The sequence below is a fragment of the Falco cherrug genome, chromosome 9 (assembly GCF_023634085.1).
Source record: "Falco cherrug isolate bFalChe1 chromosome 9, bFalChe1.pri, whole genome shotgun sequence".
In the NCBI taxonomy this organism is placed as follows: domain Eukaryota; kingdom Metazoa; phylum Chordata; class Aves; order Falconiformes; family Falconidae; genus Falco; species Falco cherrug.
This window is the reverse complement of record NC_073705.1, coordinates 40,971,925-41,044,013: the sequence shown is the minus strand read 5'-3', so window position 1 is coordinate 41,044,013 and position 72,089 is coordinate 40,971,925. Positions and strand designations below refer to the sequence as shown.

At 43.6% G+C, this 72,089-nt stretch overlaps 2 long non-coding RNA genes across 2 annotated transcripts; both read right to left on the bottom strand.

Annotated features, from left to right (window-relative positions):
• Nucleotides 1-19,859: 19,859 nt before the first annotated feature.
• Nucleotides 19,860-67,262, bottom strand: LOC129736889 (uncharacterized). Its single transcript, XR_008734030.1, has 4 exons — nucleotides 66,870-67,262; nucleotides 56,552-56,714; nucleotides 48,762-48,854; nucleotides 19,860-29,274 (listed from the first exon to the last, which is right to left on the bottom strand). It is a non-coding gene; the product is annotated as an uncharacterized LOC129736889 (long non-coding RNA).
• LOC114018159 (uncharacterized) lies at nucleotides 53,842-56,034 on the bottom strand. The gene is made up of 3 exons (XR_003563584.2): nucleotides 55,696-56,034; nucleotides 54,929-55,090; nucleotides 53,842-53,931 (listed from the first exon to the last, which is right to left on the bottom strand). It is a non-coding gene; the product is annotated as an uncharacterized LOC114018159 (long non-coding RNA).
• Nucleotides 67,263-72,089: the final 4,827 nt, after the last annotated feature.

Genomic DNA, 72,089 nt, shown 5'->3' with positions numbered 1-72,089 from the left:
AAGAAAACTAAACAATTAAACAGAAAATGTGAGGGACCTTGTGCAGTATTGATGAAATAGCTCTTAAGACTGTATGAAATAGCCAGGGGATGCACATGGGCATAGAAACAACTGCAGACTGGGAAGGAAAGGTTGTCAGTCACCGACCCAAAGAACACACATCAATCCCTTCCCAACCAGAAGATGCTCCTTTTGTTAGGTTATGGGTACCCATCACCCCTGATATTACTGGCATACAACAAGTTAAAGCAGTTACACTGAAAGCAGAGAGAGCCTGCAGTGCAAATATTGTTAGCAGATCCTTCACTCACAAAAGAGTAAATTATTAACTCCTCCTAATTAGATGCCACTCCCATCCCACCTCTCAGTGTTACTGAGCTTTGAAAGGATGGAGCCACCACGTGCAGACGTTTAACAATGCAATCTCCTCACCGCATGACTAAGTGGGACCATAGCAACACCTCCCATTCACTGGCTCTTTTGGTCATGGCAGATGAAAACTCACTTCCCTAGTTTACCATCTTGCGATAAAACTCAAACGAAACATTTTTTTCCTGTAAGTGACAGCACTTTGAGAAAACACCCACAAATCCCTTCCCAGCCCTTTGCAATAGCCCTTAGAGACACCTGCCAATGCTTGCCAGCACAGGAGGCATCTTTGAGGGCACATGCTGTCCCTTGCACTTGTGGTTATGTGGTGACTGCCGCAAAGAGCCACCACCAGCACACGTGAGCCATTTTCTTTCTTGCAAGGAAACAACAAATAAGAAGCCTGAGTTGATGGTAGCAGGACTCACCATGTAATCCTCTCCTATCTCAACTGCTCCTCCTCATTGCACGTGCTTCTCTGCCATCTGACCAGTGTTATTATCTACTTATTACCTTGGAGCAATGTGCCAGGCAGGGTCTCACAGAAAGCACAAGGGTTTGCCTGCTCTCTCCTGTCTTTGGTTCAAGTTCACCTCTCCTCCCAGTCCCAAGGGGCACAGCAGCTGCCGCAGAAGGGAAGGGCAAGGTCCCGCTCAAGACAGAGCAGAAGGAGCAAGGGGAGACCCAGGCACAGCCCCTCAGCCTCAGCAAGTAATACACTCTGCAGTGGTGCATGCCAGGAGGCAGGTCCAGGTGTTTAGGAGCAATCATTGCTTAAATGCATTAAATGCAACCAATAACCACATTACCACTTAATAACAGATGACGTGTAAAACAAGAAACTGTAAGCTGAGGGTGCCGCATCATGACTTTGGAATTATCTTTTTTCTGAGGCTTCCCTTTACAGGGCTTACTAAAACCTGCTTGTCATAGCATTTCACTTTCCAGGTACAAACATTTTGGAAAAAAAAAGGGGGAAAGTAAAGCAAAGCACAGCAAGTGTGCAACAACGTTATTGTGAGCTCAGAAGATGTTAAATGAATTAATTTGATTCATTCTTAAATTTAACTGGCAAGATTTAATGGTTCACATTGAAAGCATGAATAACTATTTTGTTCTGTGAATGACTATAGTTTAGTGACTCTTGATGTCAGTGTATTTTGCCCAGGGTAAAACTTGCTATATGAATTATTCACTGCTGGGTGGATGGAATGAATGGGGTCATGCTCATAGACAGGATGCCAACTGTGGTTATTTGACATGACGGGGCACACTCAATGCTGACAAAGGACAATAGTTAATTTACAGTGTGGTACTGGGGCTCAGTCATTCTCCTTAAGATCTTTATAGAAAGCATAGCACTTTTTGTCATGTACTCCACATTAAGATGGATTCCGTGTGCCAAAAAACACTGAAGCATAGCTCACTTTTAAAAATGTTCACTAGTTTAAAGGCAAAAAAAAATAATCTACCTTCCTGTCTTGTTTGGCTGAAACATTGCTCCAAAGAAAATGTGTTTAAGAGCAACTTAAAAACAAATGGAGGAATGCATCTATATATCACTTGAGCATCTTGTCATAGATGCAGTAGTTGATAGCTGCTAGGACCTTTCCTTGATAGGAAAAGATCTGGCAGTCTCTCACAGAATGGGGTGTTGGACTGGAAATAATAGCGCTTTTACCTAAGCTTTTATTTCCAAAGCCGAGAGAGAAGAGACTGGGTAAAGTTTCTGCACTAAAGTATTTACAATGAGCAATCAGAGTAGGACATTTTCCCAGCCTTCTTAAAAACCTGTTGCTTTAATGCAAGGCATTTGTAATCTGGAAAGACAGGACGCAATTCAGCTTGATCTGACAAATGGGCCACAAAAGTTTACTTACGCATAATAATGATACATTCATCTTCACTTTACACTTCCCAACTGCATGCTTATTGCAAACATCTGTGTTGCTGAAAGGACTGGCATTACAACTCATTTATATGGTTTAAAAATAGTGATAGACAAAAGCCAGGAGGGGGAGGGGTGAGAGGCACTCTTTCCTCCCAAATTTCACAAATACTTAGTTTCATCTTTGAACATTTTTCTGCGAATGGGCTGAGTCAGTGCCCTGGTGTGTGCAGAAATAATTTCATGGATAACTTCCAAACCATCAACACAGCACAAACCTTCCGTGCATCAGTACTGCACTGATAATATCCCTAATACTTAGAAAAAAGGCTAAAGGAAAGATGACTGAAAGGTGGCTTTGATTTTTCCCTCCACGTCACACACACCATAACATCCAGTTGCAGGAGAGATCACCATTGCACAGGCCAGCAGCTCCCTTCAGACAGCAGCTACCTGGACATGCTCAGATCACTAGTAAAGCAGCTCAGTTCTTAATGCCATCCCTAAATTCAAGTATTTTCTTGCCTTATGCAAAAGTGGTACACTTTCTCTCAAACTACGGTGTGCTAGAGACCGCACCTACTTCTGAAACAAGCCTGCCTGAATTTGCCTGGTTTTCATCCTTCCTGACACTGGGTGATCAGGCATAAATCCTGCCTGAAATACAGTTCACGTGGTTAACAGTGAAATAGGATATTTCTCCTTGGCTCCCAGATCTGTCAGGTATTGCTTGTATTTGATTTTTGATCAGATGGCACTCCTGTTTTGTAGCTGCATGTGAAGTATTAAATATCTGTGCTCACATTTGGCAGGCATATAACATCCCTAGGGATCCTGGATACAGGTTAGAATACCAAAAAGGCTCCCAAGTAGTCTTAAGAGGCTTCCTCTCCTCAGACATCCAGGTGTTATTATTTGACTGCCTTCATTTATGCCATGACATTGTGTACTCTTCATAGTCATGTGGAACATCTCAGTGACCTTCTAGCCAGGCTGATGAACAGCTGGCTATGAACACTTGAAGCCTTTGTCATAAACCACTTCATATCTAAGCTCTTTAAACTGGTTCATGGCTGGCTTGCTTGGTTATTTTGGTGTATCCCAGTAGTTACAGTAAATTAGCAAGTCTGTGTATTCCTGCCAAGCCAGCAGAAGACAAGAAGTCAATTTTGAACATGATGTATGATGCATCTCTCTTCCTAATTGCGCTCATGTGCTACCCTGGCACAGCACTCACAGTAATATGCTCTGAGGATGCTGAGACCACAAGCTAAGCAGTGTAAAAAAAAAAATATCTCCAATAGCTTATAAACACTCCCTAGTCACACAATTCCATGTCTCAAAAACACTGGTCAAAACTTCATGTGAACCCTTCTGCAAGGCATTTAATTTCATCACCTCTTTGCTTAACTTTTGCTACAGTTTTAGCACCAAACTAAGGGCCATCTCTGCCTGGAGGAGCAATGCCCCAAGTCTTACAACACCATGCTGTTCACCGTGGACGCTACCTGCCAACTAACTGATCCGTTTCTCACCTGCCTCGTACCGACATAGCCCCACTCTGCTGTTTCTCTGCTAGTACCACATGAATCACCAAGAAACTTGGATAAACTTGGCTAAGTGAATTTCATATCCCAAGAGCTGCCAAACTGAGTTTATATTTTCACATGTGAGCACTTTGGAAATTGCTTTTGCATACTGTGGGTCAGCTCATAGACAGGGGAAAGCAGAGGACCTCACAGAAGCAACTGCAGCAATTTCCTCCCTGCATGTCTGCTCCGGAGGCACCAAGAGCCTTCTCACAGACTGGATACATGGCTGTGTTATACTCACATATATAATTAACTAAAACTACAAGAATAAAGGAATAGATAAATTATTAGGAAAGGTGAAAAGTGGGAGCCTATTTTGCAGATACTCATTTCAGCAGCCTCAAACGTACCCCTCAGCCCAGTGTGCCAGCCAGCACATGGGCTCACCAGCTCAGTTCTGAGTTGCAATATCTCACTTGCTATTTCCTTGCACCTTCTCCTCCTGGGAGTGAGGGTGGAAAAAGGAGCAAGCCATTCCCATGCTTGGGACACCACCGCCCACCCTCCTGGCTCTAATCTTGGTAGGCATCGGGGCAGCAGATGGGTGCCTGTCGTTGTGTGCACCACCCCATGGGGAGAGGCACAGAGAGTCATCATGCAGGGGCACAGCAAGGATGGGGGGCAGCTGCTGCAGCCACAGGGGAGGCTTCACTGCCTGTAGGGGCCAGCCCCAGCCCACGGCAGTGGGCACACTGGGCTCTGTCTCCAGCACTTTTCCACCTGCAGGTGTGAGGAGGACAAGGGGGAGGACAGGGTGAAGGAAAAAGAAAACAGCTGACAAAGAATGAAGAGTAAAGTAACCAAAACAAATGCAAAGTAAAAAATACCAGCCCACCTCCCTGATTAATTTCGGTGAATTTGCATTCACCAAAAAAGGGCTGGATGGTGCAGCAAAGCAGGGCATGCGACTGTGTTAGAAGGAATATCTGAATGAAATTGTCTCACTGCCACCTTCTTATGACTGCGCTCTGCAAATACAGCCCACTTGTAAAAAAGCTGAACAAGTGCAATGCGTCATGGCACTTATGCAATGGCACAACTGGAGGGTGCACAGGGAGAACTGACTCTTTTTTAGCCCTTTCAGAAAGAGCCTGCACCACTATGAACCCTACAATTGAGAAGCTATTAACTTGAGATATGTCTCCCAAGCCCTGCTACATTATTTTCAGTGCTGACTGCTGCAGACTGAAGAATACTTCCTAATTTTTTTCTCTTTTTGTACATTCTGAATGCTTATTTTGTGTAGACATTTGTCCAATTTCAGATAATTTCACATCTAGAATGTCTACATAAGTCAGTGTGTGGGATTATTACAAGGTAAAAATAAACATTGTTGCAGGAATTGTTTCTTAATGCCAAGGACTTTCATGAAGAAGATTTGTGCCTTGGTGTATCCTGTGCTATTGACAAAGATCTACTGCAAGCAACAGATTGGGATTTTGTTTGTTACAATTTCTATCAGGTGTACAATGTCATGCACAGAAAATCCCTTTCATTAGGAAAAATGAGAGCTACAGAGCTCTTCACTTCTTTCTTTGTTGTCCCTCTGATTTCAGGTACATTACCGATGAATAATATCCTATAATAAAATACAAAGATTGCAGTAATTGGACATGTTAAATATTGGTGATGCTGTGGGCCTCTGGATTGCTAAGTAGTAATTCAACAGCACCCTCTTGAAGCTGAACTAATGCCATTCCCTGCTGCTTCCAACTCCTACTGATGCTGATAACTATCTTCCCACAAAGCACAGTTGGATGAAATGTAAAGAAAAAGGTAAAAGAGTGCACCTTGCCATCCATGCACACTCAAGTGCCAATCAACTAAAGGCCATCTGGGAACAGAATGACACTGCTATTACCTTCTTTCACAGTCCATACTGCCATTGCTAGGATGTATTTTTTGAACACACACATGCAAAGTGCATCCTGTTATTTAACCTGGTGTGTTTTCACCAAATTACATAGAAACACTACCCTTTCCATACAAGGCTTCATCAGGTCTGTGCAGGTAAAGAATCAAACCAGAAATTATTTTTTTTTAGAAGTTTCATAAACCGATGATGCATAGAGCAAGCTCAGAGCTGGTTACTGCCTGCCTCACTCATAGCACAATGTATCAGGAACAGCACCAGCCGCTCACCTCTCCAGCACAGCCATGGCAAGTCATTCCTGGCAGCAATAGCTGGTGCCTCCCTGACTCCAGCTCACAGCTCATCCATTTGCTGGAAATCCAAGCCCAGCTACAATCACTGCAATAGGACCAGGATCTACTCTGGGGTCAGACGGGATTTTTTTGAAGTTTCCAGTGTGCTAGAAAGTTCCTCTAAGAAATAAAGGACTGAATATATGACCTATGCTGTTTTACTCAATGGAAAATTCACAGGATGACTGAATTAAAAACACAATAGTCTGAGAATTCCTCCTCTTTGATCCTCGGTGACATTCACCCGTTAACTGTACCATTGCCCCCAGTCATACATTCCTAAGGGAAAGATCCTGGGCTAAGCAGGAGCTGCATAGCTAGGTTTGGGCAGCATCCTCCCCAGGGAACCCACAGCATCCCCTCCTTGCTGCCATGCCCAAAGGAGGAGTTTGGTTTTAGCTGATAGCAAAGTGCTCAGAGACATGCCTCTGCACATCCTTATCCTAGTACTGGGATATCTCTTTGGTTTGGACGAATGGCCCCCCAGGGGCCAGGGATGCAATTTTGTGTGTTCTGAGCCTGCTTCTGGCCACTGTGAAAGTAATCTTTCTGCTCAGCTGCTTAACAAGAGGGCAGAGAAGCTTGTGGAGGTGCCAAAACAAAAGTCCTGGGGCTGAAGTCCTGTGTGTGCACATACACACACACAAATATGTCTGTTCTGTCACCCAGATTTGTTGATTCACTTGTTTTTCTAAGAGATTAGAAGATTAGGAGAGGGGACTTTCTTCTCACAAATGTCTTGATCTTCCTTACTCGTCCCTAAGTGTCACAGGCCCCTTAGAGAGCCGTCACCCCCCTCCTGCCTCGGGCCCTTCTCCCGTGCATCTGCCTGGAGCACAAATGCCAAAACAAACATGCTAGATACAGAGGCGTTTCTCAGACTATTACAGAGCCTATTTTAACAGATGACTTATGTCTGTGGAGTAACGTATGTGGGAAACAGAGATACACTTCACACTTTTAGGAAGCTTAGAAAATTTTGATACTTCTAGGAATACAAATGACATAGGTTTAAGTGCATTGAAGAATCTCTATTACCACCCTGTTTAATTTCCTTGTGCCTGGATTTCAACTCAGTTTCTATACTAACTATCATTTAAATGGCTAACTGAAAAAAACCCCCAAACTTCAATTATGTTCATGAATATGGATTGTCCCTGGTTTCTGTTGTACAGGATTTTGTTTACATAGGCAATGGAAAGTTTGTTGTGGTTCACATACACAGAAAATATTTCAGCTGTAAACACCAGTTGGTGAAGTTGTGCATCGCTCAGTACAGTCTTTGGGTGCAATAGTTATGTTTAAGCACCCACAATCTCTCTCAGGCAAATATACCAGAAAGATTTCCATTATTTTTTATTTAACAGGAGGTAAGCAATCAGCTGTAGAAGGGATATTTGCAAGTGTGAATGCAAATGAAACTGTGGGGGAGGAAGAAGGATTGAGGATAACGAGTGCTTTACTGAAGATGTCAGCAAAATATTGTTACTAGAAAGGATTTCTCTCCACAAAATTATTCAAACAGAAGGGACACATCAGGGAGGACATGGACAGAGCTGAAATCTACAGGACTGGAGCTCAAAGATGATGATGTGGATTTGGACTATTCAGAAATACCACACAATAGGCTCTTCTAAAGATCATGGTCTATTTTTCAACAGACACCCACACATCAAAATACTGCCTACGTTTGGTGAAATATAATAATCTAGTTCTTGTCACTTGTAACTATTGGACTTCAGAAGCTGAAATAATATTTGGTTAAGTAAGTGCTATTTATTTCTATAAAAGTCCTACTCCACTCTTGCCACTTTGAAAGCAGAATTCAAGGTCTGCAAATACACACAGATGACACTAAACTCCACCACGCCTTATATCCATAGGCAGAGATCGACTATACTGAAAAGCTACTGAAATAGAAAAAGAGCAAGTCTCTGGAAAAGCCTGAAAGAGAAAAAGCAGTCAGTGTTGTTCTCTCCTATAAAGGAGGGATGTGACATAAGAAAGAAGTTTGAATGTCACATGGGTTGAGACTTGCAGGAGGTGGGAAAAAGTATTCTCCAAAGGACATATTTTTGGAGCTGCTGTGGGAAATCGCTCTGCAGGCAGATCTTGCTGTGGGGGAAGCTCACACCTGCCGTGAGGGAGGACTGGCCCATTTGGAGCTCAGGATAAACACTTGGCAGGAAAACAGGCTCCATCAAGGATCTGTATCAGGACTGGGCATGTCAGTCCTGCAAAGATTAACACATATGCTAAGCTTTCTGCACATGAATGTTCCCACTCTAATTCATGGGTGTAAACATATGTGCGTGTGTAGAATCAGGACCTCAGCGCCTTTCTTCTCTAGATCACATGGAAGTTTTTCTGACTGTAAACGTGTAGGAAGGGGTTTGAGCAGAGTTAACTGAACAGCCTCTGCTGCAGGCCAGACTGTTTTGAGACCAGCACATAGTCAGAAATATGACATTCCCTCAACAGAAGTGCCCTTGATAACCAGGAACTATTGGTTCTATTGTTTTAATCTAATCTTTTGATTGCTGCTAAACCTATTTCTCATCTGCTTAAATGTACCTTTACATAATGGTGAATTAGCATTCATCTAGATTCAACTACAGGTTACTTTGTGGCATATAGGAGCTGTGTAAAACTAATCTAAATAATTATTTCTTTTATTTTATTACAGTTTTGTCCAAATTACTTAAGACCATTCACACTTTCAAGGGAGTTTTGCCTACGTATTCCTTAGTAAGCCCAGCTCACTCAGTGATTTGATCAGATTTATGTCATTATCCGTGTTCTTGTCAAGGGGATTCAGGACATTTAAAATCAGTGGATTAATACATGTATTATGGGTTTTTTATTAGTATTCTTCTGATTATAACATTAATTTGTATAATCCCATTTTGTTACACCCTGTCTGATCTGCTGCTGAAACTTGAATTTTGAATCAAAATGATTAAATAAGATGTGGTCAGGGCGGTCAGCTCTTCAAGCAACAGTGGCCTTGATATTTAGATCAAATATTTGTTTGTAGTTCACCAAAAAATTTCCTTTATAGAAGGATAACTTGTATGCTGACCAATGTGTTGTTTGCAATCACAAACAGAAAAACCATTCAATGTACAGCAGGAATTAGTCTTTCTGGGTCTCAGCTGACTGCCTTAACCAAGAGCACTTCTCCTGTGTTGGGAAATCAAGGTCTGTTCAGCAATTACTCCTGCCTTTTTGTAATCAGAGTAGGAGGGGGGAGGGGGGAAAAGAACTTTGAGGCTTGGATTCTGCTGATGATTTGATTGAACCATGAGTAAATCAAAGGGGAAGATGAAAAGAATTCCTGGGAAAGTATTTATAAACCCACAGGACTGAACGACAAGCATCCAAGATTGCTAACAGAGCTAATAGAGGGAAGTGCGATACCTTGAGCAGTGATTTTTGAAAGTTCATGGAGAACAGATGAGGTGCCAGAGGATTTCAGAGCCACAAAATACAGCACTCAACTGAGTTATAAAAAGGGGCATCCAGGAATTTACTAACCAATTCATTTAACTTCAATAGCAAGTAAACTATGTAAGGAGTCATAAAGGAGCCATTATGAGAACTTAGAGCAACCCAGAATCATAAATAATTGGTTGGGAAAGGGCTTTAAGAGGTCATCTAGTAATCTCATAAGAGTAAACGTTCAGCAAAATATGGTACTCAGATATACACATTTCAGCTGGCCTTCTACACATCCAGGGAGAGTATTCAGCCATTGCTTGGGGAGGGGGAGCATTCCTTGAACAGAGCCGATTTTAAATGAGGAACTTTCTTGCCTTTTCGGCACGGTTTTGTCTCAGTATTGAGCGAAAATCCCCAGAGGTGACAGGAGAAATTACAGCAGCTGGCACAGGAAAGGAAAGCTGTTAAACTTGATGATCCTCGTTTTCAAATTAATATACCCTGGACAGAGACCCAAATAACAGATCATCTCAGGAGCAAACTCTGATAACATAAGCAGCTAATGCCAGGGCAGAGGGGCTGGGAGGGAAAGCACTCTGATGAAGGATGATGGTAAAATAAAGCCTTTCCTGCCAAACACCATAGGGCAACAGAGAGGTCAGCCTGCTTTGCCGGAGAAGCAGGAGAGGCTGCAGCCAGTGCCTGGGGTAAGAGGAGCCAGGGTGGCTCCGAAACTCCCATTCAAGCCCCAGGCAGGTGTGAGGAGCTGCCTGTAGAGGGACGCATTCGGGGGTCTACACTTCCCTGCCTTGAGCTACATGGAGCAACAGCTGTACATCCTCACAGCCATCCTCCCATGGTGAGGAGGGTGCCTACTAGCAAGGGACAGACATGACGCAGGCAGCCAGGGCACCTGCCAGCAACTTTGCAAGGTCTAACATCACCTCGGGGTGGCCAGCAATGGCAGCTCTGCCATGGACTGGGACAAGGGCAAAAGTTACTTTTCTTTAGGGCTTGGAAGGCTCTTTATCCATTAGTTGGAAATTTTTAAAGCCTTTACTTCAACTCATGATTCTGTGAATTTTCATATAGTTTAAATCCTTCACTGCAATGTCAAATGATAACTTTTTGGTCCTGAGCACTGTACTGAGTTTAGCGGAGTAGTCCAGGAGATCCAGGGAAATACTGAGAACAAGGAAACCAGGATGGGGCCGCTGGAAGGATGAATTGGAACCTGACCTTGACAAAAAAACTGCTGACCCTGAAGCACCAAACTGCCAGTGCGCTACAAGAGCTTTACCTCTGAGATGAAATCCTGCACCTTTCCTTCTGCTCCCAAACAGCTGCTCAGCAAAACCAACCAACCAATCTGCCTGAATTTTGAATAATGTAGCGATCTGTGACTGCAAAACTTATCTAGGACTTTGCCCAGCCAGACACATGTGTATTTTCCCCTTAAATGCAAAATGACACAAGGCCATTTTGAAAGCAATGAGAAAAAAAGAACAGAAGTTTACTTGTCATTATAGATAATAATCAAAAGCAATAACCAAACCATGTGAGGAAATTGAATACAGACAAACCTCTATGCTAAATGAGAGGAGCACCAATTACGTGCAACAGAGCTCTTATTATAGTGCATTCTGATTACCTTACATTATATTTTTTAACAGACGTCCATTTTTATTTTTGCTTCTAAAACAGGTGAAGTTCTTTTCAAGTACTGACGTCAGCTAGCCTCATCAATTGTTCCTGTAATAGCTCAACTACCACTACAGCTACAAATGCTATGAAAAAGCGAAGTACTCCCTGCACAAAGGGGATTCGGTTTAGTCATTGCTGCAGCGCGTATGCATGGCCTAGTCTTTTACAGCATAGTAATTGATATTGATTTTGTGTGGTAGAGGTCCCTTCTTCCATGCACTGGTCTTTACTTAAAAAAAAAGAAAAAAGAAAAAAAAGAAATAAAAAGAAAAGTTAGAGCCATCATGATCCATCTTGAAAATAAATCAATTCATAAAAAATTCAGTGAATTTAGTACTCATCAGATGTGCTGGACAGAGTCCACAGCAGACCTCCAGCACAGTCCACAGGAAAACAAGTCTCTGTGTGGGCCTGCCTGCATTGCTTGGCCATGCTTTTGGGGTGCTCCATTGGGCCAGCACAGCAGCACAACACAGACTCCTCTTTGGTGTAAGGGCCCTCACCACTCAGAGGCCACGCAACAAGAGTACCGTGACCTGCTACAACTTGGATTGGAGGCCACCAGCTCTTTCAGCCATCAGATGGCAATGCGACTGCCAGTTCAATGTCCTTGGTCACATCCAACCCCTGCTGTGTCCTGTCCCGTCCCCCTCCATTATTTCCTGTTTGATCTTTCCTTTATGTTTTGACCATTAATTATTATTAAGGCTGCATCCTTCTCTCTCACAGGAGTCCTGGATTGTACTATTTATTTATCGTTGCTCTTATTTTGGTTTTAAAAGACATCCACAACTTGCAGATGGGGGCAGGGGGGGAAGTGGATGCTACCATGAATGCCTGGTGACAGTTCAATGGAAAACTTCAAGCTGTGCCAGGCTAAACAAGGAAGGCCACGAGAGCTGCAGAGGCCAGCTGAGTCCAAGGGAGCACTTGAACTCCCCAAGGAAGGCAAGCAAAATCTGCTGAAGAGACACTGAAATGACACTTTTGCTTCCTTTCTTTTTATCAGATGAACCCAACTGGGGGTTTACTTCCAGGTGTGAAGAAGGTTTCTATCAACAGGCAGTTTCACACAGCACCACGGAGGAAGGGCTGGAGGCTACCAGCAAGCTGGCCACCCTCAGAGTCCCAAGTGCCAGCAGCATGGGGCAGAGGCCTCGCAGCGTCGTGCAGCCCAGCAGCTTCCCAAAGCTGTGCAGAACCACTTCTAATTGACCACGCACGGCTGCTGCTGAAACCTAAATCCTTGGATTTGTTCACTCCTCCTCTGCACCTCGAGAAGGATCTCACGTTCACTTAAACATCTTCACTGGCCACAGATTTCAGTGCCTTTCGATGCAGTTTTGTTTAGGTACCATGTTCATTTATGACAAGTAGCTTTCACAAGCACAAGCATACCTGTTTCAGCTAACTGGTGGACAAATAACAATGTTAGAGACTCAGATGGCAGCTGACTTCTACCCAAGCCTTATGGATAAAAAAATATGGTTTTGAAGATCCGTGGAAACATGCTCTCCCATAAGATGTCCAGCACCTCTTGCTGCAGCCTGGGCTAAAAATATTACAAGTATAGTTGAGGCTTTTGTCATTCCCACTGCCCACAGGAGCAGGATGTGCAGAGGCAGAGGATCAGAGGACATAAAAAGTTCATTCAGGAATCTGTCTTTTTTACATTCCTAAAGTGACCCCAAACACTGTAAGCTTCCCGTTCAGTTTTGACCGGAAAGTTTGGCTTTTTCCTGACCCCCCTCCAGCCAGTGGGAAGTGGGAGTCGGAGCTCTAGCCATCACTCTGATGCTCCTTTCCTGCAACTCGAACAGTTCTCCTGATTCCCATGCCCACAGAATCAGCTATGCCTCCCCATTCCTGCCCAGCAGAATTGAGCATCCCTACAGTGTCTGTGTACCAAGCTCAGCAGCAAGGGCCACTGCTGGCTGAGACTCACAGCAGCCCTCACCCACCTTTTGCTGGTGCCTTGTCCTCTGCCAGGGCAAGGCCAGTGCAAAGTGGATTCCCAACTGTACCTAGTAGCACCAACATAAATTGTGTCCCATGACATAAAGAGTAGGGAAAAGTGGACCTACTGCATCCTCCCACGACCTCTCAGATTTAGGTCAGGATATTAACCAAGCCTAGGCTCCTCTGAAAAGGCTATAAAGTAAGATTTTACATTTCTTCTTTCTGCTCATTTTTTGCAATCTAAGATTAAAAGCATATCTTTCTGAAACCTGAAATCTTGCTGATAACTCTCTAAAGGCCTAACCCAAGTGGTGGTGTGATTTGAAATGAGGTTGTGACCATGTATATAAGATAGAAAAGATACAGAGGTTTCATTTCCTACAAATTAATACTCTACAAGCTGTGTAAACTTTTCTTAGTATAAACAAAGTCTTTACAGACAAAGAGTTAGGGGTTTTTTCCCCTTTCAATTATTTAGAGAAAAAGTAGAAATGCAATTTTGCTGTCTAGGCACTTCAGCTGGTACCAGCAGATCGAGAGCTGCTCTTGTTGCCTTTCACAGTGTACTTCCTCACACTTCTGACTATAAAATAAATGCAAATTTGCAAAGAAACAACCTTGTACAGCTGGATATTACTAAGCAGTTTCAAGTTTCTATAGTAGACTGACACCAATTTGTAGTTACCCCCCAACACAAATGCCATGATCTCTTACCACAAATGGGCAATACACTGCAAAGCCAACACAACTGCCCACAGCAACACCATGGTGTCATCTTCACTCCCATCACTTTTACATGCCCTTACTTTGGGGAGGCTCAAAAATTCAGCTCTAAAAATGCATCAAACACTAATTCTGCAAAAAAGGGGGTAATCTACATAACCAGTTTAGTGGCCCAGCTCTGGTTTATGTGTTTGCTCTCCACTACTTCCATGTGTATAGTGTGTCCCAGCCTGCTGCAGAAGCAGGGAAGGGATCTGCAGATTTGCTTTGCTCTCACTGTTGCACTTTGGGTCTGACAGAGCCTTCTGGGAGGAGAGGGGAGCTGTCACTCCTCAGAGAGCTCAGAGCGCCCTCAGTTTGGAGAGGGAGTGTGAGAGGGGGTGAGATGACTGCAACATCCAGGGGGTGCTTGACATGCCTCCTGGGAGGAGTGGGGAGCACCATGAGGCCAGCCTAAGTGGTGATGGAGAGATGGTGACTTGCCTGGGGACAGAGAGGAGTGGGCTGGAGGCTGTAATGCACTCAAAAACAAGACCAAGGACACAAAAGGAGCCTTTTATTTTAACCTGAGCTTTCTTCTGCTTCAAAAAGTTACCCTGTTGGAGCCTGTTTTCTGAGAAAACACAGTGCTGGGAGTCCCTGGGATCTCCTCATGTATGTACTTTCAGGAAGAATGTTGGGGGCCTACCAAGCTGCCTGACTCACAGGCCCATTAGATGTGGCTTTGCCAAACAGACAAACAAGTCATTAAGGACAAATGTAAAAGTACCATCAGAAAGCAGCAGCATCATCTTTTAAAAATATTCCAGAGCACTTAATTCCTATTCATATTCAAATGTCCATAGGACCAATTAGAAATGCTACTTGCTGCTACTTGTTTTCCTACACTTTATTATTTCCTATCAGTACATTGCATATCATTTAAGAGGAGTGCTTTCATACATCGGAAAGACATTTTTGTCTTATTAATGCCCTATGCCTAAAAATAAACCCAGAAGATTTAAAATGAATGCTCCTGATATTTCCCTACCCTTAAAAAAAACCAACTCCATGTCTAAATATGCAGTTTCCTAGAGAAGCAGTGGATACCTCCTCAATGATGTTATTTAGAGCAAATAAAGCAGGAAAAAAAAAGTCACTGGTGCTCATGGCTCCCCATATGGCTCTAACCTCTATCTTCAAATGTTTTTGCACAGCCTCATGAAGAACCTCCATGCTGTGTTGCTCAGGGCTAAGCACTTGGGCTCAGACCCTGCAGCAGTAGTGCTGCCCTGCTGCCAAGAGCCCCTGTTTTTGCCTGCAGTACCAGCAAGCAAAGGTCACTGAGAGGTAGTATTGTGCTAAGGCACTCTGGCTTATTCTGGAATATTTGGGGATTAATTCTAGAGGGCAAAATTTCAGCGGCAACTTCAGAGAAGCTAGTTTGCATCAAGAATAAAATAACCAGAAAATATTTTGTCAGTAAAACTATCTGTACTTCTCCGAAACAACCGCACTGGAAAATACTGTTACCCGGTTCTCCCTCTATTGATGACATGTATCTGCCACAGAAGACAGCCTCACACAAAGGCAGGGCTACCTCCTTCTGTGTCACTGCTGTCCGAAGCCACTGCTTCTCAGGACAGATGCAAACAATCTGCAGCTGAGATAACAGTCCACAGCTCAGCTTTTTTTTTTTTTAATCTTATCTCCCCCCAGTAACTGTAGGTACCTGTTTCTAACAGTGCCAGTGGTCTGACTTTCCAGCTTTCACTGGAAAAGAAAAAATAAAAATACCAGCAGTGAGAATAAATGCCTTAATACTGCTGCAAATATGTATTGGAATCTGATTTCTCACTTTTCTTTATTAGGTACTTTATCATTTAGGCTCCATTTTCCAACCTGATTTGTTACTAGAAGATAAAGCAATTATATGCTCAAATATAATTGCACTGTAAAACTCCAGCCTGCGAAACCATGGCCCAACATCAGACAGGGCTCTGCCAGTGATACCGCGGCTAGCAAACCCAGATCTGTTATACATGACACTTGAGGAAAGTAGTGACTGAGGACCCATGCTATCCCTCTGCTCTGCTTCTCCCCAGAGTGGCACAGCACCCAAAGTGGGGAGACACTGCCACCACGTCTGCTGCAGAGGGCATGGAGGCAGCCAGCCTCATGGGGCCAAATGCAATCCAGACCAAAAGGGACCTGCAGGTAAGAAAAGAAAGAGGATGATAATCCATGAAGAAATCAGGTGAGAAAAAGGAAAGTAAATCTTTCTCTCAGGAGCTGCAGAGAGGTTTTGCCCAAGGAAGGGAGAAGCCAGGGAACAGCACAGCCGCTCCCCAAATTGGTATTCAGATGCACCACATGGTCCTGACTTTGCAGCCACACTGGTGCTTGGGGTGCAGTGCCTGGCTTGCCAGACCCTCAGCCAGTCCTGTGGGCTCAGGCTGCCTTCAAGCAGGGTAGAGGCTGACAGGCCTCCTCAGGACCCCACCATCTGGCCCGGAGCCCTACCTGACAGCCCTGCCTACCCACAGGGGCCACATCAGAGACAGCACGTTGCCAGCCACCAGCTCCTTGCCCCCAGCATCAGGGCCAGCCCAGAGGAAAGGCAGCCACTGGCCACTTGCCAGCACATCTTGCATTGCCTTCAATACTGTGTCCCAGCTACGTGTCCTGTTCGGTATGAAACAAACCTACTGGAGGAAATGAACAGGATTTTGCTTGTAAAAGTATTGTATCAGGTACGTTAACAGTTCTACCATACATGTAACTCAGCTCTTCAGAGAGTGCTTGAGTTTCATTTCTGCTGTAATTGTATCAGCATCTTGCTTCAAGCCTCTCCTTGACTTTCCTGCTACTTAATTTATTTTCCTTTGCAGTCATATATTGAACCATCTACAGTGCTCTGCTGGCTGCCGAACCTCTGAAAACATCACACCAAAGTGTTTTAGTGAGTCACCTATGGCTCTTGTTTGCAGTTTTTACTTGTGTAGCAAATACCAACTCTGTGTTTAGGATCTATTGCTTCAGTGACTACTCTTTTTTAGCTTAGCAGTTGCTGAGCACAGATAGTAAAACTGGAGACTTCTGTGGTGGAAAAGCAGTCATTTGTCAAGTTTTAACAAAATCTCTGACACTGAGGTGGCTCACAGAAAGCAAGGAACTATTGTCTAGTTATTAACACAATAAAGGTGACTATAAACCCAACTGACATCCAGGAAGCAGTAAGTCATTATGCAGGTGCTGCAGCAAGCCAACAAGCTGTATCAGTACAGCTCCCCTGGCATTGGCACTGGGGTGAATGTCATTCACCCTATTTACTGGCAACATTATTTATTTATGTTATTTATGTGTTATTTATTGGTGGAACATGTGAATTTGACAGCAATCTGTGAATGACAAGGAGCTATGAGGTCTATCAAATGCAGGAGCCATACATCATAAAATGTACATGATTTAAACAACTTGGAGATTTGTCAGAATGAGACATGAGCTTTGGGGGTGGGGGGGCGCAGAGCAGATGTCAGACTACAACTGGGGCAGACATTCACAGAGGGTGGATAAGCCAGGCTCACTTCTACAGAGCAGAAGTGAAAGGAGGAGGTTGGCCACCCGTGATTGCTGTCATAGCCATCACACTCTCTCAGATACATCAAGAGGATGATTCCTGACTGGAGCTGAGGGGTATGCAAAGTCAAGGAAAACCGAAATTTTTCAGCTTCAGGGAAGAGGCTGTGCAGCCCAGAGCCATGCAACCTGGCTGGTACTGCTGCTGCCCTTGGGCAGGAAGGGGATGGGCTGTATCTTCCCTTACCCAAAGCCACTGCCACACGTGAGTCAGCTGCTACTCTGGCTCTCTACAGCGCTAGCACTGACAAAGTGGGCAGCCAAGCTACAGCGCTCTACCTTGGGCATTTCTCTGCATTTGCTGGGGTTTAAAATCAGGCAGAAACAGACTCTTAAGAGTGAATATTGATCCCACAGGCTCATTATAGTTGCCTTACTCCCCCTGCAGTGATTATGAGCAGATAGAGTGTTTTAAACAGCACGGTTGTGTCTACATGTCTGCTAAGTGACATTTAAATGAGTTAACTAGTACCTGTGAGGAGATGCATTTTTCAGCAATGGCCTTTTTTTCCCTATTTGGCACTGAGAAAGGCAGCAAGCAGAGTGCTTCCCTCCACCATGGCCGAGCTGGGAAAAACCCCGCATGCCCCTGGTGGTGCCCCTGCACCTTGCTCCCCTTCCCACCTCCTCCTGCCTCGGCAGGCCCTAGCTGCGTGGAAGTCTGTATGCAGCAGGAAGGACTGTGAGGGGAAGAGAAAGTATTCTGTTTGCTTCAAGACTTCAAACAGCTTTTTCTGGCCTGGGATAATGCTGTGATCCCTGCAGGATGAACTCCTGCCACCAAACTTTAAGGTAACTCAAGTTTTGGAGCCCAAACTGGCTACCCCAAAATCAATAATCATCCTTTAAAATATACACCTCAAAGGATCTTGGCCAAAGTTAGGGGGGAACTGTCACAAGTAGATCACAAGCGCCCTCCGTTTAAATGCTTTGAGAGTCTTGGGTATCAACTGAAAGAAAAAAGGCTCCCAGGAGCCAGAGCTGTGGCACAAAACCAGCCATCTTACAGAAACTGGGGAGACTTATTTAAAGTTAACCACTCCAGGAAGCCAGCATATGTTAAATAGCGTAATTAATTTGGTCTGAAATGGGAGAGCCCTGTCATCAAAGAACCCTGTCCCATAACGAGGGGATGGACATCGGCCTGATGAGGTATCCAAGAAAACGCTTTTCATCAGGAGAGGATGCATGAGAAAGGACAGAAGATCATCTCTAACTGGACTAGCAACCATTTACAGGCAAAAATCACTTCATTGGAAAGAGATAAATGTAGTCTCAGTTGAAACTGCAAGGGGTCCAACACTGAGGTTCTCCAGGGGATATGAACCCAAATAATGAGCAAGATGGGGGGGCACACCTACAGCAATGATCCTTGGGGCCTAAGGAAGGCAGGAGAATGGACCAGAGGGCTGTGACAGCCAGGCATGGAGGATCTGCTGCTGCTGCCAGGCAGCCCTGCCCACAGTGCAGGCAGGTGCTGCCCACTGCTGTGAGGCTGCTGGTGCCAAAACCCCTATTGCTTCAACTCAGCCCTGTCTGTAAGATGAGATTCACACCACACACTAACCTGTGCCGATGGCAGGGACTGCAAGGAAGGCAGGTGGGAAAAGTCCTGGGGGTCTGTCCCAAAAGGCAGGTGGGAAAACATATGGGAATAGACCCTCTGTGGGTTCTTCAGGGCAAATTCACAGTAACAAAAGATTGCAAGAGGATCTTGTGGGAAAAAATAAGGAGCCCTTCCCCCCTCATTTCTGGCAGCTTCCAGATGGGAAACAGAAATGAAACTTATTTTGAAATGTTCAGAAACCTTTTGAACCTCATTAGTTTTCATTTCATATGGCTCTGCACAAAAAAAGTATATAAACCTGCAGCTCTTTTAGATGAAATGATGTAATGTTCAGATTATATCGATCAGAGTGGGGAGGGGAGCATTCATGTCAGTAATATTTTAACAAAAGAAGTCATTTTATGCAGGCTTTACAATACTTTCTTATTTCAGGGGTCATGGGAGCTGCATAACACCAGGTCTTCACAGCCTCAGAAACCAAATTACTTAATTTTGAGGAAACAATACCTGCATGCAATTAAGCTTTTAACTTTACTCATGTGAGTAGTTCGAATTAGTGCATGGAGAATACTTGCAGGCTTTCAATTGCACATGTGTAAGTTTTGGCAGGGCTTGGTTGTTAACCATGTTAATCTTGAAGCCTTGCTTGCTTTGTTTTCAGCAGCAAACTTAGCAAAACTATAAATACACTATCCACTTTGAAAATCCTGTAAAATCAATTTTGGAGACTTCAAGGAAATCAAAGGAAATGCGATAAAATTAAAATGCTCCCACTTAAATAAAATTTTATTTCCCTTCCAGTAACATACAATATTTAACTAAGAGTTTTAATACATTCAGTAAAATATGAGCATATTATTAACCTCTTCAAAACGACACGATTTACTGTAAAGTCATTACCATTCTGTTCACTCATGTCTGGCCTCTTTGTTTCAAGTCTGTTTTCCCAGCTTACTGTATCAGGTCAACAGACTAACATAAATGAGTAATGTGTCTGGAATTTTTCCTTGCAACACCAAACCTCAAACCAAGTGCAGGCAGAAGGGCCATGCTGTGAATAGGATGGGAAGCAGCTTCAGCTGTACCTCTTCTCTCCATTCTCCATCCTGTCTCACTTTCCCTTGCAAGAGACTCCTACATAGGCCGCTGCCTGTCCCTGCCTTCATTTCCTCCTCTCACAGCTCTCAGAAACTGCATCTGGACTTTTAGAAGTCCAAACCCACCCTTTCTCAGGGTCTAGTAGAGAAAAACATTGCCACGCTTCCCACATCCTCTTTCAAAATCTGCAACAGTGACCTCAGAATTCTCAAAGCAAACTTGTTTCTGCAGGGTGGGACAGTTGGAGGGGATCTGCTCAGGTAGAAGTATTAGTGGTCATTTCTGACATGCTACTCAAGGCTAACTTGGTGAAGCGAGGGTGTGCCCTGCTTCTTGCTATCGGCCCAAGCTGGAAATGAGTGCCCTGCAATCAGCAGAGCTTTATTGACAGTGCTGAAGGTGTCACAGTGCAGAAGAATGTCAGTCTTTTTTCTCAGCACTTTAAATTTCTATAGCCTTCAGGTCTGGGGGAAGTGCGGTGTCCTTCTGAAACTTTCTGTCAGTAAATCTAGTGTTTTATACGGATATTAGCAAATAAAAACCAAGTTGTGTGAAAAATGTCAGTTCTATTTTTGCCAACTAAAATATAACAGGAAATTGTATGCTTAACATATGTGGGGAACTGCAAAACTGAACCACAGATATGTAACCACTATTATTAAGAATGGTAAATACGGCTGTGGAGGTGAAACGGATTATGCCGCTGGATATTTCCTTTAATACGAATTCCAGCTACAGTGTTGTTTTGCAAATGAAGGCAAACAGAAGATCCTTACAACAACTTCAGGAAACAATCGCATTCTTACAAATCTATCATGTATTTATCTAGTCCTTTAATACATTGATGGGAAAACAAATGTATTATGGTACCCAAACTAAACAAATAGTTTCTGGATACATTAATTTCAGAAATGCATCAATAGCTTTGATAAGAAGAACCTGAATATGAAAGTCTTACAAACCAAAAAAGAAAAATCAATCTGAGCTGCTAAGTCACCAGCTATTTTAAATGGTGCCTGGAATCCGGATGAACCAAAGCCTGTCACACCCCAGATCTGAATCATAAGTGCAGGTCCCCTTTGGGAACACCTGGAAAGCCCTGTGCAGAAATTGCAGCTCCACCAAGGCATGAGCCAGCAGAGTGCTCTGCAAAGGGTGCCCAGCCACTGCTGCGCCAGGAAGGTGGGACACTGGTGCCCCTGAGCACAGCTGCCCTGCCCTCACCTCTGTCATCAGAGTAACTACGCAAGCAGGGAGTCTTAAAAACAGTGTCACCAATAGTTTTATTTATCGGAAGAGAAGGGTGTTGGAAGTTTTCTGTTTGTTCTTAGAAAGCACTTGTTTTCCTGAAGAAACAGCCAGGCTTCTTTCCACAGCTCAGGCTGAGGCTACATCTTTTTCACACTTAACTTTTCCCCAGCAAATGGTGTAGTTACTCCAGCAGTAGTTACTAAACCTCCCCTTTCCAACCATCACTCCTGCTGATCCCAACAGAGGGGTTCCACATGGAACACATCACACACCTGAGAGGCAAGCCACTCAACCCTTCCACTGTTCTTTTTAAACGAGAGAGAATAAATTTGAAGCAAATACTATTTGTATCCAACAGTTCAATCAACCCAGTGTCCCAAGTGAAGGGAGTCCCACTTTTAGATCCTCTGCCGTAAAGACATGGATCAATGGAGGTGAATTTCTTTAAGAGCTTCAATTTTCTAAGCAAAGTAACACTTTAACTCTCAGCAAAAACAGGGTTTCAGGCAGCGTCCTTAAGAGGAGGGAAAAGGTGGAATGGAGACAGTATATACCAATATTCATCTAGGATCTTCCCTCCCTGTCCCTATTACCTTATCTTTCGCACAGAGATGGAGCGAGGCTGAGTGCTGACGGTACACAGGCGGTAACCACAAGTGGGAATAGGCTGCTGCTCATGGCCAGCCTCCAGTCATTGCTATTTTGGCATTAAGCTCATACTCAAAGTGACAATTGCACAGAAGAACCTACCTGTGAGAAAACAGAGTGCCCCGCAGCCTGCCAGCCACCACTGACACCAGCACCCCAGCTAGTCCCCTGCCCATGGTGTTGCCAAGCCTGTGGGTTCCCCTGTGTGGCTGGGACAGGGACCCTCTTCCCCAAAATACATCTGGGGGAAGGCTCCCAACATACTCAAGGTTGATAGCTACTAATATAATTTCTTTTCAGACTGGTAATTTGTGACTCAGGCAGGCATCTATTTTTAGGAATGGCTTTAGCCAGCTCCAGATGGAAGCACAACAGACTGTGGCCTCCAGCAATCGCAGCCACTTTTACAGCCCAACTCCTGACACAGGTCCCCTCAAAGCTTTGGCCAATTTAACTCAGGCACAGACTATCACCGCACAGTATTCTAATTACATACTTCAACCTGTGGGTCACCCATCACACAGGTTATTTTGAACTATGCCAGAAGAGCCTTGGCTTTGCACTGTTTTTCTTTTCCTTGCCCCCTCAAAAACAAGCTGGGAGCCTTTTCCAAACCACCCCGTCACCATGCAGTGTCTTCCAGCACGGACTGTCTGATATGCTCTGAGTCAGCTACCTCCGACAAGCCACAGCTGTCCTGGAGCTAGGCCAAAGACTTTTCCCTTCAGCTTTGTTGCACAACATGATCTAAATAACCGGTCCCATCTAATTTGTTTCCTTCATGGGTCTAAGGAAACTGTATTTCACTTAGTGAGGTCTCAAGTAAGGTCAGTGTCCAAAACCAATTCAGACAGCAATACAAATAAACATCGATTGGAAAAAAAGACAGTCAAGGGGAAAAAAAACAACAAACTTTTGTGACTAGACTATCACTTTCATTAGCATCACACTCTGGAATTTAAGTTTCATCTGTTTCTATGAAAAATATGAACGAAGCAATGTATAACCAAGGAATGAATTCTTACTTGACTGTGTAACATTTTCCTTCTTGCAAATTAGTCAAGATACTCTTTTACCAAAACTAGTTTTAAAAAAAAAACCAAAATTTTTTGGGTGAAAATCACTAAACTATTTAAGGTGAACATTGCTAAAACGTTTGGAAGTCAGTTGTGGCAGAGAATGCATTCAGAAGCAGCCCAGTATATACTTTTTGTTATCCTTATCTTTACTTTAACCTGACAGAGAGCACTTCTTTGGAAAAGCCAACATATTTCAATCATTTCTATCTTACAACTTTAAAAAGCTGTAATATGGTCTAAAAATGAAATTTTATTATCCAGTGACACAGAATTTTGGGGAAAAAAAACCAATCAGCTCTACCCAAGAGATAAAAAAACCTGTAAGATACTAAATTATTTTTCTTTTTCACTCAAAATTTTGAGGCAAAAGGTTTTTTAATGCATGTATACATACAAGTGTATATTTTCTAGTATTCTACCAATATTCTAGCAATGTCTTGCATTTTGGGGGGACAATACACAAATTATTTTTAGTTGTAAACTATATTAGAAAGGGGGTTCTATGGTGTGATTCTGGTAGTGATTCACATTGTTTTAAACTACTTATGTGCTTGCAAACATCCCTGAAATCACACACAAATGTGGGGCAGAAAACAAATGAAAGGTCTTAGCTGTGCCATACACATCTGCTATGGGATAAGTGCACCTGTCCCAAGTGGCAGAAACTCGTGTCCACCTAACAGAAAGGCAGAGAAACATCAGCTTGCTGACACAGCCTGGCAGCTCAAACATGAGCAAAGGCTGGAGGAGCATGCAAGACCATGCTGAACAGTCAGTGTTTCTCAAGATTTTCTGGAGCATTTTCCTCTGGGTTTTGGCTCCTTGGTCTCGCCCAGTCCACCTCTGCTCCATGCATTGGTGGAGCAGGGCATGTTATGGACCTGCACATGGGGACTCAGACCTGCTGCAAGCCAGAGGCACCATTCATGCTTCACTGCAGTGGACCTACATGATAGCCATCTAATTTGCCTTTTTGTTGTAGTTTATGCCCTTTTTTATGATGCCCTTTGGAAACTGCTAATCAATGGACAGATTTTGCCCCTAAAACTGGCGTCACTGGTATGAGGATGGCACTACTAAGGAAAGATGGTCTATTGCAGGGGTCCTCAAACTACGGCCTGCAGGCTGGATACAGCCCCCCCGGGGTCCTCAATCCGGCCCCCGGTATTTACAGAACCCCCCGCCAGGGGTTGTGGGGGGAAACCAAGCAGCCGCAGATGGCTGCCTGCCACTTCATCGGCGTGCCGGCCCCCTGGTTAAAAAGTTTGAGGACCCCTGGTCTATTGGCACAGAGCTGGACTAGCAGCCTCTGTAAAACCCTTCTGATGCAAGATGAAGGGCACAGCCAGAGCACATCTTCCTCATCTTGAACAGCCTTGTGATGACCCACATGGAGTTGGTGAGAGCCACTTTGACTTTGAGAAGACTTCAGACTACCTTATGTCATGAGTGATGTGACAGCCCAGGCTGGTGCAACACTGAGGCTCCCTGCCTGTTCCACTCTTCCTCTGCTACCTGACTTGGAAGCTCTCATGTTGGCTGCCCTCAGAGGAGCAGGTACGACCCTCTCCAGGACTACAGCTGCACCTCAACCATCAGGGTAAGGGGGTTCCATCCAACACAGATCTTCCACCAGAAAGGGAAGAAAGGCTCCCAGCAAATCATCCATCCTACCAGGAGTTTCAAAATCCAGCAGATTCCACACCAGGGTGGAGAGTTAGTTTTCAGTCTGACTGGTTGTCTTGTTTATTTGTTTAAGGGCTACCCCAGAAGTGAGCAGGGAAGAATTCCTTCCCCATGTAGGAGTGTGCTGCCAAGTTCCTCTGACTCCCAACAATACTCACAAGTGTTTCCTGGTTCCTTCCATCCCCGAATGCTAGCAAGAAACCTATTTAATACCTCACAGCAAACAGCAAGATCTCTCATACCTCAAAGACATAATTTAAATATGGGAATGGGAAACAAATTTACCTTTTCATTGAAAACCCTACTTTGAGTATAGCCAACCAAACGTATTTCCACGTAAACTGGTGATAAATGGAGAGGAGGAACTCACAAAGAAAGAGAAGTACTAATTTGCTTGTGCCCAAATCAAAGCGGTTGCTAGATGCAAGCGTTGGGGCAGCAGCATGTGTAGAAGCACATTGTTCAAAAGGCTTTCCTATCACAAAAATAAAAGCTTGCACATGGTGAAAATGAGGTACAAAATTCTACATTCTCTTCCTCATTAGCACAGTGGGACAATAATATCAGAGGTGTTAACTGGCAGGTGTATTCGTAGATAATCGCTCGCGCCTGTTGTACACTGCAGCAGAGAGAACAGAAATCAGTTTTAAAAGCTATCATGCACCAGGCCGCCTTTCACCGAGGTTGGGTCCTATGGCCATAATGTATTAATCTGGAGAATACATGTTGCTCAATAGCTCTGCAGAGCCTTTTCTCATGGATTTTAACTCTTGCAGAGGCACAATATGATTTCTAGAGGTCAAGTTCAGTCCTTAGAATAAAGGGCAGGGCTGGCAAGTCACCACAACTTGAAGCAGCAGGTTCACTGTATGCAGTAGCATACAGTGCAGTACGCACAGGCAGGAGATCTGGCTCACGCCCCCAGGGCTTCCTAACACACTAACACCCCCAGGCTGCACTGAAAGCAGGGCTGTGTGCTGCCAGATTCTTCTGTCCCAACTAAAGAAATAAGGTGAGACAGATTCTAAGAGGTTCCTGCAGACATTTCCAGGATTGCAGGCTTTTAAAACCTTACCATCCAAAGGCTCCAACAGATCTAGGAGGATCCACTGCAGTCAATGGAGGTGACCATGGTGATCTCACTGCTCTTGGTAACCTGTCTCAAGGGCTGAACCATTTGTTTTCCCTCTAGTTCACTTTTCAGACAGTCCATCGAGCACAAATCTGTCTTATTTACACATACAAGTCTAGAATTTACCTATTTATAAAAATAACAAGAAATTAACAAGTCCAGTGATCAGGCCCAGAAATAATGAACTACATCAGTTGTGGCTTTTCCTCTGTCACCCATTTGTGGCTAAAATGTGATTACTTCAAATAGTAGACACCAGCCTGGCAGACGCTGCCATGATCAGGCTCATTTCCTTACAATAAAACCCTTTGCGTTCTTTGTTCCTTTCTTAAAATGTTTTTTTCTTTAAACAGGAAATAATCTACAGTGTTCTGTAAATGAATCAAAGGATACTGCTCCTACAACCTATGTGTGCTCGCCATGAGGTGGATAGAGTGCTTCACCTAAGAGCCCTTTCGCTGATTTTTTTTTCCCAGACCTGTGCAATGAACCAGCTCTTCAGATAGTGTAAAGGAAATTGTTGCCAAATTGGCAGGCCCATACACTAGCACCAGAACAGAATACGACTCCAGAGTTTTAAAGAAAATTGAGGGAGACAAGGGGTATTATCCTGGCTTTCTAAATGCCAGAATCGGACCAATTTGATGTGGCAGGCTGCTGTCACCCACTGTCAGCAGGCTCCTGCCCTGGCTGATTGGTCACTGCTCTCATTGGGAGCTGAACTGGACCCTTTGCTCCCTCCTTCACATTTTGGCTGAACAAGGAATGTTTTCAATCAGGGTGGGATGGGAAAAATTAAGAGCCTTTTAGGAATGGCATATCCTGAGTTTCCAGAAGCCGTCTAGGTCAGCCCAAAGTCTAGTCGTCCGGTGCATTCATCCCCAGTATTTACACTGACAGTGGAAACAAGTCTGGAACAGCTGCAAACGATTATGCCTCTGACCCTCTCACAGTGAAGCCCTGTAACACAGGATACTTCCATTCACACTGCAGCAGCTAATGCTCACTTCCGTATGAAAACATTCACGCTAAACTTATTTCATTATGGCTAATTGGTACCCAATTGAATTCTTTTAAAAGGTGTGCTTTGCGATATCTGTCATCTGAAAGCTTCCCTTACCAGGAGGAAACATGTGTCTTCTCTGCAGTGGGTTGAATGTAAAGGTTTTCTTTTTCCACATTATATATATCCCAGAGAGTGCCAGAACAAAGTAAAACAAGGGTTCAAAATCATAGTGTGCTCTGCTACTGCCCACAGCTCTACTATTCCCAAGGACTCCCACCCATCTCCATGCTCTTTTCCCACCACCCTCATCCTCCCAAAAGTGGTCCCTAAGCCCATGTCCACTCTCACTACAATGTCTGCCCAAAACACAACTCCAACCTCAAGTCATACCCACACACTGGGACCTCTACCTCCTTCCTTATCCACACCCTGGTTCTGCTCCCACAAAACCTACCCCTGTGTTACCAGCCCAGGACCCCTCACTCGCTCTCAGCACAGCCTGGCCAGCCACTGCTCAGAGTTACTCCTGCTGCCTGCACCAGGAACTTCATGCCTTGCCACTGCCAACAAGTGGAGTGTGGGCAGCAGCGACAGCTTCTCACAACCATACTACTTTGAAGAAGCCTGCATGCCGCTACACATTACATGATTTAGGCACCTCTGGAGTAAAACCCACTAAGAGCCAGGCATGGCACCCATGATCTCTTTCTCCCTCCTCTCCTTGCTTTGCACAGCTAGAGTAGTAAAGTATTGTTATGAATTCCCTCAGCATGAGTGGATCCTGGGCTGACATGGAAAGGATTGCTATTGCCTCAAAATAATCCTGGTACAGGGAATGTGTAGCAAGGTGGTTTAGGAACAGAAGCATTAAGAGGAAAACAGAAACCAGCAACCCTGCTGGCACGACAGAAGGCGTCAAATGCCAAGTCTTTTCATATTTACAGACTTATGCAGTTTATGGGCTTAACCAAATGCTCCAGTGAGAGAAAAAGAATAAATAGTGGAGTCATTAATTTATAATACTTGAGACTAATGGAAAGAATGATTGAACCATAACAGCAAAACCATGCTCTCGTCTCTTTGGCCTTATTTTAGGATCTTTCTCTCCTTCTCTCACTTAGAGACTTTTAGCAACATTTAGATCTAGTCTCCTACACAGAGAAAGCCTGAAACAAGATGATAAAAATACATAGAGTTGAATAGTACAAGAGTCCTGGACTTCAGCTAAGCCAGCGATCAGGCAGCCTACATTTTGCTGTGTTCCTTGATGGGCTGAGAATAGACACTCACACAAGCATTATTATTTGCCCTTCCTAATACAGACTTAAGTAATGAAAATGGAAACAGCACATAAAGCAACTCTGGCTATTCTGATGACTGAATTGAAAAGTCTTCCTCCAAGGGATTTGATAATTGAGAAAGCAGATTAGAAAAGAGTGGCATAAAATATTACCATAATCTCTCTGAGACTAGAAAAGGTATTACATTGACTAATAAGCAACAGGAAGAGACTTTACGTTTCCCTTTACACTTACATTTCCAGTTATATAGTTACAGAAGAAATTATTAGGAGGTTATTTTATTTCTGGACTCAATGGAGAGGACAGAAAACAGAAGAATGTAGAAAGTTTGAACATGAGGATAAAACACAGGCATTTCTCAGGAAAAGATGCCAAACTGAAAACGTCAGACGGAGAGGCTCACTGCCCTCCTCTACCTGACAGAAGTTCATTGTAAATTGTTACTCCCTTTTGAAGACACTGTTTGTGGGGTTACCAGCAGACAGGCAGGGTTGGTGAAACAGTGATGAGCAAGAGAGCTGTGTAACACATAGGTCACACCTGTGACCCTTTGACCTTAGGTTTTCTGAACCCTTAGTCTTTGCAAGGACCTGGACCACTGCGCAATATTATCCAGAAACACAAATCTCCTCTTAAAACAACATACATCTTATCAAAATGTCACTGGAATGACAAGTATAAGTGCCTCGGCAAAGCAGTTCATTCTGGTGCTAAAACAGCAAAACGCAAAACCACAAAAGCCAACGAAAGTACTCATTTAGCCAGGAGAAAATACCATCATGAATGTTTGGGTGTCCAAGTCTCTCCCAGTACTTCCTGGAGCTACAGCTGCTCCCAATGAATTATTCACCACCAAGCTCCAGTGGAAATGGTGTGAAGTCCACAGCAGTGGGTAGGCAGTGTATGGTGTGTCGCAGAGGTGGAGCACTGGTCTGGATCCTTCCAGCCCAATTAGTGTGTTCAGTGTGAACTCCTTACATACATTACATGGCAGGCTTTCCCTGAGCCTGGCAAGAACAAGGGAGAGAAGAAAAAGTTAGCATATGACTAATTTTTAAAAGAAATTTTATTTCATGCAATAGATTGAAAATAATAAACGTCAGTGTGTCACATATCTGTGAAGTGAAAGCTGGTTTCAGGTTCAAACTAGACTGCCTGTTTGAATCAAAATACATACCTAGTTTCAGTATTAGTGAAAAGGTCAACTGATTTGAAAGTTGGTAGATTATTCTGGTGTTTTACTATCGATACTGGGATTTTATGTGCCAGTGCTGGACTGTTCAGGTCCTGCTGCTCATGAAGGTTGAGCTTTTGGATGCGTCAAGTGGGAGACTGCCGAGTCCTGATCATTTCCAGCCATTACTTGCCAAAATAAATGGTAACCAGATCAGTATTACTTGGCTTGACACATAAGCAAGCCACGTTTCGGCTATAGTTTGCTGTTCAGGCTTTGCATTAAGGATAGTAAAACAGAAATAAGTAGAAGAAAAGAGACCATGGCCTTTCTAGGCATGAGCCAGGAGGCAAGACGGATGGGACTGTCAGTATCTTGGAGGATAGGTTTGAACTTAAAAACTTTTTTAACTGCTTGGAGAAATGTGCCGGGGGAAAAAAAATTCAATAGGGAAAAATGAAGGATGCTTCTGCCAGACAGGAAGAATTAGCTTCATAACTATGGGAAGAAAATAACTTGCCCAGGCAGCAACTTTGCAGGGGACTTGAAGGTGGACAGTCACACAAGGGGAATCAGGAGTCAGTTGCACCATGGTATTGCAGAAACTCAAATGCAACAATGATATGAATAGGCTGATCTAGAAACCTACACTGCTCATGAAATCACCTGTCCAGTGCACACAGCCCTGTTCCCAGGTCCCGTCTTCTCCACATCTATTTCCAGAGCTGGGCACTGCACCTGATGAAATATGGGAATGACTGGAAAGAATCCAGGGAACAAGAAGAATGGTTAAAAGGCCAGAAAACAGTACTAACAGGGAAGAGAGGGAAGAAGATAGGATAATTTCATCTAAAGAGATGAAGACTAGGGAACTCAGGAAAGCAGTTCTTGGTTATGTTAAGTCTGTGGCTTTGAGGAAAGGAAGAATCTACCTTCTAATGTCCATAACGTACAGAAGAGTGTAAGAAGTGATTAGTTTACTGCACAGCTGGGAAGATGCAGTTCAGACATGAGATAAACTCTCTTAATGGTGAATGGAGAGAACAGCAGCTTCAGGAAGCTGTAGTTTCCAACATCCAGGAACATTTTGGGCAAGCACCCTTCAGAAAGGGGAGGTAGTACTGATCCTGCCTTTGGCCGAGAGCTTTTTGAGGTCCACCTAGCTCCACGACTACACAGAAATGATCTTTCCTGACCTCTGGTGAGCCATGCCATTCTGGACTGTAATATGTACAGAAATTAGGGAGTCAACTGGAACACTGCAAGCAAAAGTTCCAGCACATGCTGAAAAAACCTAAACTTTCTTTAGTCTTATTAGGAGCATATTATATAGAACAAAGACAATTCAAAACTAAGGAAAGGAAGTAGTGTCTTTACTGGCAAAGGTGGCACTTGCCTGCACAGCCAGCATACTACTATTTACAGTGAGTTGTCATCTAAATCCAGCCTAGATACCAAATGCTGGAGTTTCTTGTTTTGCTTTGATTTTCAGTCACAACAGCTTATCTCCTGCAAGAACCTGGTAATCATGGGGTGACACACAGTATCTGGAAATGCAGAGCATGACTCGTTCAGCCCCAAGACAGACAGGCTGAGCTTGCCCCAGAAATACCCATCCCCTCCCCGTGAACATGGACAATTAACAGAGTCCAGACACCTATGGCTAGAAAGAAACTTTTAAAAGTATCCTCTGCCAAGACAATAACCATCCTTTATTTTCTAGGCATAATGAAAACACACATGTATTACTTTTTAACAGTTGCCACATCACAGCTAGACACATAAATAAAATACCACTTGTCTTAAATTGGCAGGCACCCATAAAAAGTGAAAGGGATGATCTGCCACAGTTAGAGAAGGAACAACAGACTCTGTTTTAGAATTCACTGGCAAGCAAGTCATTTGGGACCTTACTGGATCATGGCCTTTAATGTCAAGCCACTCTTTCACTTTTGGTAGAGTGCATACACCAGGAGCAGAATATGGCTGAAACAATACAGCAGTAGTCTCAAGAGATATCACTGGGCTCTCAGAACTGTGTTTTCTCTGCATGCGTGACCAGCATGTGCAAGAGTCTCAAGCATTCCCACTACAGACTTTTGCAGCAGTGCAAGGTTACTGGTTTGGTTTTGATCCAAAGGTGTTTCTGTGTTTCCCACGCAGTCCACTTTGATGTTTTTTAAATATACTCTGAGCTTGTACTTGCCAAAAGAATAAATACAGCCTTGTTTTCATTCATATTTTAGTCATGAAGCATTGAGTTCAAAATCATTTGCATTATGATTTAGCAAGAGGTAAGCATAGGTAATAAGAAAAACACCGAACATCTTAAACATGCATGTTACTGTCTTACACAGAGCCATTTACCTTAGTAAAGTTCTGTTGAAAGAAACAGAGCTGAATCACAAATTCTTATAGTGTTATCTACTACATACTTATCATTTATGTCCCCTAAACACTTAATTTCACTACAGTATGAGCTCAGAGAAAGTTAGAAATGAATGAATTACTGTTCTGCTGTCGACTGGGCTGGAAGTAGGACAGTGAGTGATGCTGGTGATTGACAGCAGTCAACACAACTGGATCCACTGCATCAGGTTTAGTGATCACCTCCCCCCATATATTATACCAATGCTTCTCACCACATCAGCTACCTGTTACACACTCCACAGACTAGAGTATCTAGCATGTAGGAAAAGATTATTTAGATAGTGCCAGAAGACAAAGCTACCCATTGCACTTTGGCCACTTTGTGTCACCACAGTGATACAAATTTATATTTTTTTTAATTAAAAAAAGGTCATCTCAAGTGTATCACCAACACAATAACACATAGCCAGCAGCAATGGGCAGGCCTAGTCAACTGGGTCCATTAATTCCATTTGGCCATAACTTTAAGCCTTTTTTCTTTTTTAAGCAAAAATGCCTTGTGTTTGAAAAATGAAAAATAAGTAACATAACAAAGCTGTGTTGATGTTAGAAGTTGTGCATCGGTGCTTCATATTGAATAGGTATTGGCATCATGTTCACTTGTGCTAGGATACCATGGTGATGGGCCCCGAAGAATTACCAAAAATAGATTAAATGCATGTGGCAAGTGATAATAAGCACAAAATGTTTTCCATACAGTAAAAATGCCACAGGAAAGCAGAATAACACATTCTATAAATCAGCTCAACAGATCAACAACTTCCAGGCAGAATACTTGGGGATCTGAATGTGTAGTCAGAGCCGAACTCCTATGCCCAAAACTGCCAAGAAACCAAATTTGGCAATAGTGTCTGCACCTAAAGAAGTTCAGACCGAGGAGACTGGCACAGGATCTGCTGTTGCCAGCAAAAATGTATGAAAGGAGCTGAGAGGTCTGGATTTAAAGTAAGAGATATTAATCACTGAGTAACACCTACCCCAGTAACTCTGTCTTTCCAAGCTGCTGGAGTCTCATCCCTTTTTGTATTGAGTCAATCAAAATATTAAAAATGTCATTCTTTGAAGCTGTGCTGAGCCAGGCTGCTTGTTCACTGCTGTATAAAACAAATCACTCTAAAGAGTCTCACTGAAGCTGCCCACTGATTCAGCAGGGTGCTCATACACAGAATTAAAGACACGTGCAAGCACCAGCAGCTCTTGTGCAGGAATGACAGGAGACTGCGCACCCCACTTTCTCATTAACAACCACTATGCTGCATTACCACAAAGTGCATGACATCAAGGGGACATGAGATGTCTGAGACAGCACCGCTACTTGCTCACAACTGTCAGCAGCACTTTGCTCAAACCATCCCTTATAGAGAAACATGCACAGCAAAACCATTTGTTCATGAAAACAACAGCTACCTAAAGCCACAATGAAAATTCATTAACTGAGATGATATACCAGTACCAAGGTGACTCACTGTATGTAAATAAATCTATAAATATTTAGGTTGCTGCTCCAGATGTTAAGCCACCATCAACCCAAAGTGACGAGAGTTTCTGAAGCAAAATTTCTTATGCATCACAGCTTGCAAGAGCTCCCAGTGAAGTGTGGGTCACCAGAAACAGGGACCAGAAAGCCACTGGGAAGGGATATCCCATCACATAGCAACACACTAGAGGCATTCAGAAGAAAGCATGCAAAACTGCCTGACAAACATTGGAGGAAAAGATTCTGAACGTGGTGGTTTGGGGATGTGTCTCAGGTTTCCATGGCTTTGGAACACTGGTGTTACTGGGGTCAATACAAAGGACCCTGTGCCAATCAGCCAGAGCAGCTCTTCTTCAGGAGACAACAGAAGCAGGGTCCTCCCAAGGTTGGTAGGATTTTTTAACATGCAGGAGCAAGAGAGAGATCTAATTGCAAAGTCTGTTACTAGGTGACACACCAAGTCCTGACAAACTATACTGGGTAGTATTTTGATATATTGGTCTATGCAGCAAATGCTGTGCCAAAAATCCATCTTCCACCATCTCCACCCTCTGCTTCCTTGGATGGCTGAGAAACAAGGGGTCCAGAGCACATAGGCTGAGAGAAACCTGAAAGAAACAGGTCTTACTTGCTTTTTAAGTGGTTTAAACCCAAAAGCTCACTGGGATAATGGGACAAAGCTTCTGCATGGTTTATAGATCCCACTTGGCCCTGAGGACACACTTTCTCACTAGCCCACACACCTCAGTGCAAGCAGGTTAGAGGAAGATCACCAGCATGAGATCTCAGACCTTGTAGACACCAGAAAGCTGCTGGGCTTGGTCTGGCTTTAGTAATGCTCAGAGGACCCCTATAACAGCAAAGGCCCACTGTGACACTGGCTACCCTTATGGAGCAATAAGTGCAGTCCGGATATCTGTGAACTTGGGCCATGCTACAGACTCAGCTGACTTCTCACACCAACTTCATAGTCTCTTAACGACATAGGAATAGCAGGATGAATGTAGGATCTATAGCAACAAGAAAAACTATAGCAGAAATATATATGCTGTATTAAAGGTAAGAAATGAGCAAAGGGGAAGATTTGAGTTTACTGTTCACCTCCATCTTAGCTGCAATAAAAAGCACAGTATAAAGTATAAAATATTGTTAATTATTGCAATACTTCACATTTTAACCTGAAAGTGTGCTGACAAACCAAACCCCTGGTGCTTGCTGAGCTTTCCCTCAAAGAGCAGTGCAGGAGCTTGCCACTGTGCTTCAGCTAATGCTCCTCAGTCCTGCATTGTGCCCCTGGCAAGGGACGGCAGACAGCTATCCTACTCAGAGCAAAACCCTCCACACACCTTGTCCTTAAAAGCTGTGTGTTGACTGAGAGCTTCCACAAATACTGAAATATATCACAATACCAGGAAACGGGACAGGCCTGTACCCAGATTAGGGCTCCTAGCTGTATCACTTGCCATTTAGGATCTCTTCTTTCCTCACCCTGGTGATCCAGTGGTGCCACATCCACTCAGAGATGCTGTAGGAGGGCACGTTACCGCAGTACCTTCTTCTGGTGTAAGAGCAGAGCTTCATACCATGGTTGATATAGTAGTACCCACTTTAAGCCCTCTTTTGTGCCTGCAAGTTATCTTTGTGTGCTGCCATACTAATAATGGTCTGTTCACAGGACTGGCATTTTTATAGTACAGCAAGTACAGTGTCAAGCGGAAGAGCCCAACTCATTGTGAGAATCATCCTCAGAACAGTTTATGGGGCTATGCCTGGTAGTTGTGATTCTAGATGACCAAAAGGCATGGAAATGTGTCAGTCAGACAGTAACAGCAGTGCGGAGCTACAGAAATACAGACACCTTTACGACAAGATCTTAAGGGGATATCTGACTTCTGCTTCGTAATTCCCCAGTGCTTGGGCTTAATATGCTCAACACTGTGTTCAAGAAAGCAAAGGCTTGTTACTTTTGTTCTCACAAAATACTGCCCTGAGATGATAGGACTGTTTCACTTTCTTATGATCTTCAGGAACATAAAAGTTTTTATGTGTAAATTCTGGTATTTGACATCAAAATTAAATTTGGAGACAATAACACGAGGAAATTTTCTGAAATTAACACAAGTAATCCTCCCAACCACATGCTACTTAAAAAATTAGCAAACGCAAAATTTCAGGCTAGGTAGAACAGTAGTTTGCAGCAGACAAATTAGATCACTAGTTACTATTAATATTATTCAGCCAGACCTGATGTGCTCACTTTCAGTATCTGATGTCTCCCGAGAGCTCTCCAGGACTCCTCAACTGGTTTATCTTTCTTTACATGAATTTGAGAGACTTCAGGGTGCTGATAAATTGTTTCCTTATTAGAAGGAAGGACCTCGACTGACAGGACTTAGCTTAGAGGAAGTAACTGGGGAAAATGCAAAGGGTTTGCAAGGGAAATCCTGCTGCCCAGTTCCCAGCAGCAGCCTCTCTTTGTCGTCCAGAGCAACTTAACTGAGACCTAAAATTTGAGGTGGTTTCTATTCCTTCTAGCGTATCAGATCCATCAACACTAGGGATCCAATAGTAAGGAGCCTTCTCGCAGGAGAAACGTTATCCTTTCGGCATTACTGGGAATTTTATATCGGCCCTGATCCTTCTCCAGCTGAAACGAGCATGTACTCTGCCCCAGGTACTGGGGAGCAGGCCCACGCCGTAGGCCGGGCAGCGCAGGCGGTAGGCCGGGGGCCCGCACCGCCGCCGAGGTGAAGCAGGAGCTGGCGCGGCCCGGCCCGGCCGCGCGGAGCCGAGAGAGGGCGCTGGCGCCTCAGGCAGCGGCGGAGCGCGGGGCCGCCCCGCAAGGGCAGCACAGCCCGGGCCCCGCGGCCCGCCCCGGGGCAAACAGCGGCGGCTGCTGCCGAGGGCCAGGCTGGGGAGCAGCTTGCCTGCTCCCGGGCTGAAAGGTGCCCGAGGCCAGGTGTGTGCGCAGCTCCTGGGGATTAGGTGGAAAGCGAGATTCCAGTGGAAGTAGCTGGCGATGGGAAAGTGGAAGTCTGAGAAGCGGCTTTGCTTTTTTAAAAAGTAATTATATACACAAACGTCTTTCAGGGCTCTGAAGGGCTAAATTCTCATAGGAAATTGCACATACTGCAAAAAAATTAAGTAAACATCCAAGACATATAGGAAAAGACAACCAAAAAAGCCATTTTCAAAGCAAGTAGTTCACCATGTGTTTACATCTAGTCCGGAGACAATGAAAACAACTTCAAAAAAGTCTCCTTTTGCCTAACACGCTCCCTCCTGCGACAAGGGAGCTGTGGGCCAGCCCTGCCTGCCACAGCCTCTCCCCCAGCCCAGAGTCACAGCAGGCAGCTGCACTGGCAGCACATCCCACCTCCTGCCACCACAGCTCAGGGACACTGGGTCCCTAATAGTGCTCCTGTTGACATGGACATCCATAGTGACAAGGAAGGCTCCGCAGTAGAGATTTCCAACCCATGCAGCAGAGCTTATGAAAGATTTGCCTTTTCTATTGGGCTGTTCTCTTCAGTCTTGCATGAAGCAAATTCAACTAGTTTGTTTCACATGGTCCTGAAAAGCAACCCTCCTCTCTCACCCAAACAATTACTCTAGAGTTTCCTTGACTATAGCTGAAAAACTGATTTTATAAAGTCCTGCAAGCTAAAGATAATTCTGGTCCACATGCTTTAACATTACTTCTTAATATTTCATACAAAAACCCATTATTTATTCTGCTCTGTTGTCTATTTTGCAGTTAGGCCTTCTCCGAAATGTAGGTCTCAGAGTCAAGGCTATACTGCATATTAGCAAATACTGCATAGCTGAACCAAGGGCAGATTTCAGCAGCCTGTATTGTTTCTTTCTAAATTTTTCCAACAAACATATTCAGATCCCAGCCTAAACAAAACACTGTGACGGCTTCCAAGTCATTTTGGCCTGAAATATATTGCTGATGGGGTGTCCAGAGCAGGGTCACGTTTATAACTCAGTTTCAAAAATCAAGGTTAAGGCTTCTGTCCCCAAAACAGAAGCTGGAGGACCAAAATCATGGAATGGAGTTGAACATCCACTGAGGTGAGCCTGACTGCCTGCAGTCTTACTCATCTTCTGACTCTCCAGCCCAAGACATACTCCTAGGCTGATTCCAGATTAGATTTAGTGCTAGAGTTCTGTTGAAGAGAACCAGGGGCATTACCAAATTTAATACGTCCCGCTAGAAGAGGGGAGGACCAGTGTCAGTTGACTTTCCCTGAAATTTTTGGCCTGAAACACATTTCTGCTTTGTTGCCTACATTAGCATGAGGCATCCTGGAAACAGAGTCTGCAAGAGCATGATCAACTTGGCAGTTATCAGTAGATTCAAACAACCTGTGCTTCATTTTGGCCTCAGCTGTATGTCTTATCTACCAGGGTAAGATTCAGGTTCCCTGTAGCAATTTACAGGCAAGCCGCACATCTGAAATCGTTCCTGAGCTTCATATGCCTGAAGATGTAACCTCACAGCAGTAACTGCCAACTCCACATACCAGCAGCTTCTACTGAGCAGAGATACTTTCCCAGCCTGTGGTTAGACAGAAGTTGAAAGGATCATACAAAGCTGAAGATGGTCTTCAGTAGCCTAAAATACTTTCCACTTAATTCTGGCTTGAAATGGACTCCATCAGTCTCCCAGATTCACACCTCCTGAATACATGCAGTAGAGCCATGATTACTACTCCAAGACCTCTGAAGCAGCTAAATTTTCCAGTTAAGCCAGGCTCCTAATCCACAGTCTGCACAAGGGTTAAGTTCAGCAGAAAAGAAAATACAGAACTGAAATTATAAAATAATTTTGCCAATCTAGAAAACTGGCTTATGGCCATAACTTGCAGATTCAAAGGACTTCTTAATTGTGATCTGAAGCAAGTTCCCAGGATGCTGTTCAGAAGTGTAAGACTAGGGCTCTCCAGAAGAGAAGCTGCAGAGTCAGATTACTACACACTATTAGAAAATCTGGGAGAGTTAGATTGATATTGGTACATGGAGACTCTAAAGTCTTTTTCTTAACTTTAAAAAGATGGGTGTTTTGCTCTTGTCTAGACTGAAAAGCTAAGCAGGGTCAGAAGGCACAGTCGGGACCACAAGTGGGTTTTTACACCTTCTGTTGGTAAGGTGGAGGGCTGCCTCTCTGGATGTAATGAAACATCCTCCCTGTTCCTAGCTGCCCTAACCCTGAGCCAGTGCTTCATGCTGGGTCAGCCATCTCTAGGCTGGAGGTTGCAGAAGCAGGATGGTTTCACTCCTGAGAAGTTCTCAGGGCCTGTTGACAATTGACAGGAATAAACATCAACTGCTGCTGCCTAGCCCTGAGGCAGGGGGACCTTGTGACAGCAAGGCCACAGGGCTGAATGAAGACCATTTCCACACAAGTGAGGCTAGACATTGTCTTACTTCATTATCCCAGCTATGCAGGACCCAAAGACGAAGCAGCACTTTCAACACCATGTTGCCCCCAGTCTTACAGCCAACTTTTATTCCAACCTTAACCATAGGCCATATCCAGCCCAGACTATACAAAACTCAAAAGAGTTTATTATAGCAGTGCAGGCTCATTAAGATAACTGCAGAGGAAGGGAGGATGTAAAGAGACCTGGAGAGCAGGAAAGTACCAGTGAGGGGAAAAAAAACAGGGAGGGAATGAGCTCAGTATTTCCCAGGCACTATCAGCAGGCCTAGACACCACCAGTAGGAATGAAAAGGAAAGTAAGATTTGGTCAAGGACATGTGTGAAAGGGAAGCCTGATGGATAAGAGGACTGGAAGGAACAAAAAAGGCAGGAACAGGTTGATTCGTTGTTGGTTGTTTTTTTGTTGGTTTTTTTTTAAAAAAAAAAAGAGGGCAAGAGGAAGGGCAAGAACCAGGACTATATCTGTCACTCGTCTCTCCCCGCCCACTCTGAGAAGCTTCAAAAGAGATCTGGAAAGAGAGAGGAAAAAAATGACTGTCAGATATTACTGTTCCAGCCACTGAGTCATGGCAGGAAACTACTGATACTGTAAACTAGTACTGTAAGGTCAGACACAATCTGAGTTTTACCAAGGCTCACTGCAAAAGGAACAAATATTCAGTGGTCAGGATTTGTCCCTTTCATAACTCTTGGTGTTACCATAGAACTGTTTCACCAAGAATGTTAAAAGGAACAAATATTCAGTGGTCAGGATTTGTCCCTTTCATAACTCTTGGTGTTACCATAGAACTGTTTCACCAAGAATGTTTGAAAAAAGCTGCCTTCATTTTAACATTTCACATGAGTGCAGATGGTTCTTCTCTTCCTGTATCTTTTTTTTTTATTATTGCAACAAATCTTTATTAGGAGAAGGGTGTGGAGAAAGAGTAGAAAAAGCCTCCAGTCTTTAGGGTGCTACTGGATACTTGGGCTACTCCAACTCTTATAATTGCTGTGCCACAGAAAGACCATTTTATTACAATCATCTTATCCTTCCATCAGATTGGTCAATGGCAGTTGTCACCATCCATGTGGCCTTTTCAGACACAGTCACCACCAGTCTCATCAATGCAGTACATGTACAATGGGTAGAATTACTTCCATCAGGATGATACAGCCATCCTAATTCCCACAGGAACACAGCAAAGAAAAAAAACACAGGAATTTGCTGTTGTGGGGAAGGCTCAGCAGCACCTCCCAGCTCCCTAGGAGAGTACCATTACGCTCCCTGAACCGCCCAGACAGAAAGGCTCAGCCATGTTTTGGGGGTTTTTATTGCCCACCAAGAGCTGATGAGGTAAAGCACCACAGGATTCCCACCTGCCAACACAGAGGCACATGCTGGCCATCCAGGCAAGATTACATTTCTCAATTGACAAGCCCTTTTGGAAAGGTAAGATGCCATCTAGCCCCAGAGTGCCGAAGAAAGGGAAACAGCAGACACTGGGGATTCAGAGATAACAGGGGAAGGAGCAATACAGCATGGGGCATAGGTTCTTGGGGAACTGTTAGCCATGTACTACTATTTGTTAATTGAAGTTTTTAATTACCCACTTCAGTTTTGTTCCTGTTGCCTAAGCATACTCACTATAGCTTTGTAGCCACCCATAACAGTGGACACAGCTAGAAGGCTCTTGTCCCATTTCAGGGGTTAAGCCATAATGGGATGATTGTGCACATCTGCTACTGTAACCCACTAAGCAACCTTCCAACTGTCATCTTTAGCTAATTGCTTCCATAAGTAAGTCCCAAGGGTCACTATCCAGCTCATCTGAGTCACAGAACCAAGCCTGAACCAGCCTTGGTTGAGTACAGTTCAGCAGAAGGACACGTTCTCAAGAATAGCCCAGTGCTAGTAAAGTGTGCCAAATCCAGGAAGTCAGTCATACCAGGGAAAGACACTGGTGACCCTGGCAACCTGTCCTCGTCTTCCTCCACCAAGAAAACAAAGCAAAACAGAACCTGACACATCAGGCAGGAGACATTTAATCCAGTGATGCATGGAACAAGGGGATGCAGGAAAGTTGTAGAGCAACACCTTACACAATTCTGTACTACCCTGGAAAGTCATGGCTGGAGGCAGTACACCTCATGGCAAGCTATGGGCAAGCACACACACAGGCACCTGCTGGTGACAGCAGCACTAAAGAGCCTCAAGTCTGGAACCCCTCCACCTCTTCCTGGCAGTAGCTTTAAAGGCTGCTTAATAGCTTTGTTGTTTTAACAAATAAAATAATTTGTGACATTAGAGAAACTAGTCAGATGCTATATGCAGGGCTTCATCATAACATACAGCATGGGTGAATTTCAAAATATTCCTGTCATAGATCACTGGCCAAAAAAAAAAAAACCAAAATCTATTCCCTTCTTGAATGGGGGTTTACAGATACTGATGAATTTGATATGATGATGATTTCCAGCAGGGGAGCAATATTTGTCTTAGTTTCCACACCACAAGCAGCCATGGAAAAGGGCAAAGAATATAATGACTCAGTATCACAGGGTGGAGACTAATTAGCAGCAGATCAGGATCAAGCAGAGGTCCCTGGAAGAAGGTGCTTTCATGAGCAGAGCATGATCTTACTCATCGCCTGTCTTGATCAACTGCAGAGGTTTCCATGAAACAAATGCTAAGGCTACCTTACTGTCACAAACTGAAAAAAACTTTGGTGCATTTTTTTGTTTGCTTTAAAATAAGTGCCTTGGTTTGGGACCTTCCTGATTCTTTTCTTCCAGTTTATCCTGGCAGGGAGGAAGCCTCCCGTAGCAACCAAAACCTCAATGTGTGGAGGAGCACTTATCAATCAATGCCTTCATCCACTCTCTCAGTTCACTGAGGACTGATAACAAAAATACTAATAATATGAGGACACCACCATCCTTTCATTCAATCAATGCAAATGAGCTACAGGGTCATTTCAGCAACCTTTTCTTTCAAGACATGCTATTCCCCTCTAATTTTCAGGCAACCAGTGAACTGATAGTACCTACCTTTTCACTGAGTCAAAACCATTACAAAAACAGCTGGGTCAAAAAACAATACAAAAACATTTTATCTAATTCATTATCACATTACCCCATCAGGAAGGTGAATTTTATTCCTGCTGTAACCAACCTGTCAACACTCCTGGTTTATCAGAAAAGTACACCGTGAATACACTGAAAGATAATTCTTGTCTTCTAAATGATTTATCTGATTTTTCTGGGAATATATTGGGAAACCGGCAAAACTAAGATTTGAATCTGAGTTTCCTAGTGCTCCTGCCTATTCTTAACAGGACTCACTGGATTGCCTCCTAGTAATTTTTTTTTTCTTCTGAAAAATCTATTGCTTACTTAAGGAAGCTTAAATGCTCAAAAGCCCCAGAATTGATTTGTTTATTTTTAACTAAAATAGCAAGTGCATTTTTCAGGAGCTGATGTATGCCCATTGATATTGAGAAAGGCATTGGCAATTAGCATTTATCTTTAGTTTTGCAGGGCTGGAAAGGCACTGACTTCATGAATTTTAAAGTCTTCATTCCTCAATATAAAACCAAAGGTGGGGAGTGGAGTGGGGCTCCTCCTGCCATACTCTGCCTTCAGCTTGGCTGGAACTGCAGGATGGTCAGTCTGGATGCCCTACAAACCAATAAAGATTAGGCTGTCTGTCAAGCATCTATCTCCCCACCAGTACAAGAAACTCTGCGCAGCTCTCCAGTCTCACATGGGCTGGGAGGAACTCCTTCCCAAGATAACAGACACCGCCTGAGCACCGCTGCTTTAAAAAAAATGCTATGAACATTGGCAAATGCATGCCCTGTAAAATATTTTGAGGAATTTTAACAATCACCTCATTATTTGGTGACCGGGAGTTTGACAAGCAAAGGCAATAGACACCACCTACTCACCCCCGCTAAGGTCTGAACCATGCCGTCAATGTGACAGTGACGAGGCCCTCAGGCTCTCTTCTTGCCTTGCTGGCCTGTCATTACAGCATTTCCTTAAGGCAGCAGGAACTCTGGCACCCCATAAATCTTCCTCTCCTAGGCAACAAGCTGATTGACTCTCTATTTCCTACATTTATTTGTTTTTTCATTCATTCTTAACTGCAAAATTAGTAGTTCCATTCACGAGGTTTTCTACTTCTGCAGCTTATGATTTTTTTAAGCAGCCAAAGGGACCTAGGAACTTAAACCTCCTTGCAGCAGTGGTTAGGCAGGCTTTTGCCAAAATCACACAGGCTAGGAAAGGCACAGCAAGCACTCACTCTGACACAGCACAGCCTGATGACCCCCATGAGTGCTCACACAAGCTGAGAATGTGTGTGGCAACCTGTGGCAGGATGGAAATAGTGATGAGTGGGGACAGATCCTTGTATTTATTTTGGAAATACCATCCCTGTCAGATAAACTTGTTGCCCAGGCATGCACGGGGGCAGGCCCTCAGTTTTATACCCCTCCACAGCCTGGAAGGACATGTCAGCAATAGCACAAGTGGGAGGCAATGGTCTTGTATGTAGGACATGCCCCACTGAGGCAGCCTTTTTCCCTCTCCTCAAAGGGCACAACTGGTGAGAAGTAACTAAGAGCTGCCATGTATCGTCAAACCTGTGTCCTTCAGACAGGCCTGCCAGAATTTCACACCACGTCTAATGCTGTGTGATGACCGCACAAATGTTGTCCCCACTGGTGGCCTCAGCCTCTTGTCAGGGGCATGAAATCTGCCAGCTAACTTCCGAACATCACCTCAGACAGAGAAGGACACATCCCCACAGACTCAAAGCTCATTCTACTCTTGTGACAGCTACAGAAATTACTACAGGAAGAAACAATTCAGTACTGTGCAAGTACCGCAATAAATGTGAGAGACACTCTCTCTCTCTCCAGTTCATCGGAAACAAGGAGAGACCAAGCAGCTTCCTCGGGTCTCACAGCAACCTCCCACAGCCCAACACTGCTAGGCAAGCTGCAGCTCACGCACCTCTGAACTACTCACTGATCTGCAAGATACCTCTATGAGCCTCAAACCAATGGATATAGTTGACTTACATATGTAAATTTAAATTATATAAAAAAGCCAAATTCATTGCACATTTAAAACATTGCAGTTGAACTTAAAAGTTTTCAGGCTTTTCCACATCATCTCCTGGCAAGACCACTGTATTTTCTCATACATGTGAGGAAATTTTCCCAAAAAGTATCGGGGGGGAAAGTATGTACATCTCTCTGTAGGCTGCCCAAATTGCCAAGCTTGCAACAAGTGATGCAGTAGTTAGGGAGAAGCCAAGAGGATTGAGCCTGTGCTTGCTCAATGGGAGGCACGAGGATGTCCTTACAAGGTGTCAGCAGATGGTTGTGTGTTGAAGGTGTCTCCCTCGTAACACCCATGAGAAACAGCTGGCAGAAACCTAGGAGGTTGCCTGCAGGACTCATCCAACACAATTTCAGCACCTCTGGGCATCTGCAACGGTTGCACAGGGCTGAGACCATGGCACAGGGCACCTGGAAGGCTACTGCTCCTCTGCAGTAATAGCTGGAGTTCAGGCACTACATGCATGGGCACCTCAAACTGCACTAGTCCTCTACGTTTACACACCTGAAGCATTCCTCTGCAAGACAAACTAAAAGCAACTGGAAAAGCTGGTAACTGCAAGAACTCAAGTTATAGCTCTCCTGTCTGCACTGTTACAATTAAGAGTTTAGGGTTCGATGTGTGAGTATCACAATCTGATAACAATTATCAGGAAAATACTAACTTAAAGGGCAGTGACACACCCTCCCTGCTCTGTTTACAAATGTCACTGTCATATGAGATACTAGTCAAACATATCAGCAGACTAAAAATAAACCACAACAGGATATGTTGATAAATATTTATTTCAAAACAGTATAGCCTTTTACATGACTAATGTTAATGTGATTTCAAACTGAGAAGAAAACCACCAATGCTGATTGCATGCTAACTGTGTTCAGAGGATTGAAACAAGTAACTACCATCAGTCCTGGCATTTCATTCTCCTATTAGAAAATGTTACTAGGTATATCAAACTGCCAACAACATTCTTGTGTCTAATACATCAGTGAGTACCAGTGCATGACAACTAAGGCCCACAGGTGTCATCTTGGAAGAGCAGCAGCCATTTGCAAGCAACAGGATTCATCCTTTCAGGACTGCTTGGGCTGCTTTTGTGCACCAGCCAACGGAACCCATATCGCATAGAGGTTAGAAGCCTGCCCAGACCTTTAAGAGGATTCTATTCCCAGTTAGATCACCATCAAAACATTTTCACAATAGCATCTGCCACTGAACCATTGCTAGTTAGTCAGTCCCTGCCTTCAGTGAGAGAGGAAGATGTGACAGCAAAGATGGAATTCTTTTTTAAAACGGCCCAAAAAGCCCCAATATAGATTGCAGCACTTTGTGGCCTACATCATGCTTGTCACAGGGCAGGGAGAAGGAATCTGCATATCATCGCGTGTTGTAATAACTGCAGAAACATCTCTCTCTTCTTGCTTCCTCTCCACCCTTGTTAAAAGAGTTAAGGTAAGATGGGAAAGCAGCTGCAGCTTTTAGGACATCCCATCCAGGGACCCAGTACAGCAGTGGCAATGGTTCTTCAGGGTGCTCTATAGCCCCATTTGCTCTTTAGTAGCTTTAATATTTTCTCTGTATCACTTCTCTTAAGTGTTGTGAGTAGCATAAAGAAAATTCATGGACGATCTCGAACAATTTGGATAGTATTGTAATAGGGGCCGCACAACAGACAATGCAGTCAAGGATCTGCTGAAGCAAATGGTTCTGCATTGGGAAAGAGTGAAGAACTGAGAGAAGTGACTTGACTTGGGGAGGGGAATTCACAGCTCCATAAAAGTCTATGGGATGACTATTCTAATGCTTAAAGTAAGCTTTCCATTCTGCACCCCACAACCTCCAGGTGGAAAAGCAGGGCTCTTCTATGGATGAGTTTAACAGGCTAAAAGGTCCATAGGGAGAACACATGAGCCCCGGTAGCATTGGAGTGTGCATTTGGCTCTTTGGTCTCACAGAGATGTCTGGACAGATAGATCCTAATTACCTAGGCAATGAGGAACTTTTCAGGAATTGTTTGTCCATCATGCTCCCAACAATATGGAGAGGGAAAGGGAGATTGTATGGTTGCATATTTCTGTAGTTCCTCAGTGAGGACAGAAGCATATGGTCTGGAAGGCTTGGAGAGTGTTCTCTGAAAAGAGAAAGGAGTGTGTTTCAAATGAGACACCCACCTTCTTCTCTAGGATGATGTACTGGCAATGCCAGAGTGCAATGGGCTGCTCTGCTGGTTCCCTGCAGACAGGAAAGCCTGGGCATGAATGTCAGACACTCCATCTCCTCTCTTCTACCTTCTTCCAAACAAGGAAGCGCCCCCAGTGCTGAAGGGGGCTGCTGCTTGTAGCAATAGTCCACACACTATAGTACTTTCATCTATCTGAAGATCCATACAGCATTACTTAGGCTACATGCCCACTACAGCATCTGCCCACTCCTTACACTACAAAGGCCTCCTAGAAACTCTGAGCATAATGGTCCAAAAGTGATTTTTTCTGTCAGACTGCAATGATGCCAGCACCCTGTCCACCTCCTAAATGCACTCAGCTCAGCAGTTTACCAAACACACTTTGAATTTGAAGGACCAACAAACAGTATCAAAGCTGACAGCCTGAATTTCAGCAAAGATTAAAAGAGCATTATAGAAAGAAAGTGAAGCTTTTCAACACACATAGTTATTCTACTGTTCTGTCATGCATCTGCCTAAGTTGCATTAATTGCAAATTTTCTCTGTAATTGGCCAATTCCATGAAATAAAACATTTCTGGTGAAAAATAATATATGCAGCCCAACACTGCGTGCATCATTCATGCAGAATAGGAAAGCATTTAGTGCAGTGGGAAAGAGTCATCTTATGAATGCTGTGGAACCCAGAAACAGATAAAAGTTACATTCAGTTCCTAAGCATTAAGCAATACATATAAAAAGGAGACCTCCCACCAAGCCAGCAGAAAGCTTAAACTACAGGTAGAGGGCAAGGACAGCTGTGGATATTTAGGCACATAGTATAAAGAACTCTTCCAAGATGTCATTTCAAACAACCCCCCCCATAGCAGGAATTTGCCAGGTCCACAAGTATATTTCTCACTCTTGGACAAAACCATCTTCTTTGCAGAGACTGTCTGGCAGGAAGCTGGTAACATGAGTACCAGGACAATTTTGCATCTTCCTAATTTTTTTTATTATTACAGAGTGCTTTCCTTACACAGACTGCATGACAAAAACATGCCTGTACAGTAAAGTAGATTCAATCAAAACCAGCAGCAGAAAACCTTTCAGAAAAAGATGTTCTTCCAAGTGCTTTTTACTAAGTAATTATACAATTTCAGAAATCAACATAACATTGTGAAGTGTTACCTCAAGAAATACATGTAGTTTGGCACTCATGCTGTATTTGTATAGAGCACTGCTGAGTGCTCATGGACTTTCTGAAACATGCCATAGTGTAAATCTATGCTTCAGTCGTGTTCCATTTCTCTGTATGGGAAACTAAATCAAAGACTTATCATTCTACAGAGCTGAGTATATGGTAATCACTAAGTGGAAACTCATCACATTTGGAAATCCAAGACACTTCCCTTCCTTTCCAAGACATCCTTTATTTGATCCTGGCCAGTCATGGCAAGACAGAGAAAAAAAATAAATATATATGGTCTGGCTTGTCAGCTAGTCAATAAACCATGCAAAAAAGTCAACCTAATTTTTCCCTTCATTTATTTCCCACAAGCCTCTTTATAACCTTTTCCCTTCCACACACACCAAACACTTGAAAACCACAGGTTTCCCATGCTATTGGATTACTTGGTTTTTTAATGGCCTCTAATCTGAAAATGCTTCATAATAGTCTAATACAAATGAATAGTTTTAGCCAGTCCTCTTCAGTATGTATGCTTATTTTCCTCATATCAATGACATTAATTTAAATAAAAGATATAATAGAATAGGAAGTAGTATTTCCTAGTAAGGTGTTAAATAAATTATAGAAACATGCAATTACCACAGCAGGTTCATTTTTAATTACATTCTGTATGTGATCATTTTGGACATGCTGGAAGCAGGAATTATTCAATATATAACTTTGGCAAATATATTTATAAATATATCCCAGAGACACTGTCACAAATGTCTACTACAGAATAGAAGCCATCAGTTAAAAGGAAGGTAGTAGATACTAATCCTTGTGGCGGAAGAGCTATTTCAAAATGTGAACTCAACCACATCCTCTTTGGTATGTACTTACCAACATTCAATACAGTCTTCCTGAATCGGTAAAAAGTCTGAGACAACAGCTCAGAACAGCATGTAAGTATACACTTCATATTAAAAGGAAGGCTCACTCTGAAAACCAGCTATAATAATTAGACATGAATGCTGACAACTATGCCCATGTTCAGCCCTGGAACAGGTTTGCGCGTGCTCAGAGCTTTCAGACTCAGTGCAAAGGCTGGAAGAGGACCACCATCATTTTGGAACAACAAAGTGCAGAAATTAATCATCTAAGCCTCTAGACTTGAGGTCCTAGACTTCAAGTCCCACCTGCCCAAGCACAAGAGAAAAGGAAAGGGAACACACACTAAAAATTTCTTTCAACTCTAGCATTTCACAACTGTTATCTAGCTCCAATACTTTCCAGGGTGGCAGATCCATTTAATCTCAACTACCACGTCAGCCCATCCAGCCTCATCATATCTCCAAAACACAAACTCAGTTCTGTCTAGTGAACCTGCAAAACACTTAGCCTATGGAAAAGACTGAGCACAACATAAAACTGAATTTACTTTCAATTAATCAACACAAGGAGCAAGAACAAACTGCTTTCAAGCTTTGCACTTTCCATAGTAACAACTTCTGAGCTTACCTGTAGTTGCCATACAGCTTGAAGTCTGCTGCACATTCGTAGCTGTCCTAACATTTCCATTGCAGAGGTAACATGTAGGAATGCTGTTCTCTTCTTCCTGGGAGCAAACAAAAAACAGATGTGATTTGTAGGTATTTATTGAACACACATTTCAGTCATTTAATTAAATACCAGGGGAAAAGCACAGGAAAAAGGGGAAGAAAACCAGTTTTAAATCAGCTTAATAATCTCCATTTGTCCACACCTTTGCATACATAAAAGCATTATAAGGATGCCATGCTGACAGGAAGTGCTGGTCAAATCAATAGAGGGCCTACACATCTACATGGGCAAATGCTCACAGAACTGGGCTGCTTGACCCCAACATTTTTTTGCACTGCTAAAACAGCTGACACTCAAGACTGCAGGGACATGGAAAACACCTGATCTAATTTAGCCTTGGTAATAGGCCTTTATCACCAGCACAGCAGGACATAGTAAAACTTCCACAATTAAGTGAGCAACAAAGCATACTGCTGGCTTTTCTTTTTTTTTTAGTAGTTTCTTTATGATAGCATAAGAAGCCCCAAAAAGGGTGCTCTTAGCATTTATTATACATAGTTTGTTTTGAGCTTAGGATATTCTTGTGCTAAAAGCAACAAGTCCTGCCCACTGAGGCTGCTGCAGCCCACCAAAGAGCTAGCATACCAGTGCTTGGCAAGGCCCAAGATCGCATTCCAAGGCTGGAACTCACCACTTGCTAGTCTCTCCAGACTCCCGTGGCATTTCCAAGGCAGCATTACCACCTATTTTGCCTACGTGCAAGTTTAGGAGTCCTTTTCCTTCCCTTCTGCAATTGAATTTGCATTTTAAAACATAGTTTATGCTATTTTATTTCTATTCAACCCAACAGCTCTTCAGCAACATCCCTGCAAACAGTACTGGTAAGGACCATGAGTTCTGCCTCACCTCAGCAGCCTGCCTGAGGCAGCTAGGAGGGGCCAGTGCTGGCTGGAAAGGAGGAAGGAGAAAGCCACCAATCTACATACACTGCCTGGCCTCCAGCAGTACAGCCATGCCCACAAGGCACAGGCCACCCAGCGACAGCACCCTCTACAACACAACACGAACGCTACAACCCTCCCCTCAAAACGCAGCCATTTTATAGCACCAGCCCCGCCTGCGGGGAGGACCCAGCCAATCGTGCCACAGAGCAGGAGAGGCGACGCCCTATGGCTGCAGGGCGGGAGGCCCAGAGCCCGCCCACCGCGGGGTGGCCCTTCCCCGGGCAGTCGCAAAGCCGGGAAATTACCGCCAAAACAGGGATGCGCTTCTCCACAAGTGCATGAGGGATTAAAATAGCCCGTGCAGTTACTGGAAAAGGGGCACCCCGCCCAAACACACAGGAGATCCTGCTAGGAGCATCTCAACTCCAACCAACACCAACAGGGGGAATAAACTGTATAAAAAGTGGGAGCTGCAAAAATGCGAAGGTCTGGCCTCTGGCAGGTGGGCCCCTGCCCCTCACAGCTGCAGGAGGAGTAGGGAGACCTCAGGAAAAAAACAGCTTTATTTGAGATAAACGGCTGCACCCAAGCTGTGGTGGCGTTGCAGAAAACAGTGGCAAAAACAGGGGGAATTGAAAGCCTTTGAGGGGCTCTGGAAAGTCCCCCTTCTCTGCAGGCTGGCAGCCGGCCAGTTTCCAGCTAGCCCACCCTCACACAACCGTTCCCTGGCGCCAGAAACACTCAGGAAGGGCAACAGGTGGTGGACTGGGGTTGTGTAGGTACAGAGGTGTGAGATGGCACTGGGCAGAGGAGGGACTCAGAACAACCCTCTTTTCCACAGCCCCCTGGGATGCCTCGGTCCATGCCTACAGCCGATCCTCCCTGCTGGCACTGAGCTGCCCCTCAGAGCATCCTCCCTGCAGGCTGACTGAGCTAAAGGCAATGACCAGCCTTCCTTAGTGACATTCCCATCCCTAAATATGTTTTCCCCATGGAGACTCTCATTCATCTGTCATCCCAGGAGAAGCAACTTTGTGGGCCTCCAACTCCTGCCTGTTAGCTCAAGCCAAAAGGAGTAAGTACAAACTAAGAATAAATACCAATTAACCTGAACCTTTCTTCATATCGTGATCTGAACCAGACGCTATATCTATCTTTAACTTTAGGCTGCTTTGAGATGCACCCTCTATCCACAGCAGGCAAAAATAAGATTCCTTCTTTTGATAAAGTTAATTGTGGGCCTCAACAAGACACGTTTCTTGGCAATACTGTGCTCTTATCTTTAAATGCTGTGAACTCACAAGGGTTTGAAAGGCCATATATTTTGAATGCCTTCAATACAACAAGGTTTGTGATTAACAAGAATTTAATCCAGGAACCTGCCCACATCCTGCTGGAAAAAGAGGTGTGGTGAAGGTGAGTTACTTCTCACAGTGAGGACAGCTTTTGCAGTGCATGCAAGCATTGAATAGAGGCTGTCCCATAAAACCTAGCCAAAGGCTGCAGGGGAGCACAGCTGAGATTTAGTCCCACAGCGCAGGGGAGAGCAGGGGAGAGCAGGGTAGAAGCCATACACTATCTCCTGTTGAGCTGGTTGAAATCAATAGTGCTTTATATGGGGTTTAGTATCAGAGATACTAAACAGAGTATATACAACAATACAACAGTATGTGCAAATAATAGAACAGAGTTAAAAATTAAGATTTATTTCCCCAAGTATATCAACATTTTCAAAGCTGCTTTGTTTTGATTTTTTCCTTTGTTGGAAGTAGCTGCAATATTTTCTACATTACTTAAAACCACTGTTGAAAGCTCATGTAACAAAACTGTGTTTTTCATTATGCTTGTCAGTAATTATGAAGGCAACACGCATATAGAAAAGAAACTGTACAAACCAGATTTGCTGCAAAAGCCAAGACCTTTCATAAATGCAGCTGTGTACTCCTGTAGAAATATAGGGTATTTTGGGGAAAATATTTTTGGATGTTGAAAACCAGTGACAGGGATACCAAGCAACTCTTGGCAAAAGCTGTGCAAAGCTATACTCTGCCCAGTTCCACATCTCAAGCACTTTCTGCACCATCTAGTCTCACATCAGCTAATCTGGTAGCCAGTATTATTGATATAATCTTCACATACCTTCAGTGTAGACACATAAGTTTTAACAAGCCTGCAGATTAAGTCATAAAATTAAGCCTCTACCATTTTAAAGTTGCATAAATGCCTAAATGCTGTTTAAGTGGTTTACCAGTGTGATTTGTTTGTACAGCACAAATCTCATCTCAACGTAGCAGCACAGGAGGCCCAAAGATGTGTCCAGCAATGCCAGCTACAGAATACCAAGGGTCTCTTGGTGTGTAGGACACATATCTTGCTTGTAAGGCCAGGACATCACCCACCCCTGTGTTACGTGGACATGTGAGGAACTGTTTATGTGTCGGTGCACCTGGTTATCAACCGGGTCCTCTGGAATAGAGACTGTTACTAGTTGCCCTAGGTACCTGACTATAAGTGCCACATTCACTAGCATCTACTGCTGCCCCTTGAGAAGTGCAGCAAGGCAAGGAACCTGGGCTGTGTGCATCCCCAGAAACCACCTCCTCAGCTGCCAAGGACAATGCTCTTCCCACACAGCTAGAAAGGCTCAGAGGACTAATCCCTAATAATTTCAGTTTATTGGCTCTTGCCTGGAAATGGAGAGGAAACAGTGTACACAGAATGGTCAGGGTTGGAAGGCACCTCTGGAGATCATCTAATCCAACACCCTGCTAAAGCAGGTGCACCTACAGCAGGTTGCACAGAGTTGTGTCCAGGCAGGTTTTTAATGTCTCCAGAGAAGGAGACTCCACAACCTCTCTGGGCAGCCTGTTCAGTGCTCTGTCACCCTCAAAGTAAAAGAATTTTTTCCATGTATTCAGAAGGAACTTTCTGTGTTGCACTTTGTCCCGTGCTCTCTCATCCTGTCACTGGGCACTACTGAAGAGAGCCTGGCCCCATCCTCTTGACACTCACCCATAGGATATTTGTATACATGACAGCTGTGAAGAGCTGGGCTAACGATAATAGTTACCTCTGCTTTCTGAGAAAAAAAAAAAAAGCCTACAAATCTATGCTGAAGGAAAGAATGGCAGTTCCATCCCCCAGGAGAGCGGGAATAGATATTTGGTAGCCAAAAACATTGAGGATGAAGTACCATTCCACTTTCTTGGTGAGTCCAACCACCACCTACCTCCTTGCTGTGTCTTGTAAAATGGCTGTTTCCTACGGTAGTAAGGCACTAAGTGTGCGGAGAGAACCATACAGGACAATCAGAAGTTACCTCATTCTTACCAAAACTGATCGGAATTACATAACCAATGTTTTTTGAGAACCCTGCTAAATTTAATGCCTAAATCACTCCTTAAGTCCTTCTATTTAGGGTGTTGGCTGGCTGTAAATCTCCAAAGGTACCTAGTCAGTAGGAAATCCTGGCCAAAGTTTAAGCTACCTGAACAGAGTCCCAGGTGCTTGTGTGTATTTTAGGCACATAAAACAACCTTTAAACTCAGTTCATGAGTCCTTTCCTTGAACTGAAGGTTTCTGTTCTTAGGTGAGTCCCATAACCAAAACTGCCATCATAACAAATGCACAGGCATCTCCTTTCCTGGGTGTGGGTGGTTTTGATGCCTGCACTGGTTATAAGAAGCAATGTCCTGGAGAACATGAAATTTAGGAAGATGAGTAATGTATAAAGTGTGGAGGCAGTGAGAGATGATCCACATATTATGTGCTTTTATTTAATAATTTATAAATAAATATCAGCTTTCCCCAAACTGCCCCTCAGCCTAGCAATTATATGTTGGCTGATTTCTTGTTAGTGCTGTTCTTTTATAATAACAAACTGTTCCCAAAGCCTCACATACAGAGTTAGACAATCAAAGTACTGTGTGCAATTTTCCACTTAATTCATGCAGTTAGCTGCAATTAAAACAATACAATTCAAAGCCTTGTGTGTTTCTCTGAAAAAATACAAAACTTTGGTTGTTACTATTAATATATACAATCTACAAGAAAGAGTGAACAAAGCCCCTTTGTCTTGCCTGTTGTAGTAGAGTAATTTTCTTATACTTTTCCGTAGATGCCCTGGCAGTCATCAATATTTCTTTCAGTCACTGTTCTTCAAAAGACACACACTTTTCATTCAACTGCACAGAAAGAAAAGGAATTCAGTGGGCCAGATTCCCTCGGTGGTCAGATCTACCACCGCTGCTCAAGGAAGAATCTAGGTGAAGGTGCAGGGGTCTCATAAAGAAGAGAATCGAACCTATTTAGAAGGGAAGAGGTCACCATTTTAGGAGGAAGTAATCAAATTTCTGTGCAGCTTTTACCTAAGTATTTCATATTTCTGGAAAAGCAGTGTCTTTATGGCTAGTGATCTCTGCTCACCCACTTAATATAAAAAACATACCAAGTTTTAGTGTCACTATATAGCCATTCCTTTTTTGTTTTATGGGGCTTCACTAGTGAAACCTGGTGACAATATAATTAATATTATACCATTTTTGCATGTGCAAAAGAGAACTGAGGCTGCATCTTGCCCCACAAGAAAGTGATAGGCCATCCTAATAGAGCAGCTGTGACTGTCTCCCGTACCACCAAGCTCCCCCAATGCTGGGCAGATTTCCATCAGCCAAGAACACACTCTTGCTGCAGCATCCCTGCTGTCCAGAAGGATGCACTGTGTTTGTCCAAGTCTCATGATGTTTCCAGAGCTTCTGTGAGCAAGGTACATGTCAGCACTGTTCTGAGTAGAAGACTATACTCCTGAAGTGCTAGTCTTTGGTATGTTAATTTAGTATCTGCGCTCTAATTGTTGACAGAGGCTTTGATTCAGCCTACTCCTGCAACAGAATAACAAACCACTGACTTGGATCTGTACTCATTATTATTATCCCACCAACATAAATGAGCATTTCATTTAAGCTCAGTTCCTCAAGAGAGAACTATTGTGCCTACTTTGATAAGATGTTATGAAATTTATCCAAACATTTATCAAACTACGTGAAATCTTATTGGAAGAATATGTTCTGAGATGTTGTGAATAAAGTCCCTGAGGAAAAATTAACACCAAAATGTGTGTCAGAGAGAGAGAGACTCCTGAAGTCTGGTCCAAAGGGAATTCAAAGCTCATCTAGTGCTCACCTTTATTCTTTTATTCCAGTACACAACAGCAGAAAAAAGGGATGGCAAAGTGAAGAGCCAAAATCAGCATTTCTTTTCCAGAAAGGCAGAAGTCCCTGCCAAACCCAGCTCCAATTACAGAAACACTTTCCAGTATTTTCTTTCCTTCCAGTTACTGCAGTTCTACAAAGATGTTACACAGTGATGAATGACAAGGAAGGCAATTCACCAAACAAGGTACTTAATTCCACAGTTATTCTTATTAAAAGAAATGCTAATATCATATTCCTGGCATATGACTTTATGCTTGAAGAATCTTGTAATTTGCATACAATCTGGGTGAAAGAAACCTAGTTGAAAGACCACATCTCTAACTATTGATGAATGTTTCCAGCAAGTCTAACGAAAAAAAAAACCCTCAACCATCTCTGCTTGGCACATGTTTTTTCCAAATGTGTTTTCTTAGCTTAGCTCACTATAACAGAGATAACACCAGGCAGATAGCAACTGTAGGTGTTCTGTAATAAACATACTTTTCATAAGGCATTTCAGGGCAATTGGATTACTAACAAACTTTTTATAAAGTTAAACTTATCATCAATGTATACCAAGGATCATGTTATTACAGTAAACTATATACAGTAAGGCACTGTCCATGAAATCAAAGAGATATTTCATATCACTTTAATATACTGACATTATCGACTGACCTATAAATACTGATAACATTTTCATTATCATCTACACTTAACCTTCTTTATGCTTTCAAGTGCCCTTATGTCCAATACCTGAAAACATGTAATTCAGTTCCACAGAGTAGCTCCAAAAATCACATCAAGGAAGTTCTTTATTGGTTTCTCTCAATGACTTCCAGATTAAATCTGCTCTTCTATAAACACAGTAAAGGCTTTCTGTAAGTATCTAGTCTAAAAACACACGGTTGAAGTTAGTAGAGCTTTTCAATCCAGCAACAAAGGACCATGCAACTGGAACACAGCTAATAACTCTGCTGATGACACACATACCGGAACAAAAATACCAGTGCCGAGACCCTTAGTACCAGAAGAATAAAACCATATTTAAGAACTAAAAGAAGACTACAGAGCACACAAAAGGAATAGGTTTGTATATGAAAGTTTCTACCTTTTACCTACTCACTTTTCAAACATTTGGCTTCATTAAACTCCCAAGTATCAGTGCAAGAATGAGCATAAATGCCAGAATGCCAAGGTAAAGAAAAGGCAGACATTGTAAATCTGTTCACAGTAGTGTTCCAGATTGGTGCTAAAATAAGAGTTATGAGCTACATTCATTTCAAGTAAATATAAGAATATCTATACTCAGTTCAGGCCTTCTTTAGTCATCATCTACTTGGGAAGAAAGGAAGAAATTATAGCTTCTGTAGAACAGCATTCATTTTTCTCGGTGACAGAAAGTGAAAGCGTGAAAACCCTGGCCCTTCTCCAGTTCAAGTCAAGGAGAGTTAACATGTGCAAATCCCTGAGGGTGAGGTCTATCCAGCCTAACATGGCTGCGCTTACCCACACTGTAAGCTCCCAGATCAAAAGCAGCTGCCTCAAGCCTCTGGAAGAAGAAAGGTTTCACAACAAAATATTCTTCCAAATAGAGGTTGGGTGCACAAACTTAGCATTTCTCTTTGTGACAAAAGCTTTCTTCCTTAAAAGCTGCTAGAAGACATGATCTATACCAGTCCCACCAGAAGAGCAATAGAAACTTACAGTGACCTTTCAGACCCATGCATCTTGAATAGTTTCTGTTATGAATGGTTAAGCATTCTCCAGGCCTCCTAGAACAGGGAAACAAAGAAGAGAACTTTTTTTTTTACTCCAGAACCTCAGCATTTCCATCTAGCTTTCTATTCAAGTATTCCTACCCTTGGTTATTGATACGAAACAAACCCATGGATGTGCTGAATAATGTGAAATCATCAGCTAGTAAAATTAAACTAAGCTAGACAACGTTGCTATATTGAACAAAATAGCTTCTTCCCTCAAACAGCAATGACAAGAGGAGACAGAAAAGCAAGAGGCGACAGAAAAGTGGCAGATGTGTGGTGACACAGACCTTCAGCTGGGGAGGCAAATGGGCAGGCCTTGGCAGTTGTATAAATTCTGTGGTTTGGTCCTGGACTTTGTGGCTTCAGCCTCAGGTCCCAATTCCTTACCACAAACCACCAGAGACCTCTCTGAGTAAATGCAAGGCCAGCTCCTTCTCAGCAGGCTCCATCAAATCTCAGTATCATTTATGCAAAAGGCCTCCAGCTTAAGCATCCTGCCATAAGCACGGTTATTCACCACTGCAATATGTAGGCACGAATTGGCTGGAGCGTAAGACCTGTTCAAGCCTGACGACTGGAGAAAATCCCCTGACTACCTCCCATCCATGCAGGCTGCCAGTCTTCCTGGACAGCCCCTTGAGAACATAATTCAGCTGCCTTCTCTCAATCAATTGACACGGAGCACTGCAGATTACTTAATATGGCTGTATTCCAGAAACATCCTGGAGACCTTAATCATGGTCCTCAGCAATGCTCGGCTAGGCACTTTGCATGCACTGGGCAAAAGGCAGCCTCTACACATCAGGGCTACCCTAAGGAAGGCCTGTCCGCTTGCAGCAGTACATGCAGAGCACCAGCTTTTGAACCACTCCATGCTTTAGGATGCCATTCCCAACATTTGAACATAGCTAACAGCCTCTGTTTCTGAACACTGGGAATGAGGCAAACCTGCATGAGCAGCAGTGCTCAAAGCCACCCAACCTATTGACACTAGAGCTAGACAGATGAAAGCCACATGCGGGGCAGCCCCTGCTTTGCATTTTGGTGCAGATGTACACAGAGAAAGGAGTGAGGGCAGAGCTGAGACAGTGGGAAGCTTGGAGAGAAGGAGGGTGTCTGTTACTTGAAACCACTCTAAAGCACATTACAAATCTGTTAAATCATTGTGGCTTACCCTGTATTTCAGAGTAAATTAGTAACTTTTCAGAGGGAGTGAAGAAACTACCATTCCACTTTTAAATAATGAAAATGCTAAAAAACCTACACTTAACAGCTCTAAAACTGCAGCAAGTCACCCACCAACACCCACTCCTCTTGTCAGCAGGCTTTTTTCAGCTTTGCCTATTATTTGTGTCAAGCCAGAGATGTTTAATGTTTGGTGTGCTTATCTGCGCAACTTTAAGGAGCCCCAATGTTACAGTATGTACCTGTGCCACTGACCTCTTTCCTCACAGTATTTTTATCTAAATAAGTAACAAACACAGAGTTTCCAAAATCATTTGGATTCACTGGCTCTGATTGCATAGCTGTAAAAAATCTGCTTTAAGATTAACATCCAATTTTATTCATGCCTCAGGCTTCACCACAGCATCTATTTTTGTAAGATTAACAGCAAGATCCCAGTTCTCCAGAAATGTAAAGAGTAACAGCCAAGTGTAAAAGGAAGATGATGTTTCCTAACCTGCCCTGCTCACATCCAGGAAGGTACATTTTCCTAGCCCTTTCCATGGTGGGTGTAATTTCTATTTGCATTTTTGCACCCACAACATGCAGCATGTGTATTAGTCCTTCTGCCTCCCATTAGCTGAAATGCATTTCTGATGAAACTGTGGGTGCCAAAAAATACTAACACAAATCTCACATGTGCAAATTGTCCTCTGAAAGACAGCTTTTACTCTGGAGGAGTTAAGAAACAGCCATCTTCCTGTACCTTGCACAACAGCATTTTGAATCATCTAACTTTAAAATACTTCAAGTATAGAAAATGAGCACTTGATATTTCAGCTAATCCATTTGAAATGAATATATATGAAAACACTTCTTTTTGAACATGGCAATTGGAAGACAAATTGAGGGCCATTTTTAACCTAAACAGCAGAAGAAAATTTGCTTTAAATAGTGCCTTTGGTATCTGTCAATTAGAGCTATTGCATTGCTGTCAACTTGCACTCCTTCTTTAGTTCCAGCTTTGCTTCATTCTACACAGATCCGTACAAATCAATTGTCTCTTGCAAACATGCACTAACCACTGGAAAGTGAAATTAATAAAGTGCGAGAAAAGCTGATTCATAAAGCTGACACTCCTGTGCCCAACAGCTCTGGGTTTATCCCCTCCAGCTAGCTGTTTGAGATAGGCAGGCAAAGTGGTAAAAGATTATCAAATTGCAACTGTCATTCCTGACAAAATGCATCTCAATGCTGGAAGGAATTTTAGGTTTTAAGCTAAAACACCACCCCAAAGGGTTCCTCAGAGCCTGTCAATATCTGTACCTTGGATGGAAAGCTACCACTGAGCGCAGTGTGTCCAACATATAGAACCTGCCACAAAATGAAGTTCTTCATAAGAAAGCTCATCTCAGTCTTGGTTGGTAACAATAACAAGGAGACAAGATGAGACCATCAGTCTCAATTGTGAAGACAATGTTTTCCTCCCATATTATTCTGTCTGTCATGTTCCCTTCAGGTTCCAAAGGAATCCCTGTCTCATACATCATTATTTCCCACAAAGCTTGAAAGCCTTCAGGGGGGGTTTCTTCCTGCCCACTGTACCAGCCTTGATGTCTGAGTACCTTCAGAACAGTGACAGAGGCCTCTGCCAGCAATAAAGGGGAACATCTGCATACCAATTAAACTGCTGAGCTCTGAAGAGTTAAAAAAAAAGGGGGGGGTGGGTAAGCCTTGAAAGTAAATCTGAGCCAAGTTCTAATTAATGCCCTAGGCCCCGATTCACCACAGCACTTAGGCATGTAGTTAACTTTAAGCATGTATTTAGTTCCATTGAAGTCAAAAGACAGCATCGAAGAGGCAAACTACATTAGCACAATTTAATACTCTTTGGGCTAATTAATCAACCATAAAAATTAACTATGAGAACTGTATTCCTTATTTCCCTTGCTGTGACATTTCCAGATAAAAATACTTGGATGTGGATGGAATAAGCAAAAAGCACTACCTTGTTTGGCTGTCATGGGCTGCTCAGTTCTACAGCTATGAAGGCCAGTCTCTAAGAGCAGCTAAAGAAAATGAGCTCTCTGCCCATCACAGCCTAATGTCTGTATCTTCTATGTGGTGGCAGCAAGAACGCACAAAAAGCACAGCCCTTGTCCTGAGGAGCAGTAATCTAAGAAACAAAAAGAACTGGCAACAGATGAGCAAAGCCGTCAGGAAATGGATGGCACATCAAACACGTATTTCCTTTTCTCTATAAAGAGGCATTTGTTCACTGCAGTGCATCAGTGTTAGTTGTGATGGGAGGTGGCAAGGACGGGCAGCAAATGGGGCTGGGTAAGTGAGGTAGGCTGAGAGCAGATGCGAGTTTGGAGACAGAACTGGTGAGGTTACCAAGAGAGGCACTGCCAGGCAGAGTGGGGGAGAGGAGCAGTGCTGATGGCTAAAGGGTAAGCAGACTAGAGCCTGGCCAAGCCCCAAATATAGGCAAGGGCTAAACTCTCCTTAATTGCAGTGGAGCAGGACTGACCCTGTAAAAAAAGCCCAAAGTGCAATCTCCACAAATAGCTGAATAGTCCCAGATATATCCAAACTTCTCCATTTGGTAAGCACAGTGTGGTGAATGGCTGCCAAAACTGCACCAACAATGTGCAGGCTAGATTTGGCCTGAACATGGTTTCCAAGGGCCCAATATGACTGATTTTTGAGCTCCTGTTGACTTCAGAAAGGCGACTGTACAATAACCATCCTGTAAATCAGGACAGAAGGAGAAAAGCTGGCTGGTAAGGGTCTTCTGACTAGGATTTCTGCAAAAATGAAACCACAGAAAGTTTGCCAGAGTACCATTAATGCTGGACTTATGAAAGCTAGGAAATCAAGAGCAGGGGACATAAACTCCTGGCTGATAATATTTCCTTATCTCATCCATTATGAAAACAAAAAAAAGAACAAAAACAACCCCCCAAAAATTAGAACGCCAGGAGCATAAAAGAAAGTACCAGCGCAGCTTTTCAGATTAACTTTGAATTTCCTTGCTTTCATTGGTTTAAGAGCTCTATTGTTACTCTCGTTTTTTTTAATTGCAGATACTAAAAATTCTTTTATCTTTCCAAGTCCTTATAGTCTGTTATATAAATACGTAATTAAAGCCTCTTTCAACTGGGTATAATTTACTTTATAGTTTACAACAGCTGCACTAGAGCTATTACAGTTTATCATTTAAAAGCCTAATTAGGGGCTTCTTAATTAGTGGATCCTTCAGTCACTAGACTGTGACTGTGTAAAAGACACTTGGCAGCTATCACGTTACAAATCTGCATTAAATGTTTGTGTGAAAACAGGGTGTGTACAAGTCCAAAAAGACATTCATTGTCCCTGCAGGTCAGCTCATCCGAAGGTACAAACCTCCACGCTACTTCTATGCTCTCCTGTCTAAGTGCACAGCTGGTCTGCACACAGCCTTTCCCTCCCGCACATGTTGGGAAACGTCAGCACATCCTGAGACAAGCCCCCAGCCTAGCTGAGCTGACCTGCTATGATAGTCCGCTCTGATGTGACCATTCTTGTGCTCAAACACAACCAACAGAGAGGATGGGACTGTGAGCACTGACTGCTCAGGCTGGCTCTCACACAGCTTACAAACACTCCAGCAAACACAGCTCCTCACTGCTGCCGCTCTCTCGCTCAGGAGCTGTGCACCATGCTGGATTCAGCGGGCAGTTCCTCTGTGGTGTTGAGAGTACTTGTATCACTAGAAGGGAAAACAGGGGAGCCAGTTACTGCCTCTCATTTATAGCCACCAACACGTATGTCTCATCAATCGCCAGCAAATTAGCAGTCAGTCACTGAAATTTTAAGTGCAACATTTGCCCAGAGGAAGGACTGTAACTCCTTCACCCTTCCCCCCCTTGAGTGGCATGGTGCAGGGGAGCGCTAGCTGGCGGAGCCCTAGCTACTCTTACAGAAATCACTCACTGGAACGAGCCTCATACCAGCTCAGGGCTCACAGGACCCACTGCTCAGTGAGCAAAGAGCTTGTCTAAACCATACCCTGGAGGACTGGTAGAGTTAAGTTTTCACCTGCTTGTAACACAGCAGCTGTGTTACAGAGGGTCAGATTTGGGGCCTGCCAGTATTTGGGATCACTGCTTTAAACAATACAGTGACAAAATCGTGAGGTTTTATTGACTGCAGGATAATATAAATCAGCTATTGAAAACCTGTATCATTAGCGCTGTTGCTTTCCAGTGGTGGATAGCTGCAGTAATGGATTGGCCCCTCCATCTCATCCTCCCACTGGAAAGCAACATATACAGGACTGATCAATAACCTGATCTGTTACTTGTAGACATGTCAGGTGCAAATATCTCCCTTTCTCAAAGGCTTTAAAGACCAGGTATTTTCGCAAAATTTTAGGCCAGGCAAGAAATTGCTTTGGATAAATTGTCATTATGGTGAACAGCATAACCAGATCTACCCACATTGTTACAAGGAAGTTTTAAATAGACAGGAAATAACTTTATTATATGCATGTAGTACTTTGTGGGGTCAACAGCTCAATATGTTCCTTTGCAACAGGATACATTCCCATTTGAAAAGCATTTTCTGTAATATCCACTAACTAGATTATTTTGTCATGGGGTTTGCCACTAATTTCTATAGCTGAAACCTTAAAATACCTTCAAAATCAATACCAAAATCTACTGCCGTTACTAGGGCCAGGATTTCATCCTATTATGTCACAACATATTACTCACTCAGTTTAGTGTTGCCAATCTGAAGCCAATGGAAACCCTACACGTCGCAGCCTTGTTTCCTCACGGGTCAGCAGAGAAGTGTTTAAGGGCCTTCCCTAGATAAACATAGTATTACTTTTACTCTATCAGTATGATTAAAGCATGTACATGTGTTTCTTCCCTTCACCCCACTCTCTGTCACTTGCAGAGGGGATATATTCAAGAAGATTATAAAGCAGGTCAGAGGGGAGCTGAAGCACAATTATTTCACAGTTATTATGTTACACTCTCCAAGGATGTCCATGGACATACAAAGAAGCGGATGTACGCCGAGTCCTGGCTGTACACCAAATCCTGCTGTGGCACTGACATCAAGGCAGTCTTTTTGGGGGAGAACAGACAAACACTAGCCAGGGCTTTCTGAAAGCCAAGCTGTCACCTTCTGAAAACCCTTGTGGCAAGCCACCTATGGACTCAACTGAGAACTTCCCGGGGCATCATATTTCTTTGAGCTGACCTTCCTAGAAAACTTTTCACTCCAAATTCCTGCAAATCCTTGCACCCTAGATCAAACATCCTTTTAAACAGGTCCTTGCTGTAACACTTACATCGTGTGGCCCACATGGCACTAGTACCTACTTGTTTCAGTAAGATCAGTGACATCCAAAGTGATGCCATGGAAATTATTTTACCTGACTGAATTTTGCATTGACTTCTGTGACACAAGAGCAGGGGTGGCCTTTCAGAAGAGTAACGTAGGTGCTGGGTTCAGGCAGCTACAACTGTAAAGTGGAAGTGAAGGATGAAGACAGAGGAGAAAACAACATCATGCCAATATGCTTTATTTTCAATTACCTTCTACCCAATTTGCCTGCTGGCCCCAAGCAAGTATCATGAACCTCCTTGTCTTTGCAGCAGGGCAGACACGCTGCACCCCAGCATGGAAAATGCTAGGAAAGCAGAGCAGCAGAGCAGCCAGTGGCTCAGCAAGGCCAAGGACCCTCTGGAGCACAGGGCCTGAGAAGCCAGGCAAATGTGGCACCACCATGGCTCCCAGCAGGACAGCTCACCACCTCAGCTCCCTCAGCACTGGGCACCATGATGAAGAATCCCAGCACCTGCGCTCAGCCCACCATCGACCCAACTGTACGGGATGGCAGCTGACCCTCTCCAACCCTGGGGCTGCTGCCTGAACCTTTGGGTTCAGAAGAAAGAAATGGATCCCTTTGGCAATCAAGAAACCTCTCTATATGGGGGCAGTATCATGGATTATCATTTTGTGTAGTTCTCTGCTGTTCTCCTCCCCGCTACCCCCCCCCCCCCCTTTTTTTAATAAATGAAAACACATCAGAAGAGCTCAGCATCTTCTTTCAAAACTTCTCTAGTTCACTAACTTGTTCCAACCTCCATCACAGCTCTTTCCTTGTCAGCAACTGTACCACTGTGCTATACCTCTACCCACGCACAAATGCACTGGTTGAAGGTATGAACTGGAATCTCTCCGTTAAAGGAACAAGCAGGCATCCCAGAGACTGACACAGCTGCTATTTGCATGTAAAAGAGGAAAAAAAGGTGCATGACTGAGCCCAAATTAGCATGAGCAAAGCCTCTCATCGCATTTGCAAACTACAGCTTGCACAGTGGTGCTAATAGAGGTGCACACTTTCCTCACAAAGAAAGATTTCTATCTCAGCTATAAGGAAATGTGGCTGACAGTGGTTCTCAGAATTTAGCATCACATGAACTTTTAGATCCCTGTTTTCATAAAATTTAGAGTGCTAGAAAAAGAGAAACACAGTGGATGCAGGGTGAGCTAGATATACCCGGGTTTAATTTCATCTCCACTTCCAGCTTGATTCCTGAAGCTGGCTACCTCAGCGAAAGACATCTTTTCTAAGCCTCTATCACTTCTGTACCCCTAGATTTTTGAAGGCCCAGAAATATTCACAGTGCTTAGTGCATTTAAAATGAAAACCAGAAAAAGCAGGGCAAACGCAGATCTAACGCTCCATGTCTTATTTCCATCTTTTGAGAAACAAGGACTGTTAGCCTCTTTTCCACCATCAGCTCTTTCAAAAGGATGCTGTGGGGATTCATTTATGTCTGCAAAGTCTTGCTGAAGACACACACTACATAAACTATAAGTGTTCCAGATTTTAACACAATCTTTGTCTCTTTCTCTGGCTACACACATACCTAAGCACCCATGCCTGTGCACATACCTACTGAGTCACAAAAAGATTAGATGTCTCAGTAGACTATTTGAGCAGTGTGATTTTATTAAGAACTGTCCCCCAAACCAAACTGCATTTTGAGGTCTTGTTGCACAGAAGTTATAGACTCTGTTTACTTTATCATCATACTTTCATGGAAGCTGTTGGAACGATTCAGTGCCTTTTCTATTTCCTCAGTAGGTTTAGCTCATCTGAGAGACTAGAAAGAACAGTAAATGCAGACATTAATGGTAATAAAAATCAAAGCTAAGCCCTACATGAAGAGAATCAAATTCCAAAATGAAAAATTCGATTACACAGTACCTGTCTCCTGTCTTGACTTCCTCATTATACGTAGAAATTAACCCTGTCATTAAGTACTTTGATCAGGCTGTACATAAACAGCTTATAAAGGCATGAAATTTGCCACAGCAAGCAGGCAAATGAACAAGGGGAGAAATACTGACATTTGGGGCTGCTGTCAGACATCAAGTGCTCCTGCTCCCTCAGGGCCAAACTGCTAGAGTAAATGGGGTTACTCCAAGGATTAATTGCACCCTCCTGGATTGCACTACTTCCAGAAAGTTTCAGTAATAATATCTAAGAGGCTATCATTTGGAGATCAGCAGCATCTTTTTAAGATATTTGAGAGATTTTATAATTTGGGCCGTTGCAACTGTTCTTAGGCTAAAACTCAGTATTCCCAGCCCATGACTAAGATGAAGCACTATCCCCTTTTTAAAGTGTTCCAAGATCAAAAGAGGAAAAGCACTATTTAATTAGGAAAAGTTACAATCTAGCTACTCAGAATGAAGGCATCAGAGGAGAGGTGCCTGTGGTCAAATTGGTCCAGGTTTGCATTGCTCAGAAATGAGGTATGGCACCGTTTCACATACTCCAACTCCAAACATTCATCACTTAAATTTGAAGAATTTCCATGCACTAACACGTATTATAAGCAAGATTTCTGAGCAACTGAGAGGTTTTTTCTGTTTGTTTGTTTGTCAGGATTCTGGAGAAGTTGCTTTCTTCTGGGATGCATTTAACGCAATGTAACTTTACTTTCTTGTGATGTTATCTGAATTCCTTGCCCATATAGACTGCTACACAATCAGAGGTGGTCAGGCCAACGGGGCCTCTTCCCAGCTCTGCCCCTGGCCTGCCATGAGTCTCTTGCCATCTCTGAGCCCTGTTTTCAAGCAGCTATGTTTCCTGTTGGCTCTTCCCACCTCTTTGCTCAGGAGACCCTCAGCATGGAAATGGACTAAGGGTGGCCTGAGCACTGCCTGGGGACACTCCATTTTGTTTAGAAAGTGCAGTTCAGAAGCTTGCTTCTTTCTGCTTTCCTAGGTTAGTTGCAATGGGGTTTCTGGTAATTTGCCAGGTACAGTCGGCACAGGTGTAAAGGAGTAATCTTGACCCAAGAGAGGCAAAGGCAGGTTCCCATTGTCTTCAAGATGGCCAAGATTTTACCTTTAACATCCTAATAAAAGCTTGGAAAAACACTAAGCAACACCACAGATTATTTGTTTCTGTATGTATTGCTAAACATATTGCAGAACAGACATTTTATTATTCCTAGAAGCACTAAAGCCCAGTATTTCCTCCGCTTCTCACAATCCATTCTTTTATCCCATTGCTACAATTAGCTCCAGGACATTATAGCAAGACATTGTTCAAAACGGCTATCACCACAATTCAGACAAACTCAGTCCTAGACCAAAACAGCTCAGCCAGAATATCACAGGCATTGTCAAGCTTCCCAGCATACTGCTCTCACTCTATAAAACTGCATAACTGTTCTTACTCATGCTCCACATACCCGTTGTGTGCCCACAAAAATGGTCCTTTCTGGATCCACAAATACTCAGACACTCCTTTCTGTACAGTCATGCAAAGAATGTAACCATGCCACACCAATATGGGTATACACTAGGCAAATAATACTATAGATTTGAGTAGACTTGGAGGCTTTGACCTTAGCTACAGAGGGGGTGAACACTTTGAGGTAAAGGTCTGTAAAGGTGAGAGGATGAGCAGTCACTCACCAGCCAGGCAGAGATCAAGGGCTCGTAGGAGATGGGCAGCAGGGAGGAAAGGCGCTCACAGAAGGCAATTTGCAGAGGATGGAGTCAGTTGGCGGCAGCATTTTCACATCTGGCTGTAATGAACCAGACCAAGTTCTTTCAGCACATGTGTAGTCCCTAGTAATAAAGCAAATCAGACATTTCTTTTGAATTTGCAGTTCCTGTTCCAATTCATGTACTTAAGTATTGCTGGGTATTTTAGCTACACTAAAAGTTGCAGTAAGAGTGTACCTGAAATTCCTAGCAAACCTAGAAGTGCCTAACGATAGAGGCTGCAAATGCACATTACATATACCAACTACTATATCATTATCATTTGACACTTTTACAGTATGTCAGCTTCCTTTCTAAAAATAATTCACTATTAATAGCAAATTTACGTAACTAGCAGCATGCCAGGGATTTCTCACAGATACCACCCCATCCCTGAAGAATCCCCAGATTCAGCAAGGCAGTCAAATCTCATCTGCAAAGTCTTCCAGCGATTACTCTCTTTCATTCACCTCTTCAGTGGTCTGGAGTTTGCTCTTGCTCCTGCAGAACCAAATCCATCCTTCCTGGTGAGCTGCAGTATGCAGAGCGGATTAAGGGCTCTAGTCCCAACCGAGCAAGAAGTTTTCAGGCATGTCTTACCTTTAAGTGTATGTGTTGCGCCAGTAACCAATAGCACCACCTAAATGTACAGTCAAGCAGGTTGTTAAACACCTGTCTGTACAGCTGGTGCCATGAACTGGGAAAAATGCCTGGCACAGCTTTGGTGCTGCTCTAGAATCTTTCACAAGTAATGTACATCGGCACTGAAATGCATCACTCAGGAGAAGCGTAAACAAGAGGAGCAGAAGCAGCTACAGTGGCACTGCTTTTCAAAACACACTTGATGGCTGTTGGGAGTCAAGGTCTGAGCTTTGGTTTAGGTTTAAAACTGAACTTGGGAAGGAAGGCAAGTGCTCAGGGACCCAAAGGAGTCACAGAGGGTATGTGAAGAAGCCAACCTATCTAAACAACTTTCAAAGAATGGTAAAAATTGAAGTCAAGATAAACAAAGTTTTATTAAAGGTTTGGTTTTACTAAATCTTTGCTCCTGCTGTTAAACTGGATTAAAAGCAGTGTGGTGACTTTAATCCACTCATAACAAATCCCAGTCAAGGTCAACAGCATGTATCCAACTGCAGTTGGATTTGCCAGGTAGGAACGTCTGGCTGCAGGGCAAGGAATGGCAGTATGCCCTGCCACCCTTGCAGGAGACGAGGCCTGCAGCCCGAGTCTTGCAGGTATAACCAGGAAACTCAGCACCTGAAGCTGCCATTGGAGCTAATGGGAATTGCTGGTACTCAGCACCACTGAGGCTTTGTCCCTCGGAGAGGAATTTATGATTTTTCATGAGCTCATTGATTACAGCAGGAGTCTGCCACAAAGACACACCCTTGAAGGGAACTTAAGTTTTCAGTCCTCCCCTTGGAGTACATGCACACCTATGGGCTTCCCCGTATAAGTTGATGTATGAACCCCAGCCACACAATAGAGAAGTCAGTATGTCATGCATCTCCAGCGTTCCCATCAGGGAGAACCTCTCCAGACAGCTGCAGATTAAACTCAGGTCACACGGTGGGAAAACATCACTTTGTCAGGTCTAAGCCTTCCCGACAGCAGGCTAGGGCTTGTGGCTAGAAGAACATAGGCCTGTTGAAAAGCATGCTAAGTGCAATTACCTTCAGGAGGTGACGGATGGCAGGAAAGCCATACACAAAGTATTTCCAGACCTGAGTCAGAGAACAAAAGCACAAAGCTCCTTAGCACAAGGTCTAACTCCCTTTCATGTCTGCAGGCCTCAGAGGTGCTGTCAAGTGAAAGAGCATGAGTCATGGGTATCTACAACATCCCTTCTCAGAGTCTTTATCCTATCACTCTGCTATTGCTCCTCTGCTACACAGCCAGAAAGTCACAGAGAAATATTTCTTCCTCATTTTATCTACACATGCTCTCCAGCGACTGAATAGGAAAGAAAGCAGGAAGAAAAATAGAACAACTTTCAGAGGCCTGTCCCTTTTACAGAAGTCCTCGCTTCTTCATGAAAAGTATCATGGTGCACCTGCCGCAACTGCTTCCATTCAGAGCCATCTCTGTTGAGGTGTCTACTCAAAGATGCAGGAATCTTTTGGAAACAGGGCCTGGTGGCCCTCTCATTTTTTCTTCAGTCCGTATTTGAATTCAGACTCCATAGCTTCTGATTGCTGGCTAGGAAGAACCGATAATGACATGCTACAGGTTTCTTAACAAAATAAAAGTCTTGCCTTTTGGAAGTCTCTCCCCTTTTTCTTTTGCTCCAAAGAGACTTTATGGGTAGTAGCACAGGGCAGATCTTCAGTGACTGTAAATGGACAGCGCTCTGTTGAATTTCTTGATTGGTGGTTATTTACACCACCCAAAGATCCTGTATACCACCTGAGCCACTGTTTTGCATATCATACACTTTCTTCCTCAACAAGATTAGGTATCATGAATTAGAGAACAGAGTCAATAAGAATCAATACAGTTTTAAACTGGGCATTTTGGCTTTCATGGTGTAAAAATTATTTGTGGCGCTTGGGCACTTGGTTCTCAAGTAAACAGCCTAACAAAAGCTAAAGACTGCTGATCTGAAATTTTTAGTGCTTGGCATTTAAAAAGCTCTTCAGAAGACACCTGACGAACCAAGTATTTAACCTTTGAAGAAAATGGTTTTTTTGGGGGGGAGTCAGGGGAATGTTTTTCAAGTAGTTGGTGGAACAGAGGTGCTCATGATTTTCCTAGAATGTATGTGAAAATTAACCAAACAGCTCCAGGACTAGCAGACCGCTGCAGCCAGGTCCCTTATTCATCTGTGTCCAAAGGCTGGATTCTGTGGTATGAAGAAGGCACAAGCCATGGCTGACATTTCCCTGTACCTGAGACCGTCGTGACATCTCTCTCAACTGCCTCTTTTCACAGCCTCTCCTCTCCTGGGCCTATCTTCATTTTCTTCCCTACCTCCCACATAGGTATTTTCATTGAATTTGGTCAAAAAGGTATCAGAATCATAGAACCTTAGAATTGTTTAGGTTGGAAAAGACCTTTGAGATCATTAAGGGTAACCATTAACCCAAGACTGCTGAGTCCATCTCTAAACCATGTCCCTAAGTGCCACATCTGCAAGTCTTTTAAATACCTCCAGGGATGATGATTCCACCACCTCCCTGGGCAGCCTGTTCCAATGCTTGACCACCCTTTTCATGGAGAAATTTTTCCTAATACCCAATCTAAACCTCCCCTGGCATAACTTGAGGCCATTTCTTCTTGTCCTGTCACTTGTTATCTGGGAGAAGAGACTGTCCCAGGTAGTTGTAGGGAGCAGTAAGGTTCCCCTTGAGCCCCTGCTTCTCCAAACTAAACAGCCTCAGTTCCCTCACCCACTCCTCATCAGAGTTGTGCTAAAGACCCTTCACCAGCTTCCTTGGCCTTCTTCTCTGGACATGCTCCAGCATCTTATTGTCTTTCTTGTAGTGAGTGGCCCAAAAATGAACACAGTATTTGAGGTGCAGCCTCATCAGTACAGTGAGACAATCACTTTCCTTGTCCTGCTGGCCACACTATTTTGGATACAAGCCAGGGTGCTGTTGACCTTGGCCACCTGGGCACACTGCTGACTCACATTCAGGCAGCTGTTGACCAGCACTCCCAGGTCCTTTTTCTCTGGGCAGCTTTCCAGCCACTCTTTCCCAAGCTTGTAGCGTTGTGTGGAGTTGTTGAGACCCAAGTGCAGGACCCAGCACTGAGCCTTGTTGAACCTTATACAAGTGGCCTTGGCCCATCGGTCCAGCCTGTCCCGATCCCGCTGCAGAGCCTTCCTGCCATCAAGCAGATCAACACCCCCCCCACACCCCCAACTTGGTGTCATTTGCAAACTTACTGAGGATGCACTTGATCCCCTCATCCAGATTATTGATTAAGTTACTAAACAGGACTGGCCCCAGTACTGAGCACTGGGGAACACAGCTTGTGACCAGCCACCAGCTGGATGTAACTCCATTTCCAACCACCTGTCAAATTTGGATGAAACTAGGCAAGGTGGCCAGAATCATCCAGGAGGGAAGGCACACTTGCACTGGAGGCCAGATCTTAGTGGCATGCTGAAAACTTCCCCAGCTGTTCAGCACCTGCATTGCTGTAACCCTGAAGAAGAGCTTCATCACACCTCCACAGTACAAGGTGCTCCACAGAAAAGAGCAGTCCTGGCCAATCCTGTGCCCTAGAGACTGCCTCAGCACCAGCCCAGTACTCCAGAGTAGCTGTATACTCCAGAGGCAGCCACTCCAAGCAGTAATGTAGGAACAACCATCTTCTGCAGACGGAAGCCCACCTCTTGCTGCAGCAATGGGCTTCAGCAAGACACAGGGCACTTTCATATGGACAAAGGTAGGGATGGGCATTCCCATCCTTCTTTTTAATTCCAATATGCAAAACCCAGCTACCTGTGAGAAGATTAGATCTAATCCAACAGGCCACTTACTTCCTCCTGACAGCTAAGCTTCCATTGTACGGTCAGCACATTAAATGAGATTTCAATGTGGGCAAGCAGGAAGCCAGACACAAGTCTAGAAGTAAGGGGGTTTATTTCTTACTGACCAGCTTGATAGCAGAAGTGCCATGGTCATTCTTTCTAATTTCAGGGACCTTTTAAATAAAGTTCCACTCCAGAAGCCAAGCATGAAAGGAGAGGAATGAAAACTCTTTGATAGATAAGATATTACAAGAGACTGTCAGAAGCTTGGTAGAGGAATGAAGTAACACTCTGGATACTGTCATTGAAAACAATAATGAAAGAGTACACCATTTTCTTAACTGAAGTACTATCAAATCTATGTTACTGCCACACAACATATTTTTCCTCCAAAGGTGCCAATTTCAAGCTATGACTATTGATCTCTATCTAACACTCAAAATTAACTGCACTACTAAGGAAAACTGGCACCTAATCGTTTGAGAACATCAAACAGTAAAAAGCCAATGGGGTCAAATCAAGGTCAGAATTTGATGAGTAGGGTGTCAGAAATTTAATCCATTTTGTCTAAGATAATGTATAGAGCCAGTATTGGGGTTTTTTTCCTTTCTTTTCTGTAATTTTTTTAAGCCAGCTTCTCTCAAAAATATCACAAAACCAGACCT